The following is a 72,089-nucleotide window of genomic DNA, read 5'->3' as shown; positions in this document are numbered from 1 at the left end:
GAATAGCTCAGACTCAGGACAATTTTAAGCAGGGGTACTGAATTCACTAGATTAGGGTGAATGGAGAAGAACCCAGTATATATTCAAACCTTAGCATTTTCCATTCAACCCATCAGTAACTCAGGGAATGTTAATGTAGTTTGCTTTTCTGATTGCATTCTCACACATCTGGAATTCCGTGATCCTGATACCAGACTGAGTAGTGCCGGAAAGGACTGCAACTTTAAAAAGGGGTTTGAAAATCATGTAAATGTCTCTAAAGGTACAGGTTAGTAAATTCCCAAAATACGAGATTATCAAAAAATGAGTTGATTTCTCTAAAAATTTTCCATCAGAAAATCTCCATTTTCAACTTTGCTTTTCCTGAAATATTTTCCACTGCCCTTCTCTATAGGGATATTCTGTTGACATATTGTTTTGTTAAGCCAGTTTTGTGGTTAGAGTTTTACTTTTAAATATATCACTTGGAGCCTGTTCTGTATTTATTTGCTACCACAGTCAATATGATCTGTAGTAAATGGGTTGAATAGACTACAGAGGTTCTTCTTTGATTTGGGTTAATTCACAAACTTAGTTGGTTAGTCTTTTGAGTCTAACTCTATAATAACAAATTTGCTAGGACTTTTCTTTATAAAACAAATTTTCTCAAATACTTATGTAGCATAAGAAAATAGTCTACTGGGTCAATGTAAAACTTATCAAATTAAAGAGGCACTGGCCAGAGACCTTTTTAGAAATAAGTTTTCTCACTCATTGCTGATATGTGAATTTGTCATACCTCTATTTTAGAAATAGGGCTGCCTGTCTCCAAACAATTCATGCTCTGTGCTTTTCAAACTTTCTTAACATACTATTAAAGACACCTCTCACTCAGAGCTTCCAGTTGTTGTATGCTTATTGATAATAATAGTTACTAGTTATTAATTTCTTATTGTGATCCAGAAACAATGTCAAATGGACTGAAGTGTGTCCCTTCAAAATTTATAAGTTGCAGTCCTAACCACCAGTGTGACCATATTTCTGTACTTGGAAATAGGGACTTTAAAAAAGTACTTAAGATTAAAAAAAAAAAGTAGTGAAAGTTAAGTGAGGACATAGGGAAGGACCTTAGTCCAACAGGACTGGTCTTAACAGACACCAGGGATGCCTACTCACAAAGAAGGGCCCTGTGAGGAAACAATGAGAAGGTGGCTGTCTGGAAGCCAGGAAGAGAGTTCCCATCAGAAGCCAAGATAATCAGGATTTTGATCTTGGACTTCCAGCTCCAAGAACTGTGAGAGGAAAAAATTATGTTGTTTAAGCCTCTTAGTCTATGGCAGCCCTAGTAGATTAATATGATATGTCAAGAACTTTAGATGTATCAGTTCTTTTGATCTTTACAAAGATACCAAAGAAGGTGTGATTACTACCAGCTTTTTGAAAATGAGGCTTAGAGTTGTTAAGTGCTCCATTTGTGCACAACTAAAAGGAAATTCTTACACAACCCTTCATAGCTGCCCAAGACATGACTAAGGAAAGGATGTCCTTAGATGTTCATTAATAGAAATTGATCAAGATGACCTTAATATTCCCCTCAGACTGACTAATCTTCAGAAAGAATTCTTCTTGACAATAGGCCCCTGACCTCCCTTTTCTAGAACATTTACTTTTAAAAGCTTACAACTGTATGTCTTTTTGCTGCCCCTTTGAAAGGTATGTAAATCTTCCCCCAGCTTCTTGCCAGTTTTACAGCTGAGGAAATGTCTTTCTCCAGGACCTGAGAACCATCTTTTTGACATGTAAACACTGAAAGAAATAGTGCTCCAATCTCCAAGTCTCCATGGGAGGGCAGGAGACTAAGTTGGATGAGCACCAGTGAGATAATATACATGAACTAATCATAGAGAAAACATTACAAACTCAGGAACTGATGCCAGATGAAGTGGAGGACCTCTTCCCCACTGGGTGACACTGGATCCTGAGAAAAGGAATTTTCTGAGACTCGCATGGGAGAGTGAGTGGTTCTTATTTGTGTGGAATTAAATCCCTGGGTTTTTAAAGTCCCATTTCCCCTTAGTCCAGTCACAGAAGAAATGTAGCTGGGGTTTCAGTAAAGCTAAAAGCAAAGCCAGTGTCCAGAGTTGCCTTTCCATGTTGGAGACAGCATGGGGCTAGTTACAATCCATTAGTCCACTGTGGGGGGGGTCCGAATGGTCCTGTGCCACACATGAGAATGCCAGGAAGCCAACATTGAGCTATGAGCCAAGCATGCCAAGAGGAACCAAGGGCATAAGAGCATAAAGCACAAGAGAGAGAGTTTCTTTGTTCAGGGAATTAAGTATCCCAAATTTCTGCGCACTTGCAGTGGTCACGCCCATTCTGGCCAATGATCTCTGTTCTCAGGTGTGACTGACAGTAACACCTTCCCTAGTCATCCCAACTTTACTAGCCATGTGTCTATCTTCCCTTTGTCCAGTCCCTTTCCCCCAATGTTTTGTAGGGAACATGCCTATAATATCTGGCCTTTCCTTTGCTCCTTTCTTGTTAATAATAACTAGTTAATTACAACAGTATCAGAATGGTTCAATGTGCTCTCCACATCTATTCAATGACATTCCCCCTTTTGTCTGTCATCCGGTACTTTTCACAAGCTCACCTCAGCACTTAAGGACACTCCCAACATTTGTTTCTGCAGAGTTTAGTTCAGCCTTCCACCCTTACTACAATGGTCTTGAATAGTAGTCCTTGCTTATTTAACTTTGTTAAGTGCAATTTTTGCTTTAACAGCCTTTAAAGGGACTCAGAAGCCAAATATCTAGGATAGAATGTCAGCAAAAGTTAACTTTTAACAATAAATCCTGAAGAGAGTGACACAATAGAAAGAGCCTGAGCTACAGAAACGATGGGATTTGTGTTCAGAGGCTGTCAGAACTAATCATTCAGATATTTGGGTCATTGAAAAGTGGAGCAGGGAGTACCCGTTTTCAAAATATGTGTCTTAGCTTGAGTTCCCCAGAGGTATACCTTAAGGCAAGGATTCAAGTGTAAGTAGCTTGCCAGGGATATGAAAGAAACACCAGTGGTGAAGCGTGACTGGGAGAAAAGGCAGCCAGTAAAGATTCTCTTTTGAAGCCAGCTACTATTGGAGGTGAATGGGGGTTAATCTCTCATGGGAAACTTTGGAAGTCAGTGTAAAACACAACACATGAAATGTGAGGGACCTGGAGTATTTGAGCAGCAGGTCTTGTTGGACATTCTTTGAGGGTCAGGGATGTCAATTCCCAGCCCTTTTTTCCTGCCAAGTAGGCAGGCAATGCCCTCTGAAGGGGGAGCTTGTAGGAAAGCAGCAAAAAACCCTCAGAAAAAGGGATGCAAGTGCTGGCCTCTGGAGAAGTTTGTACTAGAATTGCAAGGGTGACAGGATATGGTTGGGACACCCACAGAGTCCACTGCAATGTGTTAATCAGTGCTATGTCTAGAAAAGGATTACATGGTCAAAAATATTTGGAGAAAAAAATGGTCAATCAAACTATAAACATAATTCCTTAGCTTTAAAACTTTCCAAATATTTTAGGATACAAATGCAAATGTACATTTTATAGCTTTAAGATGAGAATATTTTATTTAAATTTCTAAACTGTTTTTAGCTAATAAATTTTGTAGGATTAGTGTTCCTCTTAACACACTTTGGGAGTCATTCATATTATCCACTTGCCAGATGTTACGTGTAAGGACAATTCAGTTTTGTTGGTGGTATCTAAAAGTATAGCAATGTCAACTGGGGAGATAAGTGTTTCTGCAAATGGTTTAAGGCCATAAAAGTTCAGAACATGTCACAGAAGTTTCTAGTTCTCTATAACATTGCTGATACCTCCCTAGTTTTAATTCTATCTTTTCTCCACACAGTCTTCAGTTCAATGTCTCTGTCTTCTGAAACCTGAGTTTGAGGTATAAAAATCTAATTCCAAAGTTGCTGATTCCCAACAACTTTCTTCTTATAATACAGTTTAAAATTATTATCATACATATTTTATTTTAAAAATAAGTTATAGTAAACATCCTTTAATATACTAGTATTTTAATATTAGTTAACGTAATTCTATATTAAGACCAATACATTTGTACTATATTAGTGTTATTATGAAAATTCTACCACATGTCAAAAGAAAATTTGTCACTCTATTTCTATTCAGTATAGACTAAACATTTAGAATTCTTTACTTTTATCAGGTGAGTAAACACAGGCTTTGAAGGATTAGTATACTCTTAAAATGATACAATAAAGTCGATTCAGAGCCCAGATTTAGTCACATTTCATATTCTGACCTTCTGACTCTAGGTCTGGTGCTAGACAACCCAATCTTCTTGTCATCTCAAAATCCTTCAAGTAATACTTTGGCCTATTTCGGTTGAAGTGACAGCCTGGCTGGTGGGCCCCAGCCATGAATTTCTTACCTGTAGCATGGTTTAACTTAAAAAAAAATTGCAACACAAAAAAGAGGTTGCAATGAAAGGAAAATTAAATATTTTCAATATACAATTGGCCAATATAATAAAATGTGTTTTATACCCATTTGATTTAAAACTATTCAATACATTGAGGAACAAACAGTATTGATTTAATATTTCTGGGAAAGAACACATATCGAAAACAGAGAAAGATGGACTCCCTTTGGTTGGCTCCCCTTGAGATGTCCCCTGCATCAACACAATGACTACTCTATGAAAAGGAGTTGAACTCAGACAGTAAATAAAAATGCAGTCATCAAGTGACATCTAATAAAAATGCAGATATCAAATGACATTTAGGGAGACATGATGCAAGAACCTGGGTACCTCATTGTCATATTGGTGGAGGAGTCATGAAACAGAAATTATGATAATAATTGTAATACAAACATTCATGCATATTTATAGACCTCTACTGTTTATAAATTACTTTGATTATTTATGATCATCTTCAATTTCAAGTCAGTTATGTTGCCCTTGGAAGACAGCTGATGATTATTTTGGTACTGTTCACATGTCATTGAACTCAATTATCTCAAAACATTTTGGATATAGAGGAAGTAAACTCCAACTAAATGCTTAGATCATATCTGCTTAGAAGGTCACTGATGTTACCTTGTATTATCTAATGCTTCTGATTGTACTATACAATGCAACCTACTTGATTTTGAATGTTGGCAAATTCTAGTACTTACAATAACCATATATGGCATTATCTTACTTGATATAATTAATACCAAGAAAATGTAACACTCTTTTTCAAGAACGGACACTCTTCAAAGTGGCAGAATGAAAACTCAAGTCCTATTCCAGATTTTCAATTATAATATTAAATATACCCATACCAGTGATAAAATTTATAATGCAAAATTCACACTTTTATAATCCTTGGGTTATCTAAAGCTCTTCTTTAGAACTATTACATAACCACACTTCTGAAATTAGCCTGCTTGCACTGGCTTGAAAAGTAATGGCATCTCACACTAAGTGGGCTTTCACCACTGTGAGAACTCTGTGAGTTGAGGTCCTCACTCCTCATCTGCTGCTTTGTTGACACATCTCAATTGTCAACTTTAAACTTAAAAGCAAAAAAATAATAATTAGAGTTATATGTATATGTTTTGATGGAGATTTCGCTTTTGGTAACAGCTGAAATATAGGCAATATATGAAATAACTTTAATACAAAAGTATATACCAAGACATTGTAATTTAATATTTGACATTTAAGAGGCCCCTGAATGTGTATAGCTATCATATTTTATTTTAAAGCTCTGCTCACAGAAGCCCACATCAAAAGGAATATATTAATGTGGCACCTTTAATGTATAGAAAGCATAAAAGTTTCTTTTTTCTTTCTTCCCTTCACCCTCTCCTTACCACCACCACTCCCGCCCCCCAGGTATGCATCAAAACACGTGAAAAGAATTAATTGCATTTGTTCAAAATGTTTAAAACTTTGAATTCAGGAAGCTAAGGCCTGAAAGATGACGGTTTTTCAGATTGACTTGGCTGCATCCTTTGAAGGGGTAGAACAAAGTAAAGGTAAAAATTCCACCATTGAATTAATGAAAGGAAAAAAAAGTCCAGAGGTTTCTGAAGCACAGAAATGACAATGGGAGAAATTAAAAGTGGAAAAAATATATCACTTCAAGGACAAAATATTAAAGAGAGGAATTTCTTTATGAAGTCAAGAGTTTTACTGGAGTTAGTCTGTTGTCTTAAAAATATTACGGTTTAACATACAGATAAGATCTTATGGCTTATCATACAGATAAGATCTTTTTGGAATTATTTTATGTCCCTAGAAGGAAAAATTATGCCTGTTTTAGTACCTTGGCCACATTATAAAGTCTACTTATTTAAATCATTTTGGATGGAAGAAAGACAAATCCTTAACAACACTAACTGGGTCATTAGCATGCTTTCATATACTAAGGCATTAATCATGATTTAGAAGATGCAGCATATTGTTTGTAATCATGAAACTGTGTTCCAGTTTCAGCTCTATTGCTTATTGTCTTAAAGATCTTAAAGGTAACATGTCATTTTTGTCATAAGGAAACTTGTATATGTATGCATAGATATGTATGTATACATATGTATCATATGTGTACATGTATATATTTTTACATATTTACATATACATATGTGTATATATTTTACATATGCATTATGTATATAATAAAATACATTATTTTATATATACACATATAAAAGAAGAACACATATTTCCTTGAGCAAGCAGCTAGTTTATTTATCTATAAAATGGGGATAGGAAAATCTTACCCTACAATAGTGTTGTTATGGATGGAACAGGACTAGCAGACTTTTGACCACATCACAAGTTATCATTTCAGCATCTCATTCCTATCACAGCATCTGACCTGAACCTACTTCTCCAAATTCCAAGGATATTTTTCCCTCCTTGCCCATACCTTATTGGCCACTTTGAACAGAAGTTCTCTCAAGTATGTTTAAAGCATATTAATAGATTAAATAGTATTAGCCCAAACAAAGTAGAGAGAGAAATAATGAGATGACATGTGTGTGCATTCACTATCTTATTAGATTTTTGTTCCCCAAAATCACTCACTGCTAATTACTGTTCACATTCATATGTAGAAAATAGCTATTTTATAGATAAAGAAACAAAAAACTTAGATGGATTAAAGTAAATTGCCCAAGTTCTGTAACAAGCAAGTGACAGAGCAGTTCTGACACACGAGTTCCTGAGGCCAAATCTTCTGTCATCCACTGTAACTCCACTGATGCTCAGCATGATATTTCTCCCTTTTCTGGCAGATTTCCTCATTAGCACTAAGTGTCAGTACTGGTCTCTAAGGCTTCTCATCATTTGCACTTAATACATCAGGGAATTCACCTTATGGGCAAATAATTCTCAGTGTGTGATTCTGTTGGCAACATGAGACTCAGTGGCTGGCCCTACTTCGAGACCTGAACATACCTTACCCCCTGGAAACTGCAATGGACCAGTTGATTGGAATGAGGTGCTGGACTATAATGAGTGTCGCTATGTAAAAACGCCTTCCCTGGGAATAGAAAGATTATTGATAAAGAAGAGCTCAGTGACTTTACCCTGTCCTATCAAATACGCAGAGAGCTGATTACAATTGACCTAGAATGAATGAAAGTAATTAAAGTGGCCACTGATAAGTATCAAGATATTTTCTCCTTTAGAATCTGAATATGCCAGCTTAACAGGGAGGGCAACATTTTGCCTCTATCACTGAAAAAAACAGGTTCGCTGTTGTTACCACAGCGTGAATATGTTCCCTCCATGAGCTTCACTACTGACTATTCAGATCTTGTCCATCCTCAGGAACCAACCGTGCTCATTCCCACTTGACTTTATAGACTTCAGCAAACACAAGCCATACAGACTGTGAGACCTAAAAGGTTAAACCATATTACACTGCTGATGGTCAATTTTACTTACATCGAACCCAACAATATACTTTCTCTGAACTCAAACTTTATTTTCCTTTCTGAACTTTTGGGATTCAAGAGATCTGGTAAGTCTTGGGAAAGTTATTAAATAACCATCCCCTAATCTCTATATCTCTAAACTCTGAAGTAGAGCATATACATAAATTATCTACATGTGTATGTCTACACACACACACACACACATACAGTCTTTAAAATGTTATAAATTAATGAGAAGGGGAGGAATATATATGTACCGAACCCTGTCTTAGAAGCTCTATTCATATTTTTTAATTTCATCCTCATGGCCTTGAGAATTAGGCATCATTGTATCAATTATACAGAAAAAATTCTATTCAGAAAGCATGCAAGTAATCAACAGTTTAATCAGGTCTCAGCTCCTGTCCATCTGTCACCAAAAATCCCTCCTATGTCTATTACACACCTATGTCCATTATACTACTTATTCAATACTTCTTAAACTTATTTTCACACATAAACTTCATGTAAGTTAATTCAGGACATATATTTATCAATACCTATTTGCATCCTGAGGGTAAAGTGTTTATGTAATTATTAGGATAAAACAATACTATCCCCCAGGTTTAACGTCAAGACAAAACCTGTGATATTAGCTGTGCTATACAGCCTGTGAAACATAACTTAGTGTTCTGTTTATTTTATGAGAATGTGAGCCCTACAATATATGCACAAATAATGTCACCTTGTGGGGAGATCCCCTATGATTGTTTCGCACTGTAACATTCCAATCATAACCCCTCCTCCTGCGGTGTATGGCTGTTCCTGCGGGTATGTTGAGGGGATGTTTACAATACAGAGGAATACGCATCTGACTTTCAACGTATAGGGTCTCTCTGGCTGGCAGCTGCTTAATGAAAAATTATAGATTCCTTGACACCATATTTAATCATTTCCACCTCTTAGAATTGTTGCTCTCCTTCTCAAATCCAACTAGGAAAAAATGTAGAAGCAAGGAAGTCCAACCTGCAAGGAACCTGAGAACTCAGTCGCTTATCCTGTGAAGGTTCAGGAAGCTGCAGCTCAGCGACTGGAGGGAACTCGTACAGACCCCAGTGCCTGCATCTTGGGGCTTTCTGATTATGCTAACATTAATAATCAGTGTCATTATAGCAGTGTATGAAGGTATTTGGGAATTTTAAAGGGCTTTTGGTGCTCCTTTTGGTATGTATCACAGAATATTAACCCTTCAAAATCAGCTGATCTCTTTAGATTTTGACTGTTAATATAGGAAGATTTGCCTAAGTACAACCTTTGCGTTTTTCTGGAAATCACACAAAGCCGCTTGGAAATAGATAAGATATTGACCAACATGAAATGTCACTTAGAAACATTAAAAGGAACAACAATGCACATCAAAAATAACTTCAACTTTTTATTTACGTCCGTTCTTAGTTCAAAATTACCATTGCTGATTGTCCAAATGAAATGCTGCCCAAGAAACTGCCCAGCGGACATGGGTCATCATTAATCACTGATTCCAACTTCTTGCTTGCAGCAATTAAATAAGGTGAGCACCATAAAAAACGCAACAAACATGATTTCTAGTCCTACTTTATTCCACCTTTTTAAATCGAATACCTATTGTGCCTCAGCACTTAAGCCAGTGTCATTTATTTTATTATTATCTTTTTAATTTATTTTTATTGTTGAAAGTATTCCAAATGTCCCCTTTTATCCCCTCATTGATCCCCTCCACCCGCCATCCGCCCCCGTCCCCAGGCCTCTGTACACCACTGTCTGTGTCCCTGGGTCATGCCTATATGCATATAAGTTCTTTGATTAATCTCTCTCCCCTCCCCTTTCCCCACACCTGCCTTCCCTCTGCAATTTGTCAGACTGTTGCAGGTTCTCTGTCTCTGGATCTATTTTGTTCATCAGTTTATTTTGTTCATTAGATTCCATATATGAGTGAGATCATGTGATACTTGTCTTTCTCTGACTGTTAAGCCCGTGTCATATAATATGCTAATATATTTATAAACAGGCTTTTTGAAGTAATTTGTGATATCTATAACCTCAAAAGACTTTGCCAGCTAATTTCGGGAGAAGCCTCATAATTTACACATTCTCCCTCTTCCCAAAAGATTTTCGGTATTTTTGCAAAGCCAAGCATCATTTTCTTTTTTCTGTTTCCATGGCAGAAAAGTGTGAATAGTGTTTGAACCCACTTTGAAGTCCTTAAAAGGGCACCCACTGTCCCCAATTCCTAACACAGTTCTTAGCATATAACTAGAACTCAATGGCGATTTATTGACTCAATCAATAAATCAACTGATCATTCAATTAATAAATGAGAATGATAAAAGTTATGTTTCATTTATAATTTAATCCTTGTTGCTAAAAGCACTTTTAGTATAACTTAATTCAATTTACTGTAATGTACATAATGTGATGATCGTCAAAGATATGCTGTGAAACTATTTTAAAACCAAAGCAAAGTTCAAGAAATGGAAGCTACTAGGCAGATAAGCACATTTCTCTTATGGTCATGCTAAAATACACTTAATTTTACTTTGGCACCTATATAAAATACTTAATTGTCAGCAAGCACTTTTCTCTCTGCTTAACCATTCAATGTTATGAATAAAATATGAAATAACTCCTGTGTTATCCACATTATTGGCAAATTTAACAGCAATAAATGTTGAAGAAGTGGTTGCCAACCAAATCTATCTAAAACATGAAACCTTCCATTAACTGTCAAGCAATGACAGCTATCTCCCATGTAAAAATTTGGGACAAGATTACAATAATGAGTGTCTTAAGCTGTATCAGAATGTAGTATTATAACTGTGCTCTTTACAAAGAGCTGGGGAGAATGAGACGTAAGAAAGACAGGGTGAAGAGATATTTCAAAAGCACTTACAGGAAAAAGTCCTAAAATTTGAAGCTGTGTTAATTCCCTCTGTGATCTTGGGTGAGTCGTTTAACTTATTTGATTTTCATTAGCCTTATAACATAAAGTACAGGTACTGGATAGATAATTCTTAATGTCCTTTGAAGTTCTAAGAGTCTCTGATTCTCTGATCCATTTTCAGAATTATAACTAAGTAACAGCAGGGACAAGCTCCTACTTTTAAGGTTAAACTAGGCAAATTTAATTTAAATTTAACACATTAAAAAAGTTATGAAATACCCAGAGGGTTTTATTTTAAATAAAGATCACCAGTAATTTCTATATCCAAGAGCCATAAAAAGGCCTTGCTGTAATGGTGTCATTTCCTTTATAAAGAAATCTTAAGCGCACAGAAGCTAAATGTCTTTCCCATGTTTATCCAGCAGTAAATAGGGAATCCTGAAGCCAAACTCTGGACTTTCCTATTCAAAGTGGCTTGCACACTATGGAGCAAGACTTGTACAGGGTCAGACAAAACGTAAGGTACAATATGATCTCCATGTCCTTGGCCTGGACAAGATAAATGCAATTATGAAGTATTACACATCTGTTGAGAGCTTTATTGCTTTATGCCCTCTACTAAAGCATTCTTAGATCATAGAGCAGCTGAGTTGGGAAAATAAAAATCAAACCCAGGCAGTCACACTGTAGGGCAAAAGTCTTAATGTTATGCTGTACTGTACCCTTGGTCCTAAAGATAAAGAAGAAAAAGTGAGCTTTCAGCTTTGTTAGTAATTTCAGGGAATTATTTCAATATATACAATGTAATCCATTGATAAACATCATGTTCTTCAAAAAGACATTTCTAACATGCCTCACATAATTAATTGCCTTTCTTTCTTTTTTTTAAAATATATCTTTATTGATTTCAGAGAGAGGAAATGAGAGGGAGGGAGAGAGAGAGAGAAACATCAATGATGAGAGAGTCATTGATCGAGCCCACAACCCGGGCATGCGCCCTGACCGGGAATCGAACCCCAATCGCCTGGACCCTAGGTCGATGCTCAACCGCTGAGCCACGCCTGGCCGGGCACAATTGCCTTTCTTTTTAAAAAATATGTTTTTATTGATTTCAGAGAGAGGAAGGGAGAGGGAAAGAGGGAGATAGAAACATCAATGATGAGAGAGTCATTGATCAGCTGCCTCTTGCACGCCCCCGACTGGGGATCAAGCCCGCAACCCAGCAAGTGCCCGACCGGGAATCAAACCAGGACCTCCTGGTTCATGCATCAACACTCAACCACTGAGCCATGCCAGTCAGGTAACAACTGCCTTTCTTATCTCTTGAATTGATTATATTAATATGATCAGCATTCACTTTGCTAATTGCAAGATACAAAAGGTACTAGTTTAGCATATGAGGATTTTAAGGTCTCATGGCTTTTCTACTTTATTTCTTTCTCTTACGGAAAAATACTGATTACACCTGTTGCAGATGTCACAAGTCCACTGCTGAACAATGTTGTGACATCTGAAATAATGCATTATAAATTGTTTTCTTATACTAGAGAATTAAGAGTAGGCACATGTAATTAATTGTGAAAGATTTGAATCAAAAGATTTATTTTGGTATTTTTAATTCATTAAATACACATTCTCTGAAACAGTAATTCTTATTCTTTTGCAATTTCTGATTTTTTACTCATGAACTTTCTTAGAGCAGGGTTTTCTTTATGTTTCTCACACATAAAACAATGTTACAATATTAAAGATAGTTTTTGAAATCCGGGCATACCCTCACCTAAGAATGCCCGCCATCCTGTCACACTTCCTGTGACCCCGCACACACTCCTCTACTTTAGACCCCTGCTCTGGCAGCGAGCGGCTCGCAGCCTCGCTGCTCCCCTGGCCCTTCCCCCTTCTCTTCCTGCTGCTGCCCTGCTTCCTCTCAACTCTGCCCCCCACACCTGCGCATCACGAGACACTGTTTTTAAGAACCTTCCAGTATTTGAGCTCCTCACTAATATTAAAAAGAGCATATGTTGCCACAATTTCATTCTGGTTTTGGATGAACTTGTTCCCTTATTCATTAAAGGGGAAATTTTAAAAGTATAAATAAAACGCTAGAACAATAAAAGTCAAATATTCAAACCCCATTTTCTTTGTGATTATTTTTTTATCAAGGAAGTTAGCAGCATTCCTGCTGAGGCTTATAATTTCTAAACAGACCCAAGTGCACCTCAACAGGCTGGAAAAACAAAACAAACAGATAAAAACCTGCAAAGACAACTCCTTTGTTCGCCTTTGCAGAAACTCCTTCCCTGTTGCCGTGCAGAAAACAGGCTCCTTCATTTTCCATGTACCGTTCGGTGCAAACAACAAATACTCTCGGAATGGTGGCTTCTGAGTGCTGGAATGAACACCTGTGCAACAGGCTGAGGATCCTAGGTGCCAGTCTCATGGCTCAGATGTGTGAGAAAAACCCCCATGGGATCAGGTCACATACTCCTTTGGGCAAGAAGGAAAGAACAGGAAGGCGACCTGTGGGGTGCAGGTGGCATTATGAGAAATCCTGCCAGAGTGAAGGGGGTGAGTGAGCCAAGAAGAAAAGGCCTGAGCAGAGGCCTGGAAACAACAGCTCCTCCGTGTGGGGAAACACTTCTGGAGGTGGCAGCGCTGAAAATGGACACACAGAAAACGAGTAAACCCACTGCTTCCCCTGAGAAAATTAGGTCTGTTCACACTGCACTGTGAGCCCTGGCTTTTCAGAACGAGCTGCGACTGGTCCCGTGGAGAGGCTGATGTGCAGTTGTTGATAGGAGTTCGAGCACAGCTCTGTGTTTCAGCTTCAGTTAATCTTTTATATTCGCTAATCTCAGTTACTCTATTTGTGAAATAGGAATTATTCTACCTAATTTTTGGGATCAGTATGAGCATTAAATTAAACAAAATTATATATGGGTACTGCATAACACTATATGAGCACTTGAGAAATAACCATTAATGACTTTTTTTAAATCACAAACAAGGATGTTACCTGGATAAGGTGCCTATATAATAACTGCCAAAGTTGTGGCCACAAAAAGTGCAAAAAATAAAGAATTAACATTAAGTGTTTTACTAAGTCATGTACCATAGGATAGAGCGTATATACTTACAGGGTCAAACGCTGGCTAATAGTAAAAATTAACAACAATTGCTACCATTTTGAAGCACAAACCATATGGTGGGCATTGCCCTGTTATTTCCCAATGATTAAATACCACGTTTTTCCTGTTTTTGTGAGAGTTGCCAAAGGTTCAGATGAGGGGTTTGGATTCAAATGGCTTCACACAAAAATGGAGATAGAGTTTCCTAATGGCCTTCAGACTGGTGTGAAAATATAGAGTGCCTTTTGGCCAGACAGACAGTTGTCACCTGTCTTCACATAATTGAGAGTAAAGAACAATGAATGTCATGAGTTTCGTGTATAAAGCTTCCCTAAGCTGGTTCTGTAATAGAAAACAAACTCTGTGCCAGATCTGTTCCTGCTCGGAGTTGGAGTGGAGAAGGGACTGCGAAAAGTGAGCTGGGAGTCAGAGTGTGGGAGGGATTCCCTCCTAGAGCTGTGGGCATGGCTACGTACATGACACCTGACCCTGGGAAGATGCAATTAAGAGCATATTATTAGTCCCGTACACTCGCAGCCGAAGGGGTAAGGACACTGCACGCCATGCAGTCCCATACACTCACAGACAAAGGGGTAAGGACCTGCACGCCATGCAGGGCCACACAGAGGCTGCACTTAGGAACAGAATGATGAGCAGGGTCTGCGGAGGCAGGTTTTTTGCTGTTAAGAGGTTGTTGCTGTTATTGGTGGGGTGTTCTCTGTGTCACCACCTATTGCTGGTGGAAATGGGCTTCTTGGGGTGCCACAGGAACAAGAATTTCCTGACACTCCCACGGGAGGATGAGGGAACATGAAGGGAGTTTCCCTCCAAGGTCCCATCGCCCTCCATCCCAACATGGAAAAGGTCTCCTTTTGTCTTCAGCAGAGCTAGAATCAAAGACACTGCCCAGAGTTTCTGCTCCATATTAAGGTCAAGTCCAGTCCAGCAGCTGGCTAAGGTAGCTTGTGTTCTGAGTTGCAGTCCATTGAGTGTGGGGTCCCCATGGCCGTGGGCCATGCTTGCTCTAGGGCGAGTGCAGGTCACAAAACAAGTGAGTGCAAGGAAGCAGGAGGGAAGCAAGAGGAACAAAAGAGCAAGAGTTCTTTTTCTCTGGGGATTTTAACTGGGAGCATAACCAATTAAGCCTTCAGGATTTTGGGTGCTTGCAATGGTTCTACACCTGTAGCCAATTATCTTTGTTTCCAGGTTAGACTGATAGGCAAGCACCTTCCCTAAGTCACCCCAACTTCACTATACATGTATCCATCTCCCCCTTTGTTGGACCCCTACCCCCAGTGATTTGCAGGGAATGGACCAGTGATGGTTCCTAAGGGAGTGTAAAGTTGCATCTTCCTAGTGAAGCTGCCCAGATAATCATACTTATAATGCCTGGCCTTCCTTTTGCTTTCCCCATATTATTAATATTAATAAGCTAGCTGGTTACAATGGTAACAATGTGACCCCTGGTTTCCATGGGAGCATGTGATTGGCTTGTTTGAATAATTCTGCAGGCTCGCAGGGACTGTAACCCACTTCTCAGGGATAAACAGGAAAAACTGTGCATTGTCCTCTTGATGAGAAGGGTTGTTTGGCTAGCAGATTTAACCTGTGGAAGCAGGCTGGGGAGGGAAATTTGTGGTTACGCCGTTTAAGGTTCTCTTGTTTTTACCAGGTATCATAATATTTGATCTTAATTTTAGACCTTACACTATTGAGTTTAGGGACTTGGAGCTCAGAGACATTGAGTGTTAATCTAAGATCACACAATGAGTGAGAATGGCAAAGCTTGATATGCGGCCCCTGACTCCCTGTCCTACTTCTGTATGAGTTCATCATTTATATACCACTTGCTTTACAAATTGCTTTCTAAAAGGATTTGTAGTGACATACTATAAAATATGCATGAACAATAAGATTACCAAAACAAAAATAGAGTGCTGACATTTGAGAAATTGCATGGTATAAAATATTTTTCCCATACATACCATGAAACTAATGCAGCAAAGCTCTAGAGATTCTCACTTGCAAAGACATTTTTCTAAGGCCCCAGAAAGTGCTCTAAAGAAAATGTGTCTGTATAGTCATATATTTTTGACAAATATGCAAAAAAGTAATATTTTAACCACAATCAGATTATGACTACTTTCTGTTTCCATTCCAACTTTTCTTGTGCCACATCACTTGTCATTATGAGAAATTTTGAGATTCATCTGAGGGAAGGCTGATCTAGAAATACATTTAGTTTGGGTTTAGTGAGATTCTGTACCTTGCAGTCGTATCCATGTGTAATGACATTAGCTGTCACAGTACAAAACTGGCTCCTTGGACTTCTACCACTCACAGTGCCAAAATACCTGGCAAAATGACTTCAAGGTGAAGGGTCAAAAATTGTTTTGCAACAAGAATATGTCCTACAGTGTGTGGCATGTGGGTGACAGAGTAGAGACGGAGTTTGGAATATATAGAGCAAAAACTTTTAAATTTTTTTCCATACTTCACGTCTCACATTTTTGCATTCATTTTTGGTGGTCCCTCTTCCTGGAATTCCAAGCTGTCTTTCCATAACTCTTTTCCTAGCACTGATTTGTTTAGGTTGAATTCCATTCCATCCTTTAAATACTTCTTCAAAACTACCTCTTCCCTTAAATTGTTCTTAACTGGACCCTTTACCTGCATATTACCACATTCTCCTCTATAATACATTGGTATCATTTCCTTTTCATAAATTAAAAATTATTAGTACTAATATATATATATATATATATATAATTAAATATATCATTTTTAAAATATAATTTTTAAAAATTGGTAAATTTATCTGTTAGAATAGATTAACATATATTCCAGAAATAAGATAAATTTCAGCATTTTAAAAATAGTGGGTTTCCATCCCTGCCAACAGCTTGATTTTAGCTCTGTGAGTTCCATGTGAGATTGCTAACCTTTAAAATTGTTAGAAAATACATTTATGTGCTTTAAGCCACTAAGTTTATGATAATTTATTATAGCAAAAGCAGAAAATGAATACAAATTTTGTTACTTGGAAGTGGAGCATGTCTGTAACAAATACTTTAAAATGTAGACGTGGTTTTGGAGTTGGGCAAAGGAAAACAGGCTGGAAGAATTTTGAGGAACATGATAGAAGAATCCTAGATGACCTTGGAAAATCAGTGAAAATACAGGGAGAAGCAAAAGTAGGTTTACAGTTGTTCAGATGGAAAATAATAATTAATAATAACACAAGAATAAACTACGTTTTGCGTACTCACAACTATAAACCTCCCTTTGCCCCATCCTGTATAAATATGAATGACTCTCTTAGGGAGACCTCAGGAGGAAACACAGAGCCTGGTTAGAAAACATTTATCGTTTTAGATCATGTCTAATTTGTTGTGAAGAGACTGTCCGTAAGAATATGGACACTAAAGGTGTTGCTGTTAATTCCACAGATGGAAAGAAGACATGCTACTGAAAACTGAAGGAAACGGATACTTGTGCAAGTGGTAGGAAGCTCCTCTGAATTGGTTTGTGTACTTAGTGGAAAGCAGACTTGTAAATAAAGAACTTGGACATTTAGCTGAGGAGATTTCCAAACAAATATTTAAATAGGTCCTGGTTTCTTCTTTCTGCTTATCGAAAAAGGCAAGAGAAAGTGGTAGACTGAAGAAAGAACTGCCAAGCAAACGAATGCATGCCACCACACACACACGCACACACACACACGAATGTGAAGATTTGGAAATTCTCAGCCTACTCAGATTGTAAAAAATGCTAAAATCAAGAGATCAGCTGTTCAGAAAGCATGCTTTAAAGGGGAGGGGGGGGGGAATCTGCCAGCATGACCAGGCAATCTTGTGCCGATACCCCAGAAAGGTGACATGGTCAGAATATCCAGTCATGTAAAGGGCCTTAGCCTGTGACTCATAGAGCTCCTCAGCTATCTCCATAAAAGCCCAAACTAGAGATGCGATTACCTAGAAAAGATCTGAGAGAGCCCTCTTATCTAATATATAGGAGAATGTTATATCAGCAGAAACATGGCCAGCTGGACTGAAGAGAGCAAATGAAAGAAGGTTGCAGGTCTCCCAGAATTCAACAAGCCAAAAACATGCTGAGAGAACAACTCAATTGCAACTCCGTGCTACCATTTATGACAAGGGAAAATGACTCAGAGGGTGGAGCCGCAATCCCAGAAGGTGGAGTAAAGACCACACAGCATTATTCCCAGGGTTCGAAAGCCAAGGGTTTTCTGTTGTAGTTATTAGATTATTCAAGTAGTCAACTAAAATCACAATAGTCTTCAAAAGTGAAAAGAGAAGCAGAAGAAGAAAAGCAAAGGAAAAAATGTGACAATGAAAGAATGGTCAGAGATGCTTTCCATTAGAAACTGGAAGGGGCCCATTAGCTGATAAAAGTTGAACCTACAGAAACTGGAAAAGACAAGACCCATTCTAGAGTCTCTAGAAAAAAATGTAGCTCTTGTGGGCACCTTAATTTTAGCCCTATAAGTCTCCTATCAGACTTTTGGTCTCAAGAAACAAAAGATAATAAATTTGTATTATTTTAGCCTCTAAATTGTGATAACTTTTACAACAGCAATAGAAAACTATTAGGAGCATAGACAGTGACTAACACACACAAAAAAGAGATCAAAAGAAAGAACTAATTTTAAATCTAAGGTTTTCCACTACAATCAAATTCTCTCTATTATGTCACTGTAAATTCTTTATTTGTATGTTCTTACTGGTGTCAAGGAGATACTGAATTGAATTGAATCTTTCTTTAGTGGCATGATAGTATGAGGTATCCATTATTGCAGTTATTTTTAAGGAAAACTAATGAACCCTAAGGTTTCTGAGGAACATCCTTTGAGGTCTATCAGTTTTGGTGTTTGAGCTGCCCTACGTTTATGCATCATTGGTTTGCACTTCCAGGTAAGGTTTGTTTTAAAATATAAATCACATACATAAAGATAAACGTTGGAAAAATGTTGAATTATTGACCTAAGCTACAGTTCTATGTCCCTTTTTTACACTGTAATGAGTTGTCTGCTGCCACTTATGTTATTTACTGTCGGATGTCTGCCTCCAGCAGATCTCGTCTAGTTAGCCTCTGTCTTTAATTTTTGAACTACTATAAACCAGGGAACTATGTAACCATACAAACTACGTAAGAGTCAAAGTTCTGAATGACAGCCTACAAATAGAAGCCAGGCATTTAGAAGATTTTAAATATACTCAGAGATTTTTTCATATACATGCCAAGTGAATTCAATGACCTTTTTTTTTTTTTTTAACAGATTCTTATACAGGTTCATATATATATATATATATATATATCTTTATTGATTTCAGAGAGAGGAAAGGAGAGGGAAAGAGAGAAACATCAATGATGAGAGTCATTGATCGGCTGCCTCCTGCACGCCCCCCTACTGGGGGTCTAGCCCACAACCTGGGCATGTGCCCCGACCAAGAATCGAGCCCGATCGCCTGGATCCTAGGTTGACGCTCTCAACCGCTGAGCCATGCTGGGTCCGTCCAATGATTATTCTTTTGTGTCTTTCATGTGCCTGTCCTGTCAAAGCAGGAAAGGTGTCAGTCTTATTTGGTTTTACAGACCCTGTGGCTGGCACAGGAAGAATAAATAAGCATTTCTGTTGGGATAGATTCTTCAGAGGGCTGATACTGCTAAAGCAACAATCGTTAAAAATATATTCTTACTGTACTTACATGAGTTCCTCTATGTATCAGTATATGTGAACTTACTCTCCATATGTGTAATGTGACTTTCACAAGCTAAGTTCTTATTCAAATTATTGTGTTGTTGCTCACATTTTTAGAATGTTTCCTTTGTGTTTGTTTTTAGAGTTGAAGACATGCTTAAGTCTTACCTCAGCTGTGGCATACCTTTGTCGTTAGAGTGTAAATGTGATATTAGGACTGCACCCTTAGGATGAGTAATATATTAAAAATGATTGTAAAATACAGTGAGGAAAAATATGGTTTTGGTTTTCTATAACTTTGCTTGAACCAACCCCAGAGAGTCCTGTAATAAGAACTGAGTGTATGATCTTTCAAAGTGGACCACTTGGATGTAGGCACCACTCATGTGGCTGTTGTTAATTATACAATCTTGATTGAAAATTCAATTAGGAAGTTTGCAGACATGATCTGAATGTATGTGATCTCCACAGACTTAGAGTCCTTAATCGCCAGTGTTGAATATTTTAGATCCCCTTCCTTTCAAATGCAGGAAAGTTCTTTTTCAACAGCATACTGAGCACAGAGCCAAGAAGGATTTGAAATTTCCTTTATTTTGACAAAGTGATGTATTTTGGAGAAGGCTGAATTACTTGCACCTATTAAGCAGATATTACCAATTCAGTAGCTGCAAGATAACGCATAACGTGTGCTAAGTTATGCAAGTTGGCATTTCATTCCGCTCTCTGTAAACACAGTCAGAGGATCATTTTATGTGGAACTTTCTCGAGGTGCTCTAGGCAGCCTTTGAACAGAACGCTAGGTCAAGTGCTCTCTAGGCCGAGCCTGTTATTCTCGAGGCCAAGGATTTGTTTTCCATGGTTTACTAAATAGGTATAGACGTGATAGCAATGTAGGATGAGTTCTAAAACATAGGGAGAAAATGAATATCATGTGAAGAAGAATAGAAATGTGTGCTGGTAATATAAGTCTCTCCTGTCCAATGGAATTTTAAACACGAAGTGAAGTCACTGTCTCTAAAGTCCCACAGTTAATATGTAACTCAGCTGAAATAATTATAGAGTGCCTACTCTGTGCCAGATACTGTGGTATCCTAATCACATTCCCTGAAGAGAGACTTCAGATAGGCATCACTGAGTAGAGAGAGAGAGAGAGACAGAGACTATTGCACAGCTGTCCACCATGATTTCATCTAGAGTTCTTTAATTCATAACTAACACACATAAAAGAGTATCTACTGCCTGATTTCATAAGATGTTCTAAAATGGTGAAACCTAAGCTACATCGATGGACATCAGGACAGATTTACCTGAGAGATTATGGGGACTTACTGGGAAGGAGCTCATGACAACATTCTACAACTAAAGGTTCCTTAACTGTAGAAATATGAGTTTCATAGGTATATACATTTGTCAAAACTCATCGAACTGTAAACTTAAAATTTGAGCATTTCTTTGTAGGTAAATTATAGATCAAAAAAGTATTTTGTTTCAAGAAAGAGATATAAAACCAAAATAAAATACATCTGAAGGAGATAGAAAGTCATTTTGACTAGAGAATTCCAGAAAGGTTTTATAATAGAGGTAAAATTTTAGTTGTTCACTCAAGGGAAAGATTTAGGCAGATGACAGAGGAAATAGTACAAAAAAATATATGACTTGTAGAAAGTATAGGGAAACCTCAGGGAATAGGGAATCTGTTTTTGTTAGACAGTAGGGGAAATATTTGAGCCCAGAAATGACTTGGAAAGATTTCATTGAACTCTAAGTTAAGCAGTGTGGAGGAATGTGGGACATTTACACTCAGCAAGGCTTTACCTGACAATCGCTTGCCATGCATTAGAATATCTAGCATGGCAAATTAATGATTAATGAGATTAATGAGAAATATTAGGACTTTAAAAATGTAGCAAAGAATCTACAAATGCATATGTGTTTGTGTGTGTGTGAGTGTGTGAGTATGCAGTGACTAGAGTGATAGCAAATATTTGTATGTAGGTACTCTGTGCTAAGTCCTGTTCAAAGCACTCTTTATTTATCTAATGGCTTAAGCAAAACAATCACCCTAGGATTAAGGTACTATTATAATCTCCATTTGAAAGGGGAGAAAACCAAAATCCAGAGAGGTTAAGCAACTTGTTCGAAGTCACACGTCTAGTAAGTAGTCAACCAGGTTTTCATAGGTTTTCATTCCAGACAGTTGAGTATCAATGGTCATGGTCTAAAACAAGACATTATGCTATTGTTCCAAGACGAGACATAGGCCAATCCTTTGGAGGGGAGTGAAAAATAAGAGGGAAAATTTTATGTGGAGGCTCTGATGAAATAAGCACATATGAATGAGGACACTCGGGTTCCCCCCAGAAGTATTCTATCTGAACCCTTGGGCGCTGGCACAGACTGCAGATAGGTCGCCTATCACTTCTTCAGCCTGAAAAGTGGTCTGAAGGGGCAAGAAGGAAACAATTCACTACTAAGATGTGGCTCCTCTGAGTGTTTAGAAAAAGGGTAGAAACTCGTGTGCTGAAGATATTTTTAGCCTGTGGCAATTTGCTCACCAATTCCAGGCCTAAGAGAAGTGAGTGAAAATGAATGAATGCTGGGTGAAGAACACACAGGGGTGTCCTTCCAAAGAGCTCGAACTCATATTAGGTTAGCGTTGTGTCTTGTGCAGCTTTAGAAAGGGTAGATGGAAAGCTATGGAGTGTGATTTCAGCTGGGGAAGCTTTATAAGTTCCCCTTCAGTCTAACTTAAGGTTGCTGATTTGAAATAGCAAGTAAGAAACTCTAACCTCTTTTATGTAAATCTTTCGGAGTTCTGATAATGGCACTGCTTATTGAAAATGTCAGGCAAGCACGTTATACACATGTTTAGGTTTTATGTTTAGTGAAGTAGAAAGTCATGTAGCATTCTCAAAAGCATTACATTATCATAGAAATAGACATATGCAATTATGTGTGGATTCTAATATGTCCATAAGCGTTCGTCTAAAAATCCACAGCTACACAGAAGGCAGCAAACTTTATGATGACATCCGAAATCTCTTCTTGAAATAGGAGCCATAATTATCATAAAGAGGGAAAACACTAATAAATTTGGAGAAACAATAGAAGATATTAAAAAGCTAGAAAATATATCCATTTTTATTTGCTTCTAAGCAAAGCACACCAATTACAATGGAAATGGAATGGAATTCTGTGACTTCGTGATTTAGGAAAATAAACCACAAGATGAAATGACTTGGGAGATATGTCTGATAGATGCTTAGCAAGAGACTTCCTTTAAAAACCTCCAATATATTCGCTTTAGAGAATCCTGAGCTACTGAACTTTCTAACTCGAACAGCTTTACTGCATCCAGGACACTCCCAAAGGTTGGTTGTCTGTATCACTCATGATATATACCTAGCCATGAAAATGTCTGTCTCCTTTTACAGGTTCATGACGTTAAACTGTTTTCAGATTCCTCTGCATATCAAATCATATTTTCAAAATACAAAGTGTAATTGAAATTGGGTTCAAAATTAACCTTTAGCGGTACCCAGATAAGAAGGAGCAAAGGCAAGTAGATTATGCTACTTATTAGCTCTGTCCCTTAAGCAAATCAAGAGGCCCTACTGACTATGTTTCATCACCAAATGCAGCATGTACACACTGCAGGACTAGTTAAAATCATCATTGCATTTTGAGCACTGACTATGTGCTAGATACAGTTCCAGGTTCTGTATACACAGTGGCGAATGGAATAAACAAAATTCTCTGCCCCTATGAGGTGTATATTCCAGTGAAAAAGACAGAAAATAATTGACTAAAAGAAAATGAAATGAGTAGATAAAATATCAAATAATGTGGTGAAGAACAAAGCAGGCAAGAAAATGGACCCTGGGGGACCCCAAAAGGTCCTCAGAGGAAGTGACATATGGACAGTGTCCTAAATAAAGTGTGTATCAAATATTATAAATATAGAATATTTGATAATTATGAACATCTTATACACACAGATAATATGCCTGTACTCTTCCATTTATCTGAGAAATGATAAGAATAAAAGATTTACTTGAAATTCAGCCTTAAGCTCAGTCAGTTAGGATAGACTGACAGGACACAGGGAAACAGCCCACTTATAGCCCCCAGATATGATTAGGATCAAGCCAGGAGTCAGCTCAGGGGGTTGTTGGAAAGTGCTATTCTCTAAGTTCAAGACATTTCAGACTGTGAACTAAGAAGACTTGTGTCTGACATACTTTCCTCTGTGCCAGAAAACACAGTTACCCCTAGAGGAATGGAGAAAAAACATGATCCCACGGGCCAACACTGACAGTTTGAGTCAGTACGTGCAGAGGGAAAGATACATCATTATTAAAAATTTCTACCCTGCGTGTAGAGTGAGGGGTAGAGGCCATCTTGCTCTCTAAAAAACATGTTATTGCCCATACATCTGCTCAAGAGACTACAAAATCTTCAGCCTTCTGCCTTCAGAGTCCAAAAATATTTTAAACAATATTGTTTATTGTGAAAATGCATTTCTATGTCTCTTAACCATCGCTTTTTTCCTTTTTAAAAAACTGCCCTTTCCATCACTTCTTTTTATAGCTACATCAGAGCCTCATTTGTGACATCCTAATGGGACCAAATAACACCCTTCAGTTACTGATGTTCACACAGCTTTTATAAAGATATCTGGGTTCCTCCCAGCATGAGCACTAGGTTCCAAACCTGGCAGAGGCTGTGTCACCTTTTATGACAGCCTCAACAATCATAAAATGCTCGCTGTAGTTCAAGGCCTGGCAAACCTCGAGGGGAGGGAAGATAGATCCTACCTCTTGATGGAGGAATGTCAACCGTGTTCCTTAAATGAAGGTATCGGAAAGCTAGAAGTTCTATTTTTACTTGCCTCTACAAAATGCACACTGATTACAGTAAAAATTAAATGGAATGCTGTGATTTGGGGTAGTATCCAAATAAATCATAAACATATATGTATGTGTACATATGTATATAGGAAGAGATTTATTGCAGGAGTTGGTTCATGCGGTTATGGGGTCCTGGAAGTCCCACAATTGGCCATCTGCAAGCCGGAGAACCAGAAAAATGAATGGTGTAATCCAGTTCAAGTCCAAAGGCTGATGATGTATGTCCTGTTCTGCATGAGAAAGCCACAGAACCAGGAGCACCCATGTCCAAGGGCAGGAGAAGATGGATGTCTCAGCTCAAGCAGAGAGAGGGAATTTGACCTTCCTCTGACTTTTTGTTCTATACAGGCCCTCAGTGGATTGGGTGATGCCCACCTGCGCTGGTGAGGGCAAGCTTCTTTATTCAGTCTACTGATTCAGATGCTAAACTCTTCCAGAGACACTCTCACAGACACACCCGACTATCTGGCATCCCTTAACCCCCTCAAACTGACACATAAAGTTAGCCATCACAAAGCATTATAGGATTTAATTAGCTCATGAGCGTGTTTTACTATATTTGGGAAAGAGGGAGCAAGATGATATTCCTACATGCAAGTTTCCTTCTGAGAATAATCCAATAGCAAGTATCATGATCCTCTAAAGGACTCAAATTATTTCTCCTTTCTGATACAAGAAGGCAGGTTAGAAAGCTTAGAAATCAATTTTATGCTTGAATCACAGAAATTCTGCTACTGTTTTACTTCTTTTTCAACCCTTGTCTGAAATTTTCTAATTTATTAAACTTTTAGTAACATTTCATATTTCCTTTAAAGGTGAAATAAATATTTCAAATAAATATTGAATGAATACTTAATGTTCTCAACTTTAATCTGCTCAGGCTTGTTTCTGGAACAGCCCTGTGAGGGATTATGTGGGTACAAACTCAGAAGTTAAAACGGATACTTTTTTTAAATATTCACATTTTAAAATATGTAGCTATTTCATTGATGTAGCTGAAGCATATTTTATTAAACTAGTCTACTTTCAATATGAAGTTGTAAAGATTCACTCACAAAGAAACTAATATTTTCAGCACTTAATAGGTTATAGTAAAAGAACATAGAAAATGTAGTATCATTTCTGTCTCTAAATGAGCTTCAGATGGTTGCTAATCTTTAGTAAATCTCTGCATTTTCCATCAAAGCCATATAATTTAAGGATTTCAAGAGGCACTTGACTTTTTGTGGGTAGTCAGTTGAAAAGAGAAATGATAAACATAGCTGTGAGGTATGATTTTTTTAAAGAACCATTAAAAAAAGAATAAAGCATTTGACTTTATTAAGCCAATTTTGTTAACATCAGTCTCAAAGCTTAATGCTCAGCTCAATTGTAAAAATGAAAATGGATATCTCAGATATACTATAAAAACTAAAGAATGGGTAAAAATAGGACCAAAAATTACAGTGCATTCTTTAGACATGAGCAAAAGGAAACGATTCCTAAGGAAGAAACATCGGTGCTCATTCACAAATAAAGAGAAAAGTCTAACCACGAAGGGAACATTCCAGGCACAGTAGACACCAGGAGACAGGCATCCACCTTTAATATGCATTTCACTGCGCTATGGAAATTAGCATTGAGGTGTTTTGAAATCAGTTCATTTTGAAACAAGTGATCAAAAACATGAATGTGAAATGTGAGATGTGAAAAGACAAACTCAAGATAAATGGGTCTTTGAAAAGCTAGAATAGAAAAAAAAAATTAACATTCATAAGAATACCTCACATATGAAGAAACATTATATTCTGTGATATTAAACAACAATTATTGCCTCTGATAAATATATGATAGATAAGTGGATGGACGGATAGATGAATGGGTGGATGGATGGAGGAATGGATGGATAAAGTAAATAAATAATATAAACAAAGCCACTTTAAAATGGACTCAGAGCTGCCATGCCAGAGTAACTCTGTCTTGCATGCCTTACTCCTCGAAACTTTAGAATGTTAAAACTGGGCAAAATAACCTTTGGCCTGGGCCCAAAGCAGCATTGTATTCCTAACAATTGTTTGCAAAGCCAGGAGGAAAACAGATCTCATAACTACTGGACTGAAAATTAAAGAAATTCTTTAGAGTTAGCATCAGTCTATCAGCTTATTGCAGCTATAGAAATTTCTTCCTTAGCTTTTTAGCACCCATAGAAATTCCTTTCTTTTATTCCCCTTCCCATTCTCATAAATACCCTTTGCCTCCACCTCCTAATCAGAATGCTATTTGGGTTTCTGCTTGAATCAGTGCTTCCTGATTCTTTTGGAACTCAAATAAATGCTCCTTGCCTCTCACTTTGGCCTTTTATTTTTAGTTTAACAATAGACATAAAAAGATGATGGATGGATGGATGGATGGATGGATGGATGGATGGATGGATGGATGGATGGATGGATGATAGACGATAGATAGATATAGATAGATGATAGATGATGATAGATAGATGATAGATACAGATGATCAACAACTGATTAAAAAACCTTATTGAATGTGGCAATAGATTTTGTAAAAAGTTTTGAAAAGCAAGTGGAGGAGAAATTTATATCTTAAAGTTTACTCAAACTCAATTTTTCAATTTAATCCAACCTCTAACTGTCCTGACAAAGTGTAATTAAGATTATGTTTGAATGGTATCCCTTTGGGGCAAAGTACCTCCTTCCAATTCCAAGTGGGCGGTGTGACCCTCTAGAAAAATACATAGATCTCTTGATTCCTCCCCTTGTGCTATGGGATCCTTCTGCTTGTTGAGAAGCTCAGTGGTCACTGCCCTCTGCAGGCCAGAGTTAAAAATAAGAGGAATTACCCTGGAGGTCTCCTTGGTAATGTCCGTGGGAAGAAGGTCAGATGGGGAGCTGGGGAAGGGGCAAGGATGAGGTTGAGGCTTGACCTGCAGAGACACACTGGGTGGGTCTTTCTTTTTTTTTTTTTCTTCTATTTTCTTTCTTTTGGTCTTTTTGTTTTACTTTCTGGGAGATTTCCTCAGTCTAATTATACACTTCTATTGGGTTTTTTATTATATATCATTTCCATAGTTGTTTTTTTCTGTTATAGAAATTTGACTGTAGAGCAATCCATTCATTTCCATTAGTGCAATATATTTTCTTATAACTTATGAAATATATATTTAAGAACTTGGACTATTATCAGATTATTATTTGGATTCCAGAACCACAATTGTATGACTGAGCCTGGGAAATTTAATAATAATAATGACTCCACTGTTTACTAAACTAAATTAAACTAAGGGCACAGTGCCTTGAGTCTATCTAGCACATGTTAAATGTGTGTGTGGGGGGGTGAAGTGTGGAGGGGTTGGGGAGTAGCTGGGGTGAAAGGTAGAATGGACATTAAGCAAAGCAAACATTAATAAGAATAGCAAATACAATCAAATGTAGGTAAACAAAAATGGAATCCCATTGTGTCCATCTTTTGATTATTTTGGATGGTGGGGGTTGTCCAAATTAGGTACCTACTTTGTGGCAAGGTAGAATATAGGTTCTACTTTTCCTAACTTGCCCACCTAATAAAAAGGTAAAGAGTTGTTCTTGAACCTTCCAGGTGTCCAGAAAGAATATTTCATATCTTCTCTTCTTCTCAAGTGAACAAACAGGGCATGTGAAGCACAAAATAAACGCATGAATTCTGCTTCCTCTAACGTGATCTCGCCCCGCCGGGCGTGGCTCAGCTGTTGAGCGTCAACTTAGGATCCAGGCCATCGGGGTCGATTGCAGGTCAGGGCACATGCCCGGGTTGCGGGCTCCATACCCAGTCGGGGGCGTGCAGGAGGCAGCCGATCAATGACTCTCTCTTCATTGATGTTTCTATCTCTCTCTCTCCCTCTCCTTTCCTCTCTCTGAAATCAATAAAGATATATATAAAAACAAAAAAATAAAGTGATCTCCTCGAGAATTTTCTCATATAATGAGACTTTTAATGTATTCCTATCTTTTTCAAGAATCAGAAGTACATATGTTCTTTCCTGTATCACTTAAAACCTTTTTTTTCCCATTCGTGCAATTTGTTGCCCTTAATCTCTTCAGTGATGTTTAATTCTCTGCACACTGAACACAGCTTTTTACCCAAGCATGATCTTAAACTTTAATTTTCATGGTTAAAATATTGTATTGATTTCCTATTAAGCCAAAGATTCTTTCCATTAATGGGGTTTTATGTTTAAGCTAACACCGATTATTGTAAATATATTTATTATGGCTGTACTTATGGTTATTAGTTCATAGTTTAGTTTTGCTTCAGAATTGGCTACTCCTACTTAGAAACTCAATTACTGTTTTCAGTATTTATTAATGACTTTGTTTTTAAGTTTAATTCGTGTTTTTCATATTTAATTGTTTTATATAACAATTTTAAATGCAAAGCTATGAAATCAGAATAAGAACAAAAAGGCTTGAAACATTGGCATTAAAGGTAGGTACTAGAGTCCATAAACTAGCATTTATTGAAAGTCTGTTAGGATTCAGATATTGCTATAGACACTTTAAGGGATTCATTTTCTAACTTTCATTTTGCTCATTTATTTTCTATAATATGCTCAAGGGGAGATGTATTACTGAAAAAACCCTTTAAACCTGAAAGAATAAAAATACTGATTTCAATTTGTCATTCACATTTTAAGAATAACTAGGGAACTACTCTTCCATATTATAAAGTTAGTACTGGATTTTTGTTAATGTGGCCAAAGTGTATTGTGAAAGTCTATAATTTAATAGCAAATAACAATGAAGTCTTGGGGTCTTAATGTAACTAAAATTTCCTTGGTAAAGTCATTGTTTTTGATCCACAGGAATATGTCAGAGCTTTTCTATGAGTAACTCCTATATGAGATCTTCCTTTTAATATTCTGTCTGGGATCTTGATTACCCCAACTGGAATTTTAGCCTAAGGCAACTGTGTTATTAAATAATTAGAATTGATTACAGAATGGGGATAATGTTTTTCCTAGGGAAGGACTTTCAAATCAGGTTAAAATAACAAAGGGGTTTTTCTTAGAGCTGCAAAATACAAATTTCAGGAATCAAGAGATGGACATATTTGGGGAACCACTTTTTTGACTACCAAAACAACCTAACCACAACCTAAGCTAATACCATCTCCCCAAATGACTCAAAAGTTTTGCATCTAAATTTATTTTGCAAATAATTCTATGACAGATGAGATAGAATACCCCACTGGAAAATCAGATGAACTAAAACCTCACTATTTTTATTTTCTCATTAACCACTTTGATAGCATTAGACTTTGATCAGATTTCTGCAAAATTTGAGTAATACTAACTCTTCTAGTCTTCGGTGTGTGTCTATCATTGAATTTTGTTACTCAGAATACCTTACTAAGTCATAAATATTTTAACAAATTCAAATACTAACCCCCAACTTCTAACATACTAACATAAGGGTACTAGTTTATATTCCAACTTATGGTTTACAGCCTTATATTAAAAACACAAGTATATTTTACAAATATATAAACTCACAAAAGTTCTTTATAATTATTATACTTAAAGATTTTTGACATATAGATTTAATGTTTCAATAATACATTTTCAATGTGGTTATATAGTAATTTATTGAAACATTCTTTTAATGCATTTTGCATAAATTTATATGATAAACAGCACTATAATAAACATCCCCCAGCCCATGATTTCTACCTTTATCTGATTAATTCATTGGATCACTGCTTAATTTGAAGATAACCATGGTCCTGAGGCTAGATTATGTTTTATCCAATTCCATGCATCATAGTTTCATTGACTGTTGAAATAATTAAAGCAATACATGTATTTTAAAAAGTAAGCATGTTTGTAGTTCTTCAAAATTGTTTTCAAACATTATTTTTTAATATTAAATGTATTATTATAATTTTAATTAATTTGATCATATGAAGGCCTTCCTATTAAAATTTCCAGGGGGACTGATGGGAACTTTTCATCTTTAAAACACACAGCTTTCGAGGAGAAACAAGATGGGGACGTAGGTAGCAGCTGCGCCCGCTGCCTCCCTCAACCACATCAAAATCACAACTAAAACACAGAACCACCGTCACTCAGGGCCTCCTGAACAGAAGCCCCACAACCAGGGAGCTGAAGAGGCACCGAGACCGGGAGGAGGGGCGGAGACGCGGGCGGGCGGGGGCTGAATAGTGGAGACTCGGCCTCGGCCCACACCCGGTTCCTGGGGTACACCCTGGAGGGAATCTCGGCAGTGGAGGTTTCCCAGAGGAGGGAGGGGTCCCAGCCCCACAGCAGGCCCCCAGCCCAGGGCTCCAGGGCCGGGAAGAGACGCCCCACAACTCTGGGCTGTGAAACCAGCGGGGACTGTCCCTGAGGGTCGCGGAGGCTGCGGGAGCCCCAGCAGCTCCTCTAAAGGGCCCGGCGCGGACTCACTCGGACGCTCCCTCTGAGCCCAGCGCCGGGCAGCGGCCTGAAAGGACCCGGGACACTCGGGGGGGAACTAACCTGCCTGAAGTCCGGGCGAGAGGGGGAGGGCGGCTTCCTCCCAGGCAGAAGGGCTGGCGGAGGCCATGGCTCCCTTGGCAAGTCCTCCCCGCACACAGCCGGCAGGAGGCGCCATGTTTGAGTCGCCAGCACCTGACTCCCACCTTTGGCCCCGCCCCGTGATTCCCGGAGGCCCCGCCCCTCCCCACCTGCAGCTCATCCAGGCCATTTCCAGGGGCTTTTTTGTGCAAGTGGCCTCTCGAGTCTCATGCTCAGGACTTTCCTAAAATCTCTCAAACAAGCAGCAGCGGGCCCCATCCGGCTTGATAAGTGGCCCCAGGCCTGGCACTAGGGGCAGCCTGCACTGGCTCATAGCTTGGCCTCTCCTGAACACCTCCAAGCCCAGCACAAGTAGCAGCCAACTACGGTTTGCTGAGTAGCTCATGCTGGGTGGCCCTGGGCAAGGCACTGGCACAGGCTGACTTTGCACCTCCCGGGAGGCCCCAGAGACAGTGCACCTGGTGGTCAGACCCAACCACACTGGATTACAACCCTACCACATCCACGAGTGACACACTCAAGGGGCGCACTTGGTGAACACCAAAGCCCCACTGAAGTAAATCCTGCTCCATAGGGGTGTCTCCAGCACAGCAGCTCTTTGGCTGTAGTTCCAGCTGGTCCTCACAGCCGATTAGCCGGGGTGTCAATTCCTCCCAGTGATGCCAACAGCAGCCAAGACTCAGCTACTACAGGACAGTGCACACAGCTGACACAGGGGAGCATCTAGAAGGCCCAGTTCAGGTGACTGGGGAGGCTGAGCCACTGGACCCCACAGGACACCTACTACACAAAGCCACTCTACAAATTCCAGGAGACATAGCAGCTCTACCTAATACATAGAAACAAACACGTGGAAGCAGCCAAAATGTGGAGGCAAAGAAACATGTCACAAAGGAAAGAACAGAAGAAATCTCTAGAAGAGGAACTAAATGAGATAGATCCAAGCAAGCTAACAGATACAGAGTGCAGAATTTTGTTTATAAGGATGTTTAAGCAGACTATTAGGGAAATAACTGAGAAAATCGATGACATAATAAAGTACCAATTTGAAATGAAGGCTACACTCACTGAAATGAAGAATAATTTACAGAGAATCAACAGTAGAGTAGAGGATGCTCAGAATCAAATCAGCAATTGGAACATGAGGAAACAAAAAACACCCAACCAGAAGAGCAAAAAGAAAAAAGAATCCAGAAATATGAAGATAGTATAAGGAGCCTCTGGGACAACTTCAAGAGGCCCAACATTCGTATTATTGGGGTGCCAGAAGGGCAAGAAAGAGAGCAAAAAATTGAAGACTTATTTGAAAAAATAATGACAGAAAACTTCCCCTACCTGGGGAAAGAAATAGACTTACAAGTCCAGGAAGCACAGAGGGTCCCAAACAAGAGGAACCCAAAGAGGCCCACAGCAAGATACATCATAGTTAACATGCCAAAGATTAAAGACAAAGAGAGAATCTTAAAAGCAGCAAGAGAAAAACAATTAGTTACCTACAAGGGAGCACCCATACTACTGTCAGCTGATTTCTCAACAGAAACTTTGCAGGCCAGAAGGGAGTGGCAAGAAATATTCAAAGTGATGAAAAACATGGAACTACCACCAAGATTGCTCTATCCAGCAAAGCTATCATTTAGAATTGAAGGTCAGATAAAGAGCTTCTCAGACAAGGAAAACTTAAAGGAGTTCATCACCACCAGACCAGCACTACAGGAAAAGTTGAAGAGTCTTCTTTAAGAAGAAGCTAATGAACAAAAGAATCTGACAAACTAAATAGATCCAGAGATATTGATGCATGCAACAGACGATCATATTTCAGAGGAAAGAGGGAAGGGGGGTGGAGGGTGGGAAGAGATTAACCAAAGAAGTTATATGCATATATGCATAACCCATGGACACAGTTAATAGCTGGGTGAAGGCCTGGGGAGAGGGTCGGAGCAAAGTGAAGGGGGTCAATTAGGGGGGAAAAATGGGACGCCTGTAATGCTCTCAACAATAAAGATACATTTTAAAGAATAAATAAATAAAACACACAGCTGTCAAAAATTATTATCCTCTTTTCTATAGACATGAATATTCTTTTAGGTTTAACATGATAGTTCAAAAATCTTGATAGCATTTATGAATAAACTAAAACATGTCTTAGAAGGGAAGTACAATTTTCTAGTTTTTTCAACCATTCATTCATTTCAGAAATATTTGGGACATTTTCAATGTCCAGACACTATCATAGATATTAGATATACAACAGCGAATGGTATAGTATGTTATTCTGTCATAAAGCTCATATTACTGGGAATGAAGTAACAAAAGGAAGCAGTGCAATATTTACCAGTAAGTCCAGAGTTGAAGGATAAGGGTAGAAAGACACTTCAAACTGAATGAGTAATAGGTGCAAGTGCACTGAATCATGAAAGTGCAGATATGGCCTTGAAGTTTCTTATGATCAATAATGTACAGAGCATGGAGTACACGGGAATTGAGAGAGCAAAATTTTTGAAAGCTAGAGTTACTCTGGCTCTGCCCTTCACCTTCCCTATCTAAAATTGTACACTAAGTTATTTTCCCCCCTTAACTTTATTTTTCCCCCATAAGTTGTAGCAAGAATTATTAGTTGGCTTCTTGAATTCTCAATTCTTATTTTCATAATTGTCCATGGGTCACAGGGAGCCTAAGACTTCCCATAGTGAAAACTAGCAGCTTCAAATGTCAGCTCAGAATTTATAGATTTCAGGTCAATCAAACCTGGCATGCTCAGACCCATACTCTAGAGTGTTCATCTTTAATCATTCAATAATTTAGTAAGAATTTCATGAGTGCCCTTTACTCAAATATTGAAGTCGTCATTAGAAATTTCTCCTAGCATGAGCTTGTAGTTAATTGTTTTATTTAATTAATATCACAGTAAATATTACCAAGGAGAAGTCATGAAATGCTATGAAAGTGAATTATATGAGAAGCTGGCTTAATAAAGGAAAATGCATTGATTAATTGAGTTAAGGGTAGGAAGCAACAGAAAGTTGTCCACAATAAATAAAAATTTCACCTGGGCCTGAAAGATAACTGTGGGAAGAGTGGATAGGGGAAAAAGATGTTTTCCAAACAGAAGACACATGCAGTAAAAGGCCCTCAGGTGAGGGACAGAAGGAAAGAGTGTGACTGGGACAGTGTGAACTATAGAAAGCATGCCGCTAATATGACTGGCTTCTAAGGCAATGTCCTTCTCTTCCCCATATGCAAATTCACACACTTTCTGGTGGACAGTTGGAATTATCTCCTTCATAATCATGTGTTCTCTGTCCTCTGTAGACCAGTATGTTTCAATTCTTTTCATTTCTAGAGATATTTTTCTTTGCATCACTCATTCTGAAACACTCATATGCACAGCCTCATATTTTGACTTATCAGACTGTCTTAACCACATCTGGCTTCCCACTTAGAATGTCCCCAGAGAGTACTGATCAAGTGTCACATTTTGATACACTGCCTTTACCGTCTGGAACATGCCGCAAATTGTAAACACTGCATTTTCAACTAACGCTAGCCAAATTTGTGGATTGTCATAAAGAAATGAGCCTAGGAGATATATATATGATTACTCTCGCAGAGTATTTATTGAGAACTCCTGTGTTTGGCATTATGCTAAGCGCTGGGGATGCAACAATAAATTCTGCACTCATCAAGCAAAAGCTCAGCATCATGAGTAATCAATGAAAGGAATGATAATTATGTTTACCTGACTGCAAAAGGGAGAATGGATAGAAGGACAATCAATGACAAACTACAAATGGCTGGGCCTGGATTTATGGTTGGCAAGATTCCTCCCCATTTCTCATGGAGGCAAAGCCTGAGTTCAGTGACCAGTGCAGTCCTCAGAGAGTAAGGAACTTGCAGGCAAGAGGAGCAAAGTAACCTTGAGGGCTTGCTGTCGTTTCCCTCATGTATTAGAGGGGTCACATCAATACAGTCCTTTGTCTTTCAGCATGTATTTTGTTTTGACACTATTCTAAGAGATGAGGGTAACATAGGGAACAGAAAAGACAAAAATTCTTTCACAATGAGCCTGCACTCTGGCGGAGAAAATTTGTTGCTGTGTTGCTGTTACATAGCCCCACATCTTATTACTTACTGTGTCATTGGGCCTGCTGAAGATGATTAAAGATAAATCTTGAGGAATGTGTTGATCATCTCTAATGTTTTCCAAGAATCATGATGCAGCATATTGCTTCCTTCTCAACAGCTCTAAATACTGTCATGTGAGATCACATCATCCCAAAGGAAAGCAGGGGACAAATGGAAGGACTGTGTTTAAAGGCCCCCAAATATCAATCCCAAGATGTCACAGTGCATAGAGTTTAATATTTAAGCTCATCTTTTGGGGTTTTCTTTGTGACCTAACTGGAGTTCTCTGTCTCTCAAGAACAGCTTTTCTGCCCACTTGAGAGAACTGTAATTTGCAAATTTTATAATCTTTCTAAAGAGAAATTTAACAGTTTTGAAATCAAATATCGTTAACAAAAATAAAATGTTTCACTCTTCATTTTTTATATATGCTTCTTTAAAAACTATCATAAAGTTTTCTCTAACATTTTGTTTCTTTTTTAATTCTGAAGCAATTTAATTTGCTATATACAAGTATCCTCTTCAATGGAAATCAAAAGTTGTTTCCATTCTCAAAAACTGCATTCTATTTTATTCCTATCTTTCCAGAAAACTGTGTTCTAGGTATCAAAAAGCTAAAAGTATAAAAAATATATAAAAATTAAATAATAAACTTTGGTATATGCACTGTCTATTTACTTTTGTATGTTTTTCTAGATTTTGCTTTTGTTTTCCTTTAACATGCTTATAGTTGCAAATGTTCACATAATTTACACTGTTGTTTAGCATAACCCACAACACACCTTATAATCAACAGAGATTATTTAAAAGAATAGTGGCAAATCCAGAACCAGACAGCTTCACTGGTGAAATTTTCCAAACATTCAGAGAAGTCAGCAATACTTAGCCTTCCAAACACATTTTATGAGGTCAGCATTACCTTACTACCAAAACCAAACAAGGATGCCACAAGAAAAGAATATTACAAGCTAATATCCTTGATGAACATAGATGCAAAAATCCTCAATAGAATATTAGCAAACCAAATTTACCCATACATTAAAAATATTATAAACCCTGACCAAGAGGGATTTGTCCCATAAATGCAAAGATGGTTCAACATTCACAAAGGCATTAATGTGATATATCACATTAATAAAATTAAGAATAAAAATCATATGATCATCTCAATATATGCAGGAAAAAAGCACTTGATAACACTCAATATCCATTTATGAAAAAATAGTCTCAACAAAGTGGGTATAGAGGAAATGTACCTCAACATGATAGGGCCATATAGCACAAACTGATAGCTAACATCATACTCAATAGTGAAAAGCTGAAAGCATTGTCTCTAAGATCAGGAACAAGACAAGGAGTCCCACTCTTGCAATTTTTATTCATCAATGTATTGGAAGTTCTAACCATAGCAATTAGGCAATAAAAATAAATTTTAAATATCCATATTGAAAAGAAAGAAGTAAAACTGTGACTATTTGCAGATAATATGATACTATATATAGAAAACCCTAAAGACTCCACCAAAAAAAAACCTGTTAGAACTAATAAATAAATTCAATAAATTCATAGGGTACAAAATCAATATAGAGAAATCTGTTGCATTTCTATACACTAATAAGCTAACAGAAAGAGAAGTAAAGGAAACAATCCCATTTAGAATTGTGTGAAACAGAATAAAATACCTAGAAATAAATTTCACCAAGCAGGTGAAAGACCTGTTAACACTGAAAGCTGTTAAGATTACTGATGAAAAAAATTAAAGAGAGAAATAAATAGAAAGATATTTCATGTTCACAGATTTGAAGGATTAATATTGTCAAGATGTCCATACATATGTCCATAAATAGTGCGATGAGAATTATTTTAAAATAATTTTAGGGTTGAAAATATATCCAAACTTATACCATCAAACTGGCTTTCTGAAATGATAAAGGCCTAAATTACCTTAAGTAATTCACATGTAAATATATGTTTATTTATTTTACTATAATGAGTAACTTTTGATGGAAGTAATAAAGTCATGTTTACAAAACTCAGAAATTATCAACAAAATTGTCTAAGTCACTAACTGCGTAATATAAATGAGGATTAACTAAAGTTTAATTTATATACCCCAGTAATTCTCTTTTTTAGCTTATCAGCATTAGTCACCTGTAAAAGTTATCAAATAAACAAACAATGATGCCAAGGAAGCCAAACCAATATCCACCCCAAAATATCTAAATCTCTCTATCTCTCTCTCTCTTTCTCTCACACATACACTTAAATTTCTGCAAGCATAAAATGAAAAAAAAATTATCAAACCAGTTACAAAATTTTCAAATGAAGCTCAAGAAGCTACTTGCAAAATATTTCAATTAATAGCTAAAACCAAAATGACTCACACAACTATCAAACTGTTCATTTCACCAGCCTACATGGAATGTTCAATATTGTTTCAAAATAATCCAGTATGGAAAAGAGAAAAGTACATACTTCTTAAGCAAACCTTTAGTACATGAATTGAAAACCTGTCAAATAACAGAGACAACACATATCCAAATAATTATTAAATTTCAAGTTTTTATCATTTTAATAACACTAGTCAGAATATCTGAAAAGAAATACCTGAAAGAATATTGTTTGTTCTAAAAAAAACAACACATAAACTGTTGGGAATAAAATATCCAAAGTGGTAAACTGATTCATTAGAAACAAGATATAACTGGAATCTTCATAACTGTGTGTATTGATGGAGCTCCTTAAATGACAGAAAATGAAAGCCTTTTCATTTTCATTCTGAAATTCTGTGACTCAAGTAACACATTTCTGTTTCCATAGTCTTTCATATATAACAGTTGTTCTCTAAATCTGAATTAAATGTGAAACGATTGTGATTGGCACAATTCTAAGATGACCCCTAACGAGGCAGTCTTGTACAATTCCCTCCCTCGAGTGTGGGTGGAACCTGTGAATATGATGAGCTATTATCACTCTTGTGATTTAGATCACCTTATATGGTAAAAGGGACTTTACAGATGTACTCAGGTCCCAAATCAGTGACTTTAAAATCTGGGGGTTATCGGGAAGGAGGTCTAACCTAATCACACAAGCCCTTATATCTGGATCTAAAGCTTGGAGGCAAGGACATTAAGAATCACAAGGAACAGCGAGGATCTGACCCATCATTGCTGCTTTGACGATGGAGGGGGCCATGTGGCAACAAATAAGGGAAGACTCTAGGATCTGAGAGTCGCCCCTAGCTGACAGTCAGCAAAGAAACAGGCACTTCAGTGCACAATGGCAAGGTATAATTTCTGACAGGAATGAACCCCAAATTGGATTTTTCTCCCGAGTCACCAGACAAAACCTCAGCTTGGATGACACCTTAATTTCAGCCTTGTGATCATTTGAGCAGAGAACCCAGCTCCGCCTCGCTGGCATACTTCCCTAATTTATTCTACTGAAATCATTTCTGTTGCATTAATAAGAGGTATGCAAGCAAAATATACAAAAGCAAGCTGGAACGTTTCAAAAGAATAAACTGAAGACAGACTTTGTAAGTGGTAACGCCACCTTCGGCAATTCTGTTTTGAATTGCAAAGTAAAATGAACAGATCACATATTTTTCAAAATGGTTTTCATATGTTTACTATTCGTGCTTTGTGTTTTTAGATTCAGTGAAGATAAAAAGTGACCCCAGGTGAAAAGATTCCCACCTTCGCTCCTCCTGACACAGTCTCTTGGCTGACAATACTTGGAGTCAGTCTCACTCTCCACGTGATTCAAAAGCGCTGCTACTAAAATGTTACTTTCAAGAAGAGTTCAACCTCAGCCTAAAACTTCAAACCAAATACGCTCTAAAACTCATGTTTCATATTCCTGTGTGCATAATTTTCAAAACTCGTATTCCAGCTCATTTGCATACTATGTTTCTTCTCAGCCCCAAATCTAAATACAATCCCAAGGGCAGGTGGAACTAAATTTGCAGCAGCAGGGGCTCTACCACAGAAAGTGGTAAGTAGCAAGGAATGAGAGTAAACAAATGGAAAAATGGAGCCAGTGAAAGTCATGTATTAAAATAATTAGTGGGTGAAGGAGCCCTTTGGCCTTCATTTAGCTCCTAGATATGCTACATTAGATCATAAATAATGCAAAATCAATGTCTACATTGAGAGTGTTGATAGTGTCATTTTTATAAATAGTGTCAACTTCCCAAACCACTGAATAGTATTTGGGTTTAAACCTTACAGGAAAAGTAAAATCTACTCTATTAATCCTATTACCTCTGGGTAAGGAACTCTGATAATTTAAGAGAAGTTTATGTAATGATTCGATCTATTTTTTAAATTAATTTTATTGTCTGTATATAAAATAGTGTTTCCATTTGCCCATTTACAACATCATGTTAAAATGGCTAGATGAATTTTCCTCAAAGTATGTTCAGGATGGTCTGGTTTAAGAAATAAGCTGGTGGAATAGCAGAAAATCATTTTGGGTATTTCCCAAAATGAGAAGCTCTACTGTTGCCACCAGAAGATTTGCGGCAGTGCTAATGAGTCACTGCAAAAACTTTGGGCTTTAAGGATAATTCAAAGCGATAGACCATCATCATTCTAAGTGATCAAAAGTACAGTACAGAGAAAAGAGGCTCATAGATTGCCGATCAGAGATGTGTTACAGGGGTTGATATGCCATGGCTAAAGATAACAACAGTGGATCAATGCAAATGCTCGATGGACTGCCACAAAATAGATGTCTAGAATCAAAGACACCCATTTGAAATCAAATTGCTTTTCATTTTAGCACCCTGTGCAGTGAGCACCAGGATGCAAACAGTGGAGAGCTGGTGACTGAGCCTCACCAGGAATGCCAAGGAAGCCACCAGCCAGTCCACAAAGTTCTGTGAGAGGGCAATGCTGCTTTGCATGCAGCAGGAGTGCATGACCTCTTCTGGAAATCTTGACAATAAAATATTTGGAATCCAGCAGCCCTTGCTTTATGTTACACCATTTATTTAATTTCCAACATGTATTCAATTTCGCAAAATATTAAATAAAACAATAGTAACTTAATTTTCCTTTAGTAGAACATATAATTATGCAATCTGTCTAAGAGAAATACGCGCCTCATATTTATGGTTCAACTTCAGGACATCCTGATGGAATATGAATTTGGTAGGTAACTATTGTTACACTCTTCCTGTCTGTCTTGGTTTTCTAGACATGTTTCCTGAATAGATCCCTTCAGCCATGGTAAACAAATATTCAGAGGTGATTTAGGCTTGGCAATTTCTTTCTAAAGTCCATATAATCATTTCTCTATAAGGAAAGGGTCTGGATTTTTTAAAAGTTTTAAGTACCAACTTGGAAATTTACCAACAATAATTTTTAAAGTACTGTTTTTCTATTCTGATATAAAATAAACTGTTGTATCGGTATATAAATAAATATTGATACAACAAAACTAATTCTGAAATAAGTTTACCTGAGGATGAAAATGAATGAGAACCCAACATGATATGTACTCTTTTTTCATAATAACCTCTTACCAATGTCTGTGGAGAAAGTCCTGGGAGCATAATGTTTGAATTGCCTCTCATTTTTACTAGTATCACCATGCTTGCTTATTCCAGAAATAAGCTCCTTAGGTTCCAGGAAAAAAAAACAGAATTGCTCCAACAACAACCTCATGGCCCTTGGGTGTTGATTTATATTTAATAAACCGTTTCATATTTCTAAGCTGGCTTTAGCCATATGTGGTGAGATGATATCAGAAGAGTAGGAAATGCACAATGGCAGAAAATTGTACCTTTGTATCCCCAGAGGAAATACTAATCTGATATACAAACTTGAGACAGACATTTGATGACTAATCAAGTATAAAAATTTGCTATTTCCATTGACCAAATCTAACGACAAATTTTCAGCCTTCATCTCTTCCCTATGCTTGAATCATTGTCAATACTGTCCTACTACACATAGCCATAAAATTAGGTCATCTAACACCAGGCCCTCCCCATAATATTCTTTATTATTTATTATACAGTCATTTCTCCAGAAATAAAGATTGTATAAGAATGGTTTGCTTCCAAGAAAATAACCCTAACTACAATTTTACTTATGTAAATCACACTTAGTTATTAACTCATGATGGTAAAAAGTCTAAATATCAATCAGAAGGATTTAGAATTAAAGGAATTATATGTGTTATTTTCTCGGTCCAAATTTTAAGATCTTAATAGAACACTGACCAGTCATTAAAATATATCTGTGATGGGCAGAATTTTAAAATGATCTCCAAAGATCCACACTTGGGTGGAAAGTCTCTCTCCTTGAGTACGAAAGAGACCTATTAATATGAAGATATATCCCATCTGTGATTAAGTTACATTATATGGCAAAATAAAAGACTTTTCCTAATGTAATTAAAGCTCTCAATCAGGTAAATTTAGCTAATCAAAAGGAAGATTATCTTGTGTGGGCCAGACCTTTATAAAAGAGGGTTTAGGACTTACCTGAGCTCAGAGACTGGAAACTGTAGTGAGCCTCTCTTTGTCTGTTGCTGGCTCTGACGAAGCAGACCTCCTTCAGATCAGAAGCTGGAAGGAAATGAATTCTGTCAACAACCACAGGAACTTGGAAGAGGACCCAGGCCTTAACTAAACCATAAGCCGAGGCTGTCATCTTCATTGCAGCCCATGAAACCCTGAACAGAGACCAGCTAAGCCGTGCCTGGACTTCTAATTCATGGAAACTGTGAGATAATAAATGTACTTTTCTTTTAAGTTGCTGTGCTTGTGTTGATTTGCTATGCAGCAATAGAAGAGTACCGAAGGACTTAAAAAAACAAAATCACCTAAAAACCCGCCAATAAAACTCAAATATTTCATCCAATTTTTCTTCTTCTGATAATCCTTTTTAAATACCTTATGTATGTGTTCCAAATCTCCGTGCTTTCTGAAGCCTGAAGATGCAAAAATTAAAAGTACAGTAGTTCAGTTTTCAAGGATGCAATTTCCGAGGATGCTAATCCTGGGGAGGCAAAGGGTTGACTGTATTTATTGAAAAAAAATCTGCTCTTAGTGGATGCACAAAGTTCAATCCCATTGTTCAAGGGTCCAATATATGCTACAGTAGAAAGAACATAGGATTTGGAGGAAGGTAAAAACTGAGTGGGTTTTCCAGTCCTGCTACATCTTGACTATGCGGCCTTGGACAAGTTGCTTATTGATTCTGAGGTTTAATTTACTCATCAATAAAATGTGGATAATCCCTTAAGTGGTTGTAGTAAACATGAACTAATTTTAGCAAATAAAATCAAATAACATCCACTGGCACATGCTAAATACTTATTATATTTGGGTTTTTTTTAACACTTGAGAATTGAGACCTCCTTTAGGCAGTTGTTGCTTTTATGCAGCTGCTAAAATCCCTTGAGAGGATTCTAGGTAAATTCTCCCTAAGGCAATATAAATATAAGTAGTCAATGAAACAATGAAATCTATTAGGCACCAGTTACTATTTGGGGAATTTCAGCTCAATCCATAAAAGAATTTGAGCATGATGCAATATAATATATAATGAAATGTCAAATTGAAAGAGGTTGAATATATTTCTCTTAGAAATTAAATAACAAAAATATGATGTTAAAATAGTATCACAGCTTTTATTTACAACTCTATTAAAATGCACATCAAATATAGTTAAAGATTATATTTTACCTGGTAATGACACATTAGAAAGAAATATTTAGCGATATCCTTGGCAATATGATTTTGATAAGAAAAATACATATAACATTTTACAAATTTACATAATCCAATAAACCAGAAAGCCTCATTTGCATATGTTCTGTAAACATGTTTTAACTCTTGGCTCATATTTGCATAGTGTTTGCAAAAGAAACAATTTGGACAGACTCAAACAAAAATTTATTTAAAATCCAACAATTCACATTACTTGTTTTTTATGAATTACAAACTCCTTCCAAAGTAAAAAAAAAAAAAAAAAAAAGATTAGCAGGCCTTAAGATTCTGTACATTTGCAACAGCTAAATATAAATTTGATTATGAAATTTCTTAATGGCAAATCGAAAGCAAAAACTTGGGAGAAACCATAAAGGGTCCTCAGAGAAAGCAAATAAGACTATTGTTCAGCACTGAGATAGAAAAGGAATGCTTAATCTTGAGAGTCACCTGGAGGGGTGATTTTCTAGCACTTTTCTTAAGTGCTTTTTAAGATTTGCTTATCTCTTGAGTATAGTAATAATAATCATAATCACAAACACTTAATAGGGTCTTATTTCAATCAGGCACTATGTTAAGAATGTTACTATCATTAACTTATTTAACCTTCATGACAGAGCTACGAGGTAGACAATGTTATTATTTCCATTTTAATGATGGTTGAAATGAGGCACAGAGGTACAGTAAATTGACTAGCCATTTAGCTTAATGAGTAGTGTTGACAGGATTTTCAACCAACCAATAATGAATTTTTAAAATGATCAGTAATAGTAAAAGGTAACACTTTTTAAAGGTGTTTACAAGTAATCCCTAACTTGTTTGCTTATCTATGGCCATACCACCCTGAATGTGCCCCATCTCACCTAACTTCTGTGCTTGCTACTTCTAACCTTCTCAACTGCAAAAACCTTTTTTTTCTAAATCATACAATAAGCAGTTAAGAAAGGTTAGAGATCTAGTACTGAGGAATAAGCTATTGCTAAATGTTATGGCTTAAAACAATGACATTTTAATATTTTTTAAATTTATCTTTATTGTTGAAACTATTGCAGATGTCCCTTTTTCCCCATTGACCCCTTCCATCTTGTACCCCCTTCCCAGGCCTTCCCCACACTATTGTCCGTGTCCATGGGTTATGCACATATGCATATAAGTTTATTGATTAATCTCTTCCCACCCACCCACCCACTCCCACCTTGGTTGAACTTCACCAAGAGGTTCTTTTGTTCTACATGTCACTGGCTGGAGGAACTCACTCGCCAGCAGCTAGCTGATGGCTAGGATGCTTGGAAATTCTAAGAAGGCTTCCCTGGATGTGTCCATCCATGTGATCTCTTCACATTACTGCCTTGGCTTCTCCACACCATGGTGGTCCAGTAGATTATTTTCTTACCAAGCATCTGGCTTTAACAGGGGGGAAGCAAAAGACGCCAGTCTTCTTCAGGCCTGTACTCAGGATCTGAGCTTGCCACTTCTACCATATTCTATTCATCAAAGCGAGTTACAAAGCCAGTCCAGATTCAAGGAAAAGCAAAATAGACTCACTTCTTGATGGCTTGGAGCAGCAAGTACATACAGGGGAAAAAAGACCTTGTTGGTAACCATTCCCTGAGATCCTCTGTCACAGACACTACTCTATATTTTATTTTTTTCTATCTATCTATCTTCATTTGACTATGTTGAGAACAATGTTTAAAACAAATATGAAAAACAAACATAAGAGAAAAGAATGGGTAAATAAAGGAATAAGGGAGTCTAAATAGCAGAGACAGTAATATTTTACAAATGAATTTAAATGGAACTTGTAATACTCTTTTTTTTTTTTTAAGTTTATATGGGGGCAAGAAAATGTTCTACCTAGAGAAGCTTGGGCAAAGGCCTTCAGGCAAGAAATGACAGTGGAGTTTTGGAGGGCAGCTCAAAAGTCAATAAGACTGAAAAGCAAGATGCAAGGGAGTGTCTTTTCAGCAGAGAATGAAGAGATATGGGAAGGACAAAATATGGAAGGCTTTGAATTACAAGCTGAGGATTTAAAGTAGACATTTTTGCCCAGTCATCCCTCAGCTCACTTTTTAAAACACAATAGAATGAAACAACTAAGGGAGAACTGGAAAGAAGCTACTTTGACTCAGTAGGAGATGTCCAGCTCTTGTCAAGTGTTTAATATGTTTTCGAACATATATTTCCAGTCTTGAAACATGATGACAATAGTTTTGGACAAGCATGTCCATGATACTGTCAAACTTCAATTCCTTTAGTACAAAATGCCATAGAAAAATGTCATGAACAGAAAAAAGAATTTAAAACATTCTTCAGAGAATGAAAATGTATGATATAATTCTGAAAAGAATCCTACTCCCAGTTTTATGAAATAAAAATCTATTCAAACAAAATTATAAGTGAATGTCAATTATCTAGCAAATGCTTTTAGTTAAATTGATTAATATAAACAAACAGTGACCTATTTCTTTCTGAAATGACCACAGAATGCATGACTCTACCCCACTCCGACTCAGACATGCCACACTCTCTATAATAGCCCAAATTAATAGCAGCTGTGGACAAACCACCAAACTTGGGAATTGTGATGAAAAATGAATGTGTTATCATCATAACTAGCTAGTTAATATTAACAATAAGAAGAGAGCAAAAGGAAGGCCAGGCATTATACGCATGGTCATCTGAGCAGCTTTACCAGGAAGCTACAGCTTCATGCTCCCCAGGGCACCATAGTCCATTCCCTGCAGATCACTGGGGGAAGGGATCAAACAAAGGGGGAGATGGGCACATGAGCAGTGAAGTCGGAGTGAGGTAGGGAAGGTGCTTGTCTGTCATTCTTTCCCGGGGAACAATAGATTGGCTAAGGGGTGAACCCCATCAGAAGCATGTGAAATCTTGAGAAGTTAATTGGTTAAGCTCCGGGTTAATACCCCACAGAGGACCTTTTTCTCTCCTGCTGTCTTGCTCTTATACTCTCTGACTCTTTTTCTGTCTTGCTCCATGATCTGCCCTGGCCTGTATATTTGCCTGTTCTCTTTCCAAAGCCATGTAGTCTTAAGCAGCCACATGGCCCACAGCCATGCATACTCCACACGCAGGATGCTGGACTGGACTGGACATTAATATGAAACAGAAACTACGGGCAGAGGCCTTTATTCTGTCCCTATAAAGACACTGTTGGACTTTTCCCATGGTGGGATGGACAGAGATGGGACCTTGGAGGGAAACCTGCTTCATTTTACAGCATCTATAAAACTTTTTATGAAAACCCATCCTCCCATGGGGGTGTCAAGAAATTAATTTCCGTGCAGCACCCCAAGAACTCCACTTCCAGTGATAACAAATTGGACTCAATGGTAAACCAATTCTATCTATACTTTTTGTTGATTGAAGAATAAAGTTAGTTATCAGAAACAACTGAAAACAAAGAAAGAAACCTGAAGCTTTTAAATATAACTTAAATTGTCTAAGGTTTATTTATACAACAGATATGTAAGTATTGCTTTTTCTGAGGAAGGTACTACTATTATCACCATTATATAAGTGAGGAAACTGAGGAGCAGAGAGTTTGAGAAATGCTTGCAAAGTCACACATAGTTAATGGCAAGGCAAGGTTTAAAACCCATGACCTGGGCTCCCAAGCCCAAACCTCTAACTGCTACACTAGTCATTCTTCAAAGTTTCATCTCATTTCTCTTTTCTTTTTTTTTCTTTTTTATTTTTTAAAGGATTTTTTTTTTTTAAATATATCTTTATTGATTTTAGAGAGAGGTAAGGAGAGAGAGAGAGACAGAAACATCAATGATGAGAGAGTCATTGATTGAGCCCGCAACCAGGCATGTGCCCTGACCGGGAATCGAACCTCAATCGCCTGGATCCTAGGCCGATGCTCAACCACTGAGCCAGGCCCGGCCAGGCTCATTTTTCTTTTTTTAAAAACATCAAATATACAACTGGCCGAGCATGGCTCAGCGGTTGAGCATCAACCTAGGATCCAGGTGATCGGGGTTCAACTCCCGGTCAGGGTACACACCCGGGTTGTGGGTTCGATCAATGACTCTCATCATTGATGTTTCTCTTTCTCTCTCTCCCCCCCTCCTTTCCTCTCTCTGAAATCAATAAAGATATATTAAAAAAAAAAAATCAAATATGACATCATTCACTTCTTCAAGAAAATGAATTAAGTTCTTACTTTATGCCAAGCACTGTTCTGAGAGGCAGAGACATAGTGGGGCAAACTGAAGACAGTCAAAAACCACAACTCTCTTGGAACACATGTTCTAGTTGGAAAAGATGAGGAATACCCTGCCATATCCCAAAATATGGGTGAATCTTAAAGACATTTGCTAAGTGAAATAAGCCAGTCATAGACACCACTCACATGAGGTATATAAAATAGTCTAATTCAGAGAGTACAATGCTTGCTTCCAGGGGTTGGAAGGAGGGGAAGCTGGGTAGTTGTTATTCAGTAGATATCAAGTCTCAGTAATGCAGGATGAGTAAGCTCTAGAGATCTGCTTTACAACATTGTGCCTAGAGTTGGCACACTGTATGGGACATATTAAAATTTAGGAAGGTAGATCTCATGTTGTGTTCTTATGCGCACGTGCCCACACACACACACACACACACACACACACACACACACGTGCGCCAAAGTCATCAAGACAAAAAAAAATTAAGTGAATCAATAAATAAACCAGATTATTTCACAGTAGCATGAACTCCATGAAGGACATAAAACAGGGTCATTAATTATGGGGCCGGACCCTTTCGTATCAGTTTTCCAGGAAAAATCTCTGAAGAGGTGACAATTTGGTTGAGACTCAAATAATCAGGAGACGCCAAACAGTTGAAGAGGGAGGGGAAGAAGTTTCCAGGCAGAGGGAACAGCAGGTGCAAAGACCCTTAGATGGAATAGACTTGGCCTGGTTGAAGGCACAAAAAATGGTAAATGTACTTAAAATGTAGAGCATGAAGCGAATTGTAGTGAAAAAAAGTATGGAGACAGAAGCAGGCAAAAGAGCATGTTAAACCCTACAAGCAATGCAAATGGAGATTGGTTCTTATTCTAAGGATACAGGCAAACCATGGAGAGGGTTTTAAGTAGAGTGAATCATTTGAGGAAATCTGTTTTATTTTACCTGCTTGGTAATGAGTGTTAAAAGTCAAGAAGTCAGTAAAGTTATCAAAGTTAAGGGCATAACATTCAATTCTTTCCACTTAACTTTGAAGATATTATTTAAAGGATTTATTTTGTCAGAATTATAGTTTAATGGAATGTGGAGGCAGGGTTACCAGAGGCATGTCTCTTATCAGTAGCCAGTGGTGCAGTGGAAATGTGTCTGATTACAGTTCAGAGAAATGCCAGTTCAACTTACTGGGTTCAATTCTGTCCTAGAGAGGCAATCAGTATGGTGGGCTGCCTGCCCTTGCCCTGGAGAGAGGAAAACCTGGGTTCTAATCCCAGCTCTGCCACTTAGTAGTTCTGTTCCCTTAGATCACATACCTAACTTCTTTAAACCTCAGTTTCTTAATTATTAAAGTAGAATGACACCTTTCGGAGACATCCTTATAAATACTTTTAAAAACCAATTGCTTAAAACAGTGTCTGAGATATTAAAAGCCTGAATTACAAAATTATAATAAAAGTGACTTGAAAATCTACCTGATTGTGATAAGAAAGCCAGCATCTATTCAAATCACTTGGGATTGTGATGTGCTTTTTGTCTCCTCACCATCCCTAGGACCAAGCTTCTGATTGTATTGCCAGAGTTGACTTTTGGACTCTCTTGCCTTCTTTTTTTTTTTTTTTTTTTTTTTAATATATCTTTATTGATTTCAGAGAGAGGAAAGGAGAGGGAGAGACAGAGATAGAAACATCAATGATGAGAGTCACTAATCGTCTAGCCCTCAACCCGGGCATGTGCCCTGACCGGGAATCGAACCCCGATCGCCTGGATCCTAGGTCGACACTCAACCGCTGAGCCACGCCCGGCTGGGCTCTCTTGCCTTCTTAAGAATACTGTCCTTCTTCAACTGTCCCCTCACTAGGCATCCCCTTAATCCCTTCAGTCCCAGAACTACTGCTATACCTATTAATTTGCAACAACAAATGAATGTGGCTTAACAGAGTAAAGGCTCTTTCTGGCTCATGCGTAGTACAGAGGGGTTTGGTGGCCCTCCTGTTTTGTAGCAATACCAACTGGAACCACACAGCTCCAAGATTGCTACAAACAACAGGGCAAGAGAGACCAGAGGTTTGTGTGGTGTGTGTTGAGAGACTGGTCATGGAAATGGAAGTGGCTTGCAGAGTTACCAAACTCAAGGTGTTTGCCACTTGGAGCGCACTAACCAAAAATGAGACGTGGTTGTCTCAAGGAAGTTCTATTTACTTGCAGCAAATGAAGGAGACAGGGGATTCATATCCAAAGCTCTGCCTCCGGGAAAGAAGACTTAGCCACTGTGTATAAACACTATCTGGTCACTTATATGTTGATTTCTTCTTTGCAGCTGTCTACTTTTATCCAGGTGAGTTTCTGTTAGCTCATCCTGTTTACTGCTGCATCTGTCAAATACTGTGCTATATTTTAACATTTAGCAAAAAATAGCATTTAGAACTGCCCAGACCTTAAGATCCTAGTCCTATCTAACAGCAGCACTTCTGTCCACATGCCTTTTGCCAGGATCCCATCACATGGCCCAGCTGCAAGGGAGGTTTCGAATGCAGAGAAATATTAACAGTCTCTGCCATGACCACAGACAGAAAGGGAGGGAGGAAGGGAGGGAGGGAGGGAGGGAGGGAGGGAGGGAGGGAGGGAGGGAGGGAGGGAGGGAGGGAGGGAGGGAGGGAGGGAGAGAGAGAGAGACATTGATCAGATGCCTCCCATAGGCAACCCAACCAGGGATCAACCCATAACCTAGGTATGTGCCCTGACTGGGAATTGAACCCGAAACCTTTACATGTACAGGATGATGCTCCATCCAACTGCACCACCTGGCCAGGGCTGAGATATGTATCATTACCATCAGTGCCCTAGGACTGCTTGTTTTTTAAAAAATATGGGTATCTAGTATTCAAAGAATATAGGCCAGTCTGTTCAGAGGCAGGGTGAGATGCTGTTACTTTGGGTTTTATTTTGTTCTCAGGCTTACCACTTCCTTATTTAATTGCTTTTGGAATAGAACGCTGAAATTTCAATATATTGCTAACTCAGGTTTACTATGTTTGCCATGTTTCTCTAGAGCTAGATATGCTAATTCAGAATTAAAAAACCAAACAAAATATTGGAGGTTAACTATACTTTATTCAGTAATAAAATACTCTAAAATTCACCAACTATAAATGTAAAACAAGTAGTATACTCATCAATTAATATAATGAAGAACATGTAAAAGTAGCATAATTCCAGGTGCATGTAAATGAAGTAATTGAAATGCAAAATAAAAATGAGAAGCAATTCTGAAATCATGGTAATGTTCACATATTTAGACATTGGTTTCTAAAATCCACATATATTCTGGCTTCCTTACCGCTTTCTTATGCCTGTTTCAAATGAAGCTTAAGTAGCATTTTCAAATAACTTTCAAAATGCACTACCTAACCAATGAACATAAAACATATATTAGAAAAGAAACAGAGAGCATGACTTTTTCTTTAAATAAAAACTTGGTTTCTCTGCATCTTAAGTCTGTAATTATATTGTTGCAACTTAAGAAAGATGCAGCTGAAATTGGAATGGTGACAAAAGGCTTACAAATAATCAGAGGGATGAATCTAATCTCTTATGAAAAGAGACAAAAATAATGAACTAAATACTTTTTAGTAAAAGCATATGAAGATCCAAGGATTATAGAGCTGACAGAAAGAAACGAATACTATTAACTAATATTTCCACATTACTTTCAAAGTTACAGAGTGAAGTCATGTCCTTATATCAATCCACCCTCACAAAAATTATAGTAGTTGATATTCTTCTGCCAATCTTACAGGTGGGATGACAACTAGGGCTCAAGAGAAGTGAATTGAATTGGGAAAGATAACATGAGTAGCGATGGGGCAGGGCTATCATATAAGGATTTATACCTGAAATAAAGGTTTTCTATCTGAAAGAAATCCAAATGATTATCTATCACAGGAAATGTTTTTTAGGTTCTTCTCAAGCTACCTTCTATTATTGGGGCTCTCCACCTTCAAATTCTTGACACTTTTCATGTCTTATTTGGCTGGTCACTTATGGCTCCACAGTAGCTCCAGATTTCTAACAGTCAACCCCACACAGATGCTCTCACTGGAGTCATTCCAATTCTCCAGCCAGACCTGGGTGATGTCCATTCAAGCTGATGCATGTCCAGTTCCTTTTTACAGGGTCTACATCTGGCCCACAAGAATGAGCCAGTGGTAATGCTTATTGCCTGATGACTTGAGAGAGGTAGGTAGAAGCCAGAGAAAGCAATGTTATTTAGCCATTTTTAAGAATGTTGTCTACGTCCTATGAGAAAAAGTATTGGAGGTGAAAAGAAGTGGATGGATTTGAAAGATATTAGGAGGCACAATTATCAGGAGTTGCTGATGCATTAGTGCTGAGAGATAATCAGATATCAGGGATACTATCCTTATGTCTTACTATTTATGCTATATTTCTGAGTTTCCATCTTAATGTTTCAAAGAGTTTAATTAACATGGAAATTATACATTCCTTAGAGGTTGAAAGATTTTGCCTGTGAAATGTTGAGGAGGAGTATTTGACAAATTTATAAATTCTTCCATGCTTTTGGCATAATTTAATCTTTGAATCTCACTGGGTAGATTTCTATTTCATAGAAACTTGTAGATTCTTCTCGTATGTAGATTCAGTAACTTTCATTTTTAACTGTTTAGGAAAAAGCAGTACATAGAATTTATAATTTCGCCAATGAAATCTTTGAGACATTGCTGTCTTCTTTAAAAAGTTTAGAAATTTGGAATGGAGCATTATTTGATGTGTATTCATTTCCTATCCAGTATATTAAAAAATATTAATTTAAGTGTTTCTTTGAACATACTCCCATAGCTAGCATTAACAGACTACAGGTGTTCTAATGCATCATGCTTGCTAAGGGTGAGTTGTGCCTATAGAATTGTAGGTCGACCTGCAGCAACCCTGATCCTAATGCACCCAATATATCTGGTCAGCATATTCGGTGTCTCCTATAGCAGTAGTTCCACATCCAGCTAATACCTCCAAAAGATGATGCTTTTTCTTAGAACCCTGGAGCTTTTATGTTTCCTCAGGCACAATATTTGCAGCCCTGCTTCCATAGAAACGGCCACTGTATATCTCATCTTTTATGAAGTAAGATGTCTTAAACTACAGTCTCCTTTAAAAATACCGTGAGAGTTAAGATTTCAAGTCTTTTATTGTGCTGTAAATATTAGAAGGCAACAAACTGTATGTGTATAAAAATATAACTACATTGGAAATATAAGCTGAACACTGCCAAGGGGGAAATCTGTGTTTAACAAAGAAGCAACAAAGTTCAAATCTTTAATAAAGATTTAAATTTAAGATTTAAATTTTCATTAGTTAGTGTTTTTCTTCAAAATTGCATGTGTATTTCTTAAGGTATCTGGCTAATGTCGCAGTTGTTGGTTTCTTTGCTATTCCACCCCCAAGTCCGCCAGCCCCTTTACCATGGCCCCCGTCTTACAGGAGCAGACAGCCCTTCAAAATGAATGGCCTACAGAAGAGCAGGTACAATTGATTACATAATCATTTATGGCATCGGTTCAAACGGAAAAAATGGAAGAGGGAGCATGGTCTGCGCACCCAGTTTCTCCTCTCAGATTCACAAAGCAGGTAAGTCTCTTTGAGACAGAGGAAGGGTGACCCAGGGACAGGAGACGGGACTGAGACAAGCAAGGAGCATTATGCTCATGGATGTTATTTCTGTAAGGAGACATGAGGAACTGGGAAGAGACACCCCTCCTTAGCAAACTAAAAAAATAAAAACAAAATAATCAGCGTTGTTCAAAAAAGCTTTACTACACCCAAAGGCAGTAAAGTAATATTTAGTAGCAGTTTCTCATAGCACATCCGTCCATGTTCACACGTCAAGCAGAAAAAGCCTCTCTCTGAGGCACCCTGTTCTGTTTTTTCACTGCCCTCCTAGCTCACCGGGCCTTTCCCCATAAAATGTTACTCAGCAAAGACCCATAGGCAACATATTTCGGAGTAGCTTGTTCACTTGAGAATGTCTATCTCTTGCCATCATATGTGGTCATAAAAAGAAAGGAGTGAAAATTGAAAAGATTAAAAATATCCAAGACTAATAAAGAAAATTGTCTAAGGCAGAGATACTGATTTTCCCGTCAATGGGATTGACAAAGGCTGAATGAAGTCAAGGCCTCCACACCCAGACACAGCAACAGGACACTCAGAGGGTCAAATATAGAAGGTCCTAAAAGGTTTTACGGAGACCAAAGCAGGTTACTTGGAAAGAGCAACGAGATTGACCAAATTTCTCAGCAACAGCACCACATGCTGGGCAACAAAAGCTCTTCCATTATAATGGATGGTAATTGAACCCCGACTTGGTGCCCACATGCCGTTAACATCCATATTCATATTATGCCCACAGCATGCCAAATCCCCTCTTTTATTTACTCATTCATTTAATCCTGTGTGTCAGGTGCCATTAAAATCCCATCAGCCAGGTGAGGAATTAGAAGCACAAGGAGGGTAAGTAACTTGCCCAGAGACACAGAATGCTGGTGCTGCTGCAGGAGTGCAGGACGTCTGACTTTGGAGTTCTGACTTCTCATTTTTCTGTTCTGTTCCATAATGTCCGTATTAAGTGGGAGGTCAAAATAGAGACAGGTTCACTATTTAAGGGCTCAGAGTTTACCTTTTGAGATAAAACAGTAAGAGAATAATCCAACCAATTAACCAATCAACAAAACAACAAAAACAAAAAAGTAATAATAATAAAAACTAAAAAGACATTGATTTCCAGAAACAATGTTTTCAATGTAAGAGTTATATTAAATAAAATCTCAATTTTAGCTATGGAAACTGGCCAAGAAACCCACTGGGCTAGACTGGAGCTTTAGACCAGAACTCTAAGAAGGACAATTCAGAAATGAAGTAGATATAGACATATGTAATACCTGTAAGATAAAGAGTAATCTTAGATCTATGGCAAATGCATTTAGCATTTTAAGAAGAAAAAAGAAACGAGAGGTGACCAGAAACTTCAGGAGAAATAAAACAAAAAAATGTGTATGTAAATAATTTAGGTACAAATATTAACAAGCCAAAATTTGCTATATTAAAATGATTGATAAAGTTTAAGAAAATAATATAATTATTCTTCATTCTTATAACTTCATCCTTTAAATGACTCAAGATAGTAACTAAATTAACATTGCTTTCTATAGGACCTATTACAATTCTTTTTTTTTTTAGAATTTTTATTGATTTTTCGAGGGAGAGAGGAAAGAAGGGGGAGAGGGAGAGGGAGGGAACAAAGGAGGGAGGGGGGGGAAGAGAGAGAGAGAAACACTGATGTGAGAGCAGAACATCAATCAGCTGCCTCCTGCAGGACCCTACCAAGGACTGAGCCAGCAACCCGGGCATGTGTCCTGAGGGGGAATCAAACCAGAAACTGTTGGATGCATAGAACCACGTTCAACCAGCTGAGCCACACCAGCCAGAGCAGGACCCATTACAATTCTTATTTCTGCAATGAACTTTAGTTGTTTAATAAAAGTAGAATAAATACTATTTACTGTTCTTTTTTATTTTTACAATAGAAATATAGAAAAAATAGAGAATATGTAATTATTTTTATAAAACAATATAAATGGTTTTTGAAAATATAAAAGCATTATTAAAATGGACACAAATTAGAAAATAGAAGGAGGGTAAGTGGTGGAAAAAAGTGTAAACAATTCTATGTCATATTTGATTCGGGAGAAGTTAAACTGTTGACTTAGCGACTTGCTTTGAAGTTATCTAAACATTTTCTTAAATGCTAAATAATCTTTTAGGTATTTGAAACTTTCTATTTGTATTTATATTCATTATAAATTCTTAATATAGAAGAGTAACTAGCCTATTTGTCATGCCTATAAATGGGGAACAGGCATTTAAATTTTAATCTCTCTCAGAACTCTATTTTAACATTCTTTTTATTCAGAAACACACACTGAACAAGCAGCATCTATAGATTTTATAAATGTTGAGTGCAGAGGCTGATAAATGGTGCAATTCTGGACAGCACAGCAATTTGCTATCTTTTATGCTAAACTAAAATTAAGCAAAAAAAAATGGATGAACGCCTTTGGTCACTGGATAGCAAAATAACATAAATTGGTAATTTCAGTGACGTAGAGCTGCATCTAAGCATAAGGAGTAAGAGTCTTAACCACTTTTCAGTAGTAAAGATGACTTAGCAAGTTCTGGACGTTTCTACTAGAATTCAAAGTAGAACAATAAATAACCTCACGTTAAGGACAAATACAAATAAATTTAGTCTTGCAAAGAACTGTGCAAAATTGGTAAGCCACCAAATTTATTTCTAGCATAGATTTGGACTGAATAGACTCATAATTAATTCTGTCACTGCTTTCTCCTCTAGCTTGCGACATTATCAGTAATAATATCTCCTTATAGCAGATACTTGGGAAATCCATGAGGAAGCAAACAAAGGACAAAGGAACAGAGACACAAAGTAAGTTAAATTTACTTGGTTTATTCCCCTGCACATTTCATTTGGATACAGAACTCTTTGGTTTCATGCATGAAGTTTAGAGAAAAAGTTGAAGTGAGTTATAGTAACATAACTGGAAGCAGCTTCTAAATAGAACTTAGGTAAAGGTAATGACTCACAGAATCCCAAAGCAATAGCATAACCAAATATAGATTTGAAGACAGGATGGTATAGTAAATCCTCAGAAATATGCAAGGAGTTGGCAAATCTGGTGATTGGATGTGTTGGTAGGGCTCTTGGCTATAAAAACATTCTAAAATGACTTAATACACAAACTTGAATCTCCCATCTGAGATGCAAGATATTGCGTTCTCTGAAGCATTTTATCAGGTGGGATTTATAATCTATTTTCCTATTCTTCAGACACTGCTTGCACTTTCTGCTAAATACCATAAACCTATATACATATATTTATTGAAATGCTTTATCCCTATGGATGTCTCCTCTATGAGGTTCTAAGGTCCTAAACAACAGTGACAATACTTGATGAGTCATAATTATAAAACAGCTACCAGCTGGTAAGTAACTTCGTATCATGTCATTTTAACTATAGTTTGTTTATAAGCTGCTCTCGCAGATCTTTATACACTCCTCAGCAGGGCACAAACTCCATTGGGTAGTGTGGCAGGGAGTCCTGAGGGTGGGACTATTGCATTTCCCCAGGCTGATGCCATATGGAGGGGAGTGCTCCACCCAAGAAAGATGGCATCTGGGGTGTGGGAGAGTGACTCAGCAGAGGCATCATGGTGGCTGTCCCCTCAGCTCTCTTCCCAGAGCCACAAACCCCAGTCTATCCTCATGTGACTCTAGTCCATTCCACCTTCCCTCTGCTAGAGCCCAGGGTGAGTGGCTGCAAATTGAATTTTGTGTGTAGGCCCTTTAGGAGGGTGCCTTTGTCTCTAGCAGATTCCTGCCTCTCCCTGGCATCTCTCCTTGGGGGGACAGAAGTCCCGCTAATTTTCATAGCCAGATGTTATGTGGGCACCCCTCCCCAGCTCCGGTGGTCTTCCGGTTGAGACCCTACACTTCCCAAATGCTTCTCAGGGGGAGCATTTGCAGTTGAGATCCCTCCAGAATTTCAGCTGCTGCCCGGGGGAGTGGGGTCAGCCCTTTTCCCATCTCTGCCCTTCCCACCAGTCTTGACCTGGCTTCTTCTGTAGATCCTTGGTTATAAGACTTCTTTTTACTAGTTTTCAGTTGGTTATTTAGGTTGATTGCTCTATATATTTTAGTTGCAATTCCAGTTTGGTCCTGGAAAGAAGTGAGTGTAACTTCCACCTACTCTGCCCCATCTTGTATCTCTGTCTCTGCCTTTTGGACTCAGATTTAAAAGGCTCATGTGATTAATTCAGACCTATTCAGATAATCTCCCTTTATGAAAGTCAAATGATTTGGGATCTTAATGACATCTGCAAAATCCCTTCAGAGAAATACCTAGATTAATGTTTTGGTTGAATTACTGGAAGACGGTATATATACCACAAGGGCTGGAATCTCTGGGTCCATTTTAGAATTCTGCCAACCACAGATGTCCCCATTCTTAGCACATCATAGCACAATTCCTAATATGTTATGCACTTAAAATTTTTATATTAAAGAGATCTTGTGCTATATGTGTGTAGAATGACAATTACTATCATTCTGAGATTCCTTTCAATAATAGTCATGTGGTAAAATAAAAACAATAAAGGAAAAGCTCTTTATAGCTTATAGAAACATAGCAAGAGTCTCTCCAAAGGAGAGCAATGTTAGATCATAACATCTTCTCACAAGGGCACTTTTGGCTCAAATATACATAAACCATAAAAAGTGTCAAAATGTAAAGTGGAAGAGAGTATTTAATTATGAGCATCTCAAAATTGTGGGACCTCACCTCAAACCCACAATTTATTTTGGAAAGATCACAGATTTTTAAACATTCACTTGTTTCCTCATTTGTATAATATAATGGAGGGTTGGGGACTAATAATATTACCTTTCTCACAGCACTGTTGAGAAGATTGAATTAATTCATATATGCCAGTCACTTAGGGCCTCTCACATAGTATAAGTGCTGTAAAAGTGTTAGCAATATATGCTTCATCAAGATTTCTTCTTTTAAACTTTTGAATCATAACAACCACTTGACTATTTCTCCCGTAAGAACTTCAGAAGTACCAGAATATAGGACTCAAACTGTATTGATCTCAAGATATAACCTGAGAGATTATTTTTGTTTTCTTTGGCTAAATTTCTAATTCAAATTTATAATCGCATAATTTCTTCTTTCTCCAGTTTGTGGAGTATTGCCTACTTCATCACCTTCATCCCATCAATACTAACAAAATCTTGCTAATAGAGAGTTTGGGTAGAATACAGTTAATGGCATTTTGAGAGCATTTCATCTTTCTGTTTTTTTCCTCTCTTTCTTAACATGGTTTTTTTTTTTTTTTTAATTATATCTAATTTAAAGAAGTTTTTTATTTTTTCTAAAAATAATCAACCTAACATATTTTTCCTGGGGCAGAGAACCATTTGAATGTAAAGTATGATTTCTAAAATAATATTATTTGATCTTGTTTCTTACCGAAGACAGAATACAGTCAAAAATGATGGGTTTAGGCATTCAATATTTCTCAGGGAGATTTCGTTTCTGTTAAAAATGCCATTTCCTACATTGTTGCTTGCAATTTCAAAACCTTACTAGTTACATTCTAATAACTTTATATCTTGGTTATTCTCAATCAGATAAGTTCTAGACGCATTCATACAACCTTTCATGTTTTTGTGCCTAGAACAGTGCTTAGGAGAAACATGAAGATAGTGCTTCCACTGGATGTCAGTGTTTCTCCAGTCTGTCTTTAACTCATTCAATTTTAAAGCTCTAACCCAGGAAAAACCTCCATTATTCAGGTAAAAACTTGCTAGGTTGTTTAAAATTACTATGTGTTATTGACACTTGTCTTTTGAGTGAAAATGAATTTAAAATAGTGAATCAGGGATCTTCAGCTCTTCTGTAGACCTCAGATACCTTCAGAGCTATTCCCAAAATAAAAGTGTTAATTGAAAGCTCAATTGTCAATAAAGTTCAAAAGCCCTCTCTTTTTTGGAGAGTGATATAATCTTCCTATTTCATTACTTATTATTATTATTATTAAATATATCTTTATTGATTTCAGAGAGAGGAAAGGAGAGGGAGATAGAGAGATAGAAACATCAATGATGAGAGAGTCGTTGATTGGCTGCCTCCTGCACACCCCCAACTGGGGATCGAGCCCACAACCCGGGCATGTGCCCTGACAGAGAATCGAACCACGATCACCTGGATCCTAGGTCGATGCTCAACCACTGAGCCACGCCTGGCCGGGCTTCATTACTTATATTTAAATAAACCACAAATTATTTATTTTTTCTTTATCATGTAGTTTTAAATTATTTATTTCTACAGTGTGAAAGCAACCTTTATTCCACCTGTATTTATTTTTCAATTTAAAGAAAACAATTGCATTTGATTCTTGTGAATAGGAATGAATGAATTTACAAAGCCTGCATTATAGTAATCTCTAATAAGAGATAAGGTCCTTCTTCCATCAATGACTGTATCTCTCTGCGTAAAGGCTTTAGTTTTAGAAAAAACTATAAAAATTCCTAAATATTTGATATAACACTTGTAAGAGATGAAAGATAATGTACAGCTTAGGTGGCGATTAAATGTTCATCCTTATATCGTATGGTTTACCATAGAACGAAAAAATGAATAGAAAAAGACTCATGAAATTTACAGCTGCCACTCATTTAGCATTAGAATCCTGTTAACGGCTAGGTGAGCAAAAAACAAGCAATCCGTGGAGAAAAGGCCAGACTGAAAATATTAGGCTACATATCTAAGTCCCTAATTTCAGGGAATAAAGGGAAAGTGGAATTAGATGTGTGGAGAGGAGGTGACAGCGAATGGAAGCAGGTTAGGTTATAAAAATCTACAAAGGTATTGACAAAAGAATTCTAAGTATTTCCACCAACGATTACAACGAGCCAGTAATATCTATAGATGGTCAGTGTCAGAAGGCAATCTTCCTGATCCTCCAGGATAACCGGGCAGAGCACTGACTTCAGCCCCACCCTTCAAGATTACCGTTCAGAGATGGAAGTAGCACCAGCCCCTCCACTGGTACAAGAAGATAACAGGGTCAGGCTCTGTGGTTGCCTAGGACTGATCGCCTTAGGCCTTGGTCTGTGGCCTGTTACCACTGAGCGTTGCAGGAGGCCAATTCCTGTTCTGGAAGGCCAGATTCAAGGATTTAGACATTAAATGATTAAAGTTACCTCTCAACTCATGAACATCTATAGCAGTGCTCACGGCAAAATTCTTACCCGTTCTTCAAATTTTGAACACCTTTACTATAGGGTTAAAATAAGGGTTCCAATTAGTATAAAACAATATCTGAAAATTTTAGCATGGTGATTGGCAGATTAAAGCTGTAAGATCCACTCCCAATGGTGCCAAATTACGACCCGCATGCTAGACGACAAGGAGAGTCTTTCCTTACTTGCTCCATTACCCTTGCAGCAGGCCTCCCTTATGACTAATTCTTCAGTCACATTGGTGACCACAACCAAACGTCTTACATCCCACCCTTCCTCGCTTACAAAGTAGGTATAATAAGAAAGGCCTACCTCTCGGGTTTGCTGTGGGGATCACACAATGCATGCAATGCCTGCAAATTTCACAACCCCGTGTCTGACAGCGCCTGAGCAGATACTGAGAAAACGTTAGTGTTTTCTTTAAGTGTTTGATCCCTAAAGCACACCGTTTAAAGATAGAGAACTGGTGCTTTTTCTGATGAACATAGACATACAGGCACTCATTCTGGGAATTCCATAAAAGCCACTGAGAATTTTCAGTTCAGGCTTATCCAGAATGCCTTCCTTTTCTAACCAGACTGCAACAGATAACAGTGCATATGTATTGTTTCCTTTAGACCAGAGTACTGACTGCGTACTTACAATGTTTCATCTGAAACCAACTGTAAACGTAGCAAACTAAAAATATCCCAGACCAGACTTTATATTTCTTATATGTAACTTTTCATTTAAAATTTTCTAAATTTAGTTTTTCAAGGGCAGAGTGGATGCCACATTCATCGTTACTCCCTGAATACATCTTATAGGGAATATAAATCCTAGCGCACCAGAGCTGTCGCTGTCTTTCATGGCCATAAACAGTGTTAGAGATGAAAGGTTCATGACCCCTAGCCTGTGTTGCTGACATTTCCGAGAACCTTTTTTTTCTCCTTTTGTTTCTTCTACATAAATAGCCCAGGGTCCCTTAAACCTTAGTTTTCTACCATTGATCTGCTTTGAACCTGTGGCTTGTTTGTACCTCTGATAAGTTCAAAGAGCATGACATTGACTGAAATACTCAAGAAAGGTATGATTTGGAATTACCTCACCATTTTTCCGATCCATTTATGTTCATTAACTGCTCTCTAATTGGACTGTTTCAGGTCCCTCTGAGCCCTAGATAATCTCTGCAATACTTGTGAAACTAACATGCATTCAATAAATAGTTAAGAATCCCAAACACTGTAGTTTTCTATTTGAAGATCTTTTTAAACTTTCTTCCCCTGACAGTACTTTAAAGTAGAGAAACAGAACACATTAGAGAGATCATTTCTGCATTTGTTCCCAGGGCATCAATTGCCCTCATGTCATCCCGCTGGGAAGATACATGTTTTTTCCTCCAGTGACAAAGGAAGGCTTCCTTTGGGGAAAACATAGCTCTCCAACTGTGATAAAAACAGTCAGAAAAGCAACTGCAGAAAGCCTGTAATGTGGATGACAAGAGTAAGAAAATTTAGTGCCACGCAAGAGAACCAAATCAGTCACAGGGCAGGAGCTGCCCACTTGGAGGGGCACCAACCTGAAACAGAAGCAGGAGGGAATGGGCGTTGGAAGGAGGCGCATCTAGGAAAGAGAAGTTGCTCTTTCTCTGTGAATATCATCTGCTCATTTTGCATCTTCTTGTCACCAAACAAGACACCTAAAGTTTCTAGACCATTTGTGTGACTATAAGTTTAAACTACTTAGCATATAGCTTTCTATGGTCTCTATATTCTGGTCCTGCGCTATCTTTCTGCCAGAACCCTAGGACTCACCAGTACCCGAAATGCTTGCTGTTGCTATGGTTGGGGTGATGTGTCTACAAGTCAAAGGATGCCAAGGATTTCTAGCAAACCACCAGAAGCCAGGAGAAGCACAAGGAACAGATTCCATGGGCTTTAGATGGAACTAATCCTGCCAACACTTTGATCTCAGACTTCCAGCCCATAGAACTGGGAGAAAAATGATTTTTTGTTGTTTAAGCCTCTCACTAGGTGAAACTTTGTCATGGCAGCCCTAGCAGATGAATACATTTGGGCCTCTAAAGGTCATCATTTCTCCACTCTAATTATTTGCTCTCGAATCACTTCTCCACTTAAACATGCTTTGTACCACAGATAAAAATTTTCATAGAATGGAACTCAACAGATGGTGTGGTTGTGTCCTAAACATATCTAGTTCCATTCAGAGAGAGTCAATAAATACTATTGAAAGAATCCTAAAAGAGAGAAGTTTGTAACAAAGGTAAATTTAAGGGAGGAAAAATCCTTGTTAAGAAAGGAGCTATGTCCACTTTTCTGTACTCAAAATCATTTCTATGCCTTTAGGGCTGTCCCTTCCATAAGAGTCTGGAAGCCTCGGAACGACATTTTTCAGAAATCCTTTGTGCAGAACTCTATTTTAGAATTTACCAATAACAGGCACTCTCCCAAGGTTTGAACAGCTGAAGGAAAGCAGGAGCTTTACTGCTGTGGAAATGGAAGACAGACATAGGTTTTATTAGACTGGCATTTTGCATCAGCTCCTGGGTCCTCTCCATGAACCTCACCTTCCTCAGAGCTGCAGGTCACTCCAAAATACCCTTTCTCACCTGTTTGGCAGTAGCAACATCTAGATCCTATTACTAAGACCCACAGCTACTGGTATTCACTCCTGACCTCACCACCAGCCCTTCCAACGGTGTTTCTATGTTAAATCTCTTCTTAATTCAACATTCTAGAGTGGTTTCTGTTTTCTTGACTGAATCCTAACTGTTGAAGGAGATTAGAGACGTGCAGAATAACTGTGTTTTTTCCTGGGTAGCTCCCACTTAGGAAATCTCATCACTGTGCACCCCAAGATAGGAAGCAATTTTAAGAGATCAAAATACATATTTTTCTTACACTCAGTGGGCATTTTCACTGAGAAAGACTCCACTTCATCTTTTAGAGGTGAGCTCAACTCACTCCCTACTCGACAGAATTACAAAAACTGTGACTCCAACCATAGGGACTTTCATGGCAGCACAAATCCGGACAGTATACTCCAGACTCTGTATCAGCTCCTTATATACAAAGTTTGGCTCTTTCCTCCCAGTGTGGCCAAAGTAATATTCTTGAACTCATATTACCTATCTATAGGTTACCTTGCAAATATGTATGCTTGTGTTTTTTACATTCTCATTGTTTTTTTCTTCCTATCTCCAAATTCTGTATTGTCAGTTAATTGTAAACACTTGCCCAGTCAATATGATGAAGCATGTGTTCAAATGGGAGGGTGAAGATCCATTAAATACAGAATTGAAAAAAAATCTCAACTTAGTTATTACCACATTAAAGTAACCCAGATGTTAAATGATTTTTGAGCTTGCCTCTGAGAAAGACATTTGTAATAAGACCAATACGAGAATAAAAGGAAAAGATTTCATCTCCAATATTCAAATAGGGCAGTTTTATTTCATTGGGTGTGATCTATGCAGATCTTTGAAATAAAACATTTCTTCTTTCTGGATATTCTAAAATAGAAATAGACCTTTGTCTAGTACAGAGATTCTCGGCCTTTGTCATCTCATGGCACACATAAACCAGTTACTAAAATTCTGCGGCACACTAAAAAATATATTATATTTTTTGCCAGTCTGACAAAAAACAGGCATAATTTTAATTGATTTCCAAAATAATAATAATAGTAATTACCTACTCTTTTTGCTTCAAAGAGACTTTTAAGAAATCAGATACCTATACTTGTATATAAGGATTTCTGGTACCAAGAATTAACCAATCAGATGTAACCTTAGTATGCAATGTGACCAATAAAATGAAACTCTATTATATGACTTATATATTTATGGTTCAAGATAGGGCATTCACAATGGTCAGCTATTTGACAATCTAAGGGAAAAGATGTCAGTGCCCTTGACTAAATAGTTAGGTATTGCATGTTTTAAAATTGCTTGAGGCACACCAGTTGAAAATCGCTGGTCTAGTGAATAATACACAGGTTTCATGCATGACTTAAAAAGAGTAGTGTTTGGCTCAACATTTGGTGGTGTTATTGTAAGGGGCTAGTGTTATGAACCTACAGTTACAAAGATTACCATGGATCACTTTCAATCTCAAAAACACTTTTATAGTATAATATACTTTATTTCATGATCTATGACAACCTAATTGTTTAGATCACTTCCTGTCTAAGCAATTCATTTAAATTCTGATTTAATAATGTGAAGCTTTGTTCTCCTTTCCCTTCACCTTTTTGAAAAAAAGGACTGGAATTTTTTAAATGAAATATAATCACCTCTATCATTTCAAAGATAAGTCCACTTTGCTTGAAAAGATTTTGATAAGTTTTTCTCTGGATTCAAATACACTCTGACAGTTAATGAAACTAATTCAAGAGTGAACAGACAAGGGAAATGGCACAGAAAATTTGAAATATTGATGGCATAAAAGGGAACATCTAAAATTAACCTAGCTTCACATAAAGGAATGGAAATTTGAAAAATATTTCCTTTAAGTCTTAAAAAAAGTGTTTTGCTCTAAGAAGAGGGGAAAAAATTAAGCCCAATGTATAATTTAGTTGAACCCTCTTTGTACAGTACTTCCCCCCACACTCTTATCTGCAGGGGTCTTATCCAAGAGCCCCGGTGGATGCCTGATAGTACCGAACTACATATATATATATATATATATATATATATATATATATATATATACACACACACACACACATATAGATAGATGATGATGATAGATGATAGATATACATATAATGTTTTTTCTATGTATACATATATACTATATTTTTCCTATACATACATACATACCTATGATAAACTTTAATTAAATTATGCACAGTAAGAGATTAATAACAACTAATAATAAAAGGCCCTGGCCAAGTAGCTCAGTTTGTTAGAGCATCTTCCCAATATGCCAACATTTCAGGTTCAATCCCTGGTTAGGACACATACAAGAATCAACCAATGAATACATAAATAAGTGGAACAACAAATTGATGTTTCTCTGTCTCTCTCTCTGTCTCCCTCTTCCTCTCTCTCACAAATAAATAAATAGAACAATTATAACAATATACTGTAATAAAAAACTTGTGAATGTGATCTCTCTCTCTCTATGTCTCTTTGTCTGATAACTGAGCTAATAAACTAGACGACCACTAAATGACTACACAGGCATGTAGCTTACACAGTGTGGATACACTGGACAAAGGGATGATTCACAACCTGGGTGGAATGGAGTGGCACAGCTGGAGATTTCATCTTGTTACTCAGATGGCATGCATTTAAAATTTATGAATTGCTTTTTCTGAAATTTTTCACTTAATATTTTTGGACCATGATTGACCATGGGTAACCAAAACCAGAGAAAGCAAAATTGCAGATAAGGGCTACTGTATATCACAATATCTAGGTGACTAGGGTTTGTTTATTTATTTCTATAAATCCAACATAAGGAATAATAACCTAGATGAATTATTGTTAATTATTAATTATTAATAATATTAATAAGAATATCAGTGAATTTCTCTGGTTTAAAATTTTATTTATTTACTAAATATATTATCTTTTTAAAATAACTTTTTCATCAGTTTATATACTTTTAAATTGACAAAAATGTATGTTTGGGCTAGCCATGAAATTTTGAGTTGTTAACTTCAACAAGAAGGCACCACTTGACCCAAAACTTCCTCCCTACCCTACTTTTCTATCTTACTCATGAAGATTGAAGTTTCAAAATATTACACAAGGTATTTGGGTGAATTCTAGGAAGTATACATTGTAATTATTTTGAAGAAATACAAATGAAGTAATACGATGAAATGGAATTTCGTTTAAAAAATATAGAACTTTCATTTTCAATTTGCAGGGATAAAAATGAAAATATTTTTTTCTGATGTTACTCTGAAAATAAGTATTGCTATAGGCAATGTGGTCCTCTGCTTCTAGACGTCTTTGTATTTTGCTATTATCTGTTGGACTCAATAACCTCCCAAAGACAAAACTGCTTGCCTGACTACAACATCCACATTTCATTAAATAAGACCTGATCTATAGTAAAAATAAGATAAAAAGAAATAACTTGACCTGTGAGAATTACTGATTTCGTGTAACTCTAAACAAAATACCCATCCTTTTCAAATTCAAAATCTTTAAAAAACAGTATTATTCAACTCTTGAGTTAATATTTTTGTGCTCAAGTAGGTGGGTATAGATTTGTTGGCCATTCCGTAGCTCTTACTTGAAGCATTTTACATTTCCATGCTAATATATAATGTTAGTTTTTGCATTATTGTTTATAATAATAAAACAGGGTAAAATAATATTTAATTACAAGAACTATTCAGTCAGAAGCCTGGTTTCAAATCCTAATTTCTCCATTTACTTAACTGTATGATGTTGGAAAAGTTTAGTTTCTCAGAGACATACTTTCTTTGCCACGTAAAATGAAAATAATCAGACATATCTGAGAGATAAGTTTAAACAAATAAATGAGATAAATGTAAAGGTCTCAGCCTGGGCTTGGCATATATAAGTATTCAATAAAAAGCATTTTAAATTCTCTTTCTTTCTTTCTTCCTTTCTTTCTCTCTTTCTTTATTTGTAATATGTGATTTTTTAAAGTAGTGAGTTCTCTGTCACAAGAGCCATTCAGCCAGCAATGGCAAATGGCCTTCCAGGGACACTGTAATGATGAATGGGTTGGCAGATTAAACTAGAGCAATGATTCCCAATCTTGCAACAAATTAGGACTACCTAGGAAACTTTAGGAAATTTAGATGACTTGTCCCATATTAGATGTAATAAATTCAAAATGTGTAAGGAGTGTGAGCCAGGAATATGGATTGCTAAAAATTCTCGTACATGATTCTGACCTATCTGGTCTGTAAACATTTGAGGACAACTGGTCTAGATAAAATTTTCTTAGTTACACAATGCTGTATTGTTAAAATTAATATAGAAAATAAATTTCTTTGTTTCCATTTGAGTTCATACTGACTGATGAAGCAATTCAGATTCTAGCCCTCAGCAAAAACAAACTTTTGAGTTCAGACTGCAATTATATTTTTATTCATATAGTCAATAAAAATGTATTGATCATCAAATATGTCCCAGGCACTCTGCTTTTGTAGGAAAACAAAACTTGCCACCCAAAAATTTGCCTCTCCGGCATGAAGATTATTTTATTTTTTAAGAAACAAAAGACTCAGGAAGAACTTTTGATGTTCCCTCTAACTGCCTAAAGGAATTAGATAAAGGGCCTATTCCAAAAATAAAAGAGAGAGCTAACTACAAATATATATATATATAAGGGTGTGCAGTCCCTCTGGGTTTCATTGTTTCTGCATGGCCCAGTAAACATTTGTTTACCATGTTTGCTTTTTCATCTCCATGTGAATTGTCTTCCTCCCTTTTAAAATCCCAAACCACTGCCCTCTTCTCCTTAACTCAAGATGGTATATAGGCCTCAACTGCCCTATTTGTCCTTGAATCCCATATTCTTATGGATTCCCATACTTATGTACATAATTTAATTTGGTTATCTTCTCCTGTTAATCTGTCTCATGTCAATTTAATTCTTGGACCCATCCAGAAGGCCTAGAAGGGTAGAGTAAAATTTCTTCCTCCCCAACACCTTCAACTCCCTGAAATCCTAGATTAATTGCTCTTCAAATTCTTTTTCACAATCCTAGAATCTCCAAAGTTCTTGTCATATTTGATTTGTATCTCCATTGGGTCCACTTATCAAGAACTCCACAAATATAAGGGGTAGAGCTAATTCTGAAAAAAATGTACATTCCTAATCCTTAAATTAAGCCACTCTTATTTGCAGGTGGTGGAGAATATGTGGCTCAAAGTGGCAGAGCACATGATCTTAGTATTCCTGAAGTAAAAGAAAGAAGTATCTTCCCTGAACTGCATTTTATTTGTTGTGTGTGTTTTTTGAGGGGACAAGTCTTTATAAATTGTAACTGCAATAGATGTATAGAGAATTGATGAAATGCAAGGCAGTCTTTAAGATTAAGAATGGGATCCAAAAATTGGATATGAAGAAACATTAGGCATTTATATCGATTAACTGTGAGTGCATCTAGAATGACACCTTAGGAATTCACTTCAGCATTTCCAGCCTCTCTTCTGCTGCTACCACTTTTTTTTAACCATTTATTAAAATAAAGAAACTTCTTAAAACATGGTTGACACAGAATTTCAAGTTATGTGACTGGTTTTTAAGTATTGATGTGAAATTTTGACAGTTGAATTGCCTTCCTACACATTTTTCTGTTACTACAGTGTAATGGAAGGGATCCTAAGTTTCCCTAAATATTCCACCAGGTTAATGGTTCATTTCATTCAGTGTCTCACAGTTAAAACTTAGTATATTACTTGATCTAAAGAATGCTTCCGATTTCCAATAAAACACAACTTCAGAAAAAAATCAATATTACATTAGCTTTGAGATTAATAGGAACATATAAATAGAAAATAAACACACTAAGAACAGTCAGAAAGAATAGGAAAGGAAAAATAACCTTACAAGATCAAAATTTCTTGCCAAGTAGAACTCCCAAACCAGAAAGAATTAATCTTTTCATTAAATATTGATACATCTCCATTTTGAAAAATGAGCTTGGAAAAGGCTGGTCACGCGTGACTAAAAAATGATGAACTATGGTACACAGTGAAGCCAGTAGATAAAAGCAATGTCTTTGGGACAGGGAAAAGCTAATGTAGAAAAGTTAAGAAACTTTTAATATCCCACTAAAAATTTTTCCATTTGGTTATTTTTAGTATCTTTTCTGTTGGAAGAACATTATTATATGAAGATGAAATGGAAATACTGACCATATCTCATCCTCTTAAAACTTTCTCAGTTCTACATAGTGAGAGGCCAACTGGAACATGTAATTAGATTTTACCCTTTCTTGCCCTTAAAGTCTACTTTATCAGCATGCCAATATTACATGTAGTGTTTAAATGTCTAGTTAGAGGCTTAGTTATATATAGGAAGAATACCAGTCTTCTTGAGTTTCAGTCTTTTGCAAATCATACTTCTGTGATAGGTTAGAAGGTATGTGTTTAAGAATAATTGACAATAAATAGTTATTGTCACTTAATACTGAAACCCAAGGGGAATAAATAATCAACAAAATTGCCTACACAATCCATTATTTGAATGGCTTGCTATATATCCCCTTAATCTGGATGTTTAGATAAACATTAGATGGTATGTGTTTTCAAGTGGGCACTACGTAAATATGGACAAACACTTGAAGAGAGCACAGGTGTATACTATAAGAAAACTGCATTTTGCTACTCAAGGAAACATTTAGGAAAGTAGATGGTGGTAAAATTTTAGCATGGATCTACAAAAGAAAATCTCTTTTTTATCAAAAGAAATAATTACACACTGCTAGAATTATTTAAAAGTTAAAAATATAAATTTATTTTGTTATAACTTCAAAATATTTTTTTCCTATTGAATTAACAGATTTGATAACTAGTATTAGCAAAACAACAAAAACTAGTGGTATAAATTATAATTAAAGGTCTATTTGAAAATGTTTGTATTTCAACTCAAACCTATCAATATCATATTAAGTGTAAGTGGTCTAAATACTCCAGTTAAAAGCCTGAGATCAACAGAAGGGATACAAAAAAAAAAAAAAAATCAAGACTCAGTTCTATGAAGTCTATAAGAAACCCACTTTAAATACAAAGATTCAGATAGGATAATGAAACAAAAAGATGGAAAAAATATACAACGTAATTAGAATTCATAAAATAGGGACAGTAAGTAAATAGCAATATTATAACTATAATATATTTTAATGTTTAATGTGAAGAATAATGTTATCTATGTTTCTGCCCATTAGGGAAAACTTTTTTCAATATAATACAAAAAAAATTTAAGAGTGTTAACAAATATACTAAGTGTAAATATATGTATTAGAAATACCTATATATCATTTAATATTTGTTTTGGCCACTACACAGGCTTAGTTCAAGTCAACTGGGGTTTAAATCTCCCATCATTTTCTGTGGGTCTTACAGCCATGCCTCAAAATTATCCATTTGAATTTTGAAGAGTTTACATTTCCTCGTATTCCCACCCATAATTGGTCAAGTGTTACTATTTGAGGTACTCTCTCTTTCTTGACTTTAATTTCCTCATGCTTAGGTGGGATGCTGTAGATTTCACATATCCAGCACCAGAGAAACCCAGAACTAAAACTTCATGTTGTATCTGAAGTAAGAGCCTAACAGGGCATCCCCACACGAAATTGGGTTTTTATTTATTTATTAATACTTGAAGTAAAAGATGAACTGAGAGAATATGAGGTAGGGCTCTAGAGCTGTGCAAATTAAACATGTAATAGCTCGATCTTGATATGTCTAAAACCTATACTTTTGTTTTTACCCACCTCTAAACATATTATCTTACAATTCTCCCTATCCTCATATATGCAGAAAATATAATTATTTTCTAGAAATCCCTGCATATGCTGAGGTATATAGTCCACTCTTTAGTATTTAGAGAGGATTGTTTAGAGACTATCTCTTTCAAGAGATTACTTGAGTTGGAGAATGAATTAGAAAAATAAATACTAATTAAAGACACATTGAAATTCTGTGTGGTAGACTGCCAGAGACAGTGTCAAAGTAAGAATGAAAACAACAGGTAACCTATAAATAAATACATATTCAATATATAATTTTCACAAATGTTATACATCATTTCCTACAAATAGCATTAGAATATACTTAAAGTGGTGATAATATAAAATGTTAAAACAATATTTACTAATGAAATTTATCTCAGAAGAACATTTGATTCAAAGTCTGCTAAAAAAAAGTCTCAAATATTTTACTTATTTACAATCAGTGTCATTGCTTTTCTAGTAACTGCTCCATATGTAGTAACTACATATTTATAAATTTAGTGTCAAATTTCAAGTCAAATATATTTAGACATTCTAATTGACTGGCTTAATTATCATATTAAATATGTTTATAAAATAAAATTATTCTCAGTATTTAGCATTCAATGCTAAATGGCAATTCAAAGCAACAGGGCCATTTTGTGGTCAATATAAAGAACTGGTATCTTGTTTCTTGCAGATTACATCTACACCTGCATATAAACAGGTATAAGAGTAAAATGTAGCATTTAATATTGCAAAATGTTCCTTATACAGCCAGCTGTTTTTAGAACATAACATGAATTTGTGAATAAGTCTGGAATCATAAATTGGAACAGGAAGAGAAACTCAAAGAAATGAATTCTCAGCACTTCTTGCAAACAGTTTTTAATTATGCAAGAATTGATTGCATTCATGTTATCTGAAAGAAAGGTTTGACAGGCTAATTTTTCTTTCTCTATGTAAGCATTTACGTCTCTCAAATCCTTTCTGTACCCTTCAAGCAGTGGCACCACCCAGAAATCTTCACAGCATTCACACATAGTTACCCTTTGTTCTGAAGACATTAGACTAGTGTTCCCAGGGGGCCTCATAAAAGGGGAGGATATTTAGGTTACAAAAGCTGTGTAGATCCCAAGTAAAAGAGGTACCCCTTAATTCTTTAATAAGTTTATTTCGTGAGTGTTTGTGATATGCAGGGATGGGGCAGGACTCTTTCTGTTCAGTTCTTAGGATGCTCATGGTGGGCCCTGTAGACACTGGCAATTTCTTTGTTGTAGAGAACTACCCTTCACTTTTCAGCCTTTTAGAATTTCTGATCCCTACCTGTGCAAAACCAGTAACACCCACCAATCATTGTGAGAGCCATATAGCCTCTGACACATTTCCTAAACGCCCCTAGGGGTTGATATTGCTTCCACTGTTATACACTGTCCCAGGGTCAGACAAGTACAAGGTAAGAACTGGCATAATTTAAATGCATGTAGACGTGACTTCATTTGAACTCACTGGCTGGTGAGGTTTAGCAGCATTTGGTTTATAGCCTTATAAATAGATGAGACAGGAAAGA

Source organism: Miniopterus natalensis, chromosome 11 (genome assembly GCF_054644295.1).
Source record: "Miniopterus natalensis isolate mMinNat1 chromosome 11, mMinNat1.hap1, whole genome shotgun sequence".
Classification (NCBI taxonomy): Eukaryota; Metazoa; Chordata; class Mammalia; order Chiroptera; family Miniopteridae; genus Miniopterus; species Miniopterus natalensis.
Note: the sequence above shows the minus strand (reverse complement) of the source record.